The 53339-nt window shown below is 34.1% G+C and overlaps 4 protein-coding genes across 5 annotated transcripts; 3 read left to right on the top strand and 1 right to left on the bottom strand.

The window, feature by feature from the left end:
• The first annotated feature begins 6901 nt into the window (after positions 1 to 6901).
• On the top strand, positions 6902 to 12996 carry LOC133861911 (trehalose-phosphate phosphatase A-like). Of its 2 annotated transcripts, none has more exons than XM_062297736.1 (13): positions 6902 to 7259; positions 9923 to 9969; positions 10066 to 10565; positions 10685 to 10825; positions 10966 to 11037; positions 11171 to 11296; positions 11388 to 11444; positions 11545 to 11646; positions 11781 to 11858; positions 11982 to 12051; positions 12158 to 12228; positions 12311 to 12403; positions 12544 to 12996. In XM_062297736.1, exons 3-13 carry the CDS (start codon positions 10266 to 10268, stop codon positions 12595 to 12597), a joined length of 1164 nt encoding a protein of 387 aa, XP_062153720.1. In that variant the 5' UTR covers positions 6902 to 7259; positions 9923 to 9969; positions 10066 to 10265; the 3' UTR covers positions 12598 to 12996. The 2 variants fall into 2 exon arrangements, with proteins under 2 accessions (XP_062153720.1, XP_062153719.1); XM_062297735.1 differs by having other exon boundaries at positions 10059 to 10565.
• A 10705-nt stretch (positions 12997 to 23701) lies between these two features.
• On the top strand, positions 23702 to 28294 carry LOC133861910 (acid beta-fructofuranosidase 1, vacuolar-like). Its single transcript, XM_062297734.1, has 7 exons — positions 23702 to 24226; positions 24514 to 24522; positions 25901 to 26757; positions 26936 to 27097; positions 27187 to 27410; positions 27729 to 27816; positions 27911 to 28294. Exons 1-7 carry the CDS (start codon positions 23812 to 23814, stop codon positions 28115 to 28117), a joined length of 1962 nt encoding a protein of 653 aa, XP_062153718.1. The 5' UTR covers positions 23702 to 23811; the 3' UTR covers positions 28118 to 28294.
• A 9905-nt stretch (positions 28295 to 38199) lies between these two features.
• Positions 38200 to 43123, top strand: LOC133861909 (monocopper oxidase-like protein SKS1). The gene is made up of 9 exons (XM_062297732.1): positions 38200 to 38496; positions 39485 to 39594; positions 39688 to 39958; positions 40068 to 40206; positions 40762 to 41128; positions 41388 to 41753; positions 41833 to 41911; positions 42471 to 42670; positions 42797 to 43123. The coding sequence occupies exons 1-9, from the start codon at positions 38362 to 38364 to the stop codon at positions 42894 to 42896; spliced, it is 1767 nt and encodes a 588-aa protein (XP_062153716.1). The 5' UTR covers positions 38200 to 38361; the 3' UTR covers positions 42897 to 43123.
• Positions 43124 to 47267: 4144 nt separating this feature from the next.
• LOC133860871 (NAC domain-containing protein 7-like) lies at positions 47268 to 51339 on the bottom strand. The gene is made up of 4 exons (XM_062296505.1): positions 50636 to 51339; positions 48974 to 49157; positions 48583 to 48858; positions 47268 to 48129 (listed from the first exon to the last, which is right to left on the bottom strand). Exons 2-4 carry the CDS (start codon positions 49131 to 49133, stop codon positions 47576 to 47578), a joined length of 990 nt encoding a protein of 329 aa, XP_062152489.1. The 5' UTR covers positions 49134 to 49157; positions 50636 to 51339; the 3' UTR covers positions 47268 to 47575.
• Between the last annotated feature and the right edge of the window lie 2000 nt (positions 51340 to 53339).

Here is a 53339-nt window from a genome sequence, read left to right as displayed (position 1 = left end):
AAAAGAAAAAAGAAAAAGAAAGACAGGCCCAGCTCCTGGCAAAAACAATGGGATTTTTTTTTTTTTTTTTTTGTGTGTGGTTGTGTGGCCTGTTAGGTGATACTCTTTTGGGCTCCCAGAAAATCGGCCCAGACCATTTTAAGCCCAGCAACTGAAGCCCATCAAGCTCGATACCGTGGAAGGTGAACCTGATGTGCAACTCAGCGGATCCCAGAGAATCGGTCCAAGAGTGCGCCTAACACCGCATCGCAGCCCTCTAGCGGGAGGGAGTAGGATTAAGAAGTCCAAGAAAATATTTAAAATAGAAATTAAATAATTTATTTTACAGTATGTTTCTCACAATAAGTATATCTATAAAAATTCATAAATATGTACTAAATTTGATATATTAGCAACGTCACACAACGGCACTAATAAAAAAGACAGACAGACAATTAAACAAAGAGTGTTTAAGTCTGCAATTTGCGCTCTATTAGATAAACGAAATCATCAAAACGGACAAACTAGCTAAAGGCGACATGTGCAAAAACAACTATTAGACCTTCATCATATTTTAATTTCCTAATTTTTTTTTACGAAAAACATATTCAAAACAAACAAACTAGCTAATTTATGGTGCACTAGTTTAATAACTCAAATAATTTTAAAACAAAAAAAAAAATAACAATAACTAGAAAGTTATCTTATAATACAAATTAAAAAATAAAAAAAATAAAAACTGCAACTACAAGTCAGAGATGTGCAAAAAGTGCATATTTAACTTCCTATAGGCCGAGTACAGTCCAACACTGCCCGACACCTCCTAACTAACGGCCGGTAGGCAGTATACTTTTTCTTCGGTAGGTAAAATAACTTTTGGAAAGTCGATATTTCAACCAACATCGACCCGACATTACCGCATATTGAAATGACATCATTTTGAATTATTATTTATTTATCATCTAAAACGGCGTCGTTTCAAGATATATAACTCTAAGCATTCCACCAAAATTACCGACTATCACCTTAACCAACATGTCGGTGATGAAAAATAAAAATTGGTAGAAAAAGTCCATGAAATTTCTAACTTTACCAATCATGACGATGCAAAAATGCTTATTTCGTAACTGAGTTATTTGACTCCCATCCCTAGTGGAGATCACAACTCATGTTGGCCTTAACGTGACTTCGCCCCAGCATGTAGCCATATGTAGATGCCGTTGCACCACTTAAAGTTGAACATCTTTTTACCGCATAGGGATCTATTTGACATTTGGGTAAAAATTAAAAACTTAGATGTAGAAATTGAAAACTTAGAGAAGTAAATTGAAATGGGTGATTTTTCCCTTCACATTATCATGTTGATGCAGTGTTGTAGAAGTTTAGGTAAACCGACAATCTGAGCTTTTCTTGACATCATATTATACACGGAATAGCTTCGACTTTAACGTGGGAAAACTTAAATACTTGGGTCCCACGCTAACCAAGGTATATTACTTGGGATTTAAGAATAAGAAAAAGAATAAAACTCGATATACTTTTCTTTTTAATTAATCCCTTTAAAGAAATGCAATAGGGTTAAATATATTTTAGTCCCTTAAACTATCATCATTTCTCTGGATGGCCCTCCAAACTACCAATGCTTAGATTTTGGCCCCCCAAACTACCACTTTCTTATTTTTTGGCCACATCTGTCTATTTATGCCATCAATTCTAATAGAAATTGGTCAAAAATTCGAAAATACCCTTCTCTTAACCGTGGGAATTTCAAAGTGTAGAAGGAGTATTTTCGGATTTCTATTTAGAATTGACGACATAAATGAACAAATGGGGCCAAAAAATTAGAAAGTTGTAATTTGAGGGCCAGAATCTAAACATTAGTAATTTAGGGAGCCATCCAAAAAAAAAAGTAATAATTTTAAGGGCTAAAATATATTTATCCCAATACAATATTGAGGCTATATATTTGCTTGTTTACACTGCTCAATTCGTTGATCAGTGGCATTCTTACACAACGTCGTAGGCAGTGGGCTAAGAACTACATGTACGACACGCATAGCCTTAAAAGCCCACAACTTTCTTAAACATATATATATATATACTTTTTATTTCCTAGACAAATACTAGCATATTAATTAATTTATTGCTTAGTACTCGTTTGGGCAACGTCATGGTTACGAGAGCATTCATAAGAGGTGGTTTTTTTTTTTTCCCTATTGGGTTGAGGTGGTATTTAGTGAGGCAGTATTAGGGCATAAAAAAGCGATATTCCCAATGCAAACGTGCATTTCTCTATGATAATTTTTAATTCTGGATGACACTGCAATACGTGGTATATATATATATATATTAAAAAAAAAAAAAAAAGTGGTTAAAGTTTCATTAGCTGCGTCATTGCCACGGTGGCATATACATTTGACGTGGGAAGATTCAGAACCTTAATTTGACGTGGCAAGCATAAACAACTAAGCCCAAGTCAAACTTATTACCCTTTTCTGATTTCTCTTTGATTACATGCTAATTAATCCCAATTAAAAATTCAACATTTGGTTCGGTGGTTGGAGGCATAGCTCTAAGGACTAGAGTGCCGTGTCAACGCTCAACCCCTTCAAAATCGTACTAATTTATCTAAATAGCTTTAACTTAATTGTTTTGACGTGATTAGGTGATTTGATTAGGACTAGATTGAATTTGAATGAGTTCATATTCTTTGTAAGTTCTATAAATATTGAATTTTGTGTGTGTAATGCTACAAGTTACTCTTTTATTACTTTTGTGTTTCGCCAAAAATGATATGACTTTTAAAATCACTATTAAATTGTGATTTTAAAATTCACGTCATTCTTTCAGGGACACGTGAGTGACTTCTAGAATTACGTACTCCATTTTGTACGCAAGCAAATTAATCAATAAGAGCACAGTGGTGGATATAAATGTCTAACACCGAACCACCCCATAAAATATTGTATCTCTGTTTTACTTATTCATTTAATTCAAATATATTCCAACAACCTCGGAGGACTTGACATTGTCGTTGTTCGATCAGAAAATAAATAAACCATAAAAAGAATTAGAAAGTGGGGTTTCATGGAGTATTATTGAGATATGCATTGAAAATTATGCATATTTTGCGATATATAGAAAGGCTCTTGTTGGAATTGGTATGGTTAATTGACCGAGGATATTCAAGCCAAACTAAATGATCTCCGGTCATGATTTGATGGACATATTAGAAGGGAATCCAATCATTTGGCGAAAACCGCTTTTCACCAATCTCTATGTCAAGTGTGAATAAAAGGTAATCTTATTTTCTTCGAAAGTATTATACTTATTAAGCAAGATTATTCTCTTTAATTAATGAAAACTTGATATTTTCAAAAAAAAAAAAAAAAAAAAACATTCGAGTGCGTAATAACGGCAAATGCAACACATAAATTGGGGTTTGAGGAATCATAAATATGCACTTCACAAGAAAATAATAGAGGTTACAACATCTTGGCTTAATTTATAGATTTGTAACAACTTTTTATTAATCTCTTCGATGTAAGACGTTAATCAAACCCTAAATGACATGCCTCGTAAGCATGACCTCCCTGTTGATAAGGCGCAATAATGTATTCCATTTCCATTGATTTCGTGTTTGGTATGCTATCTTTATTACATGCCACAAAATTCAACATGAGTCACCAATTTATCCAAATTAAATCAAGTAATTATGGACATTATTAATTATGAAAGGAGTAGAGTTTAGGTAGCAATAGTTTAAACACACAAAACCAAATTAGGTAAGGAATATTTTGATTGTTATAGATCAAATGAATGGATAATCATTTTTCATCCTGATCCATCGGTCCATTTCTGATGCCAACGTGAAGCAAACCAACACCCACCACACCTGCTCTCATTAATTAATGTTCTGTTTGTTTGAACGTAAAATATTTTTTTTAAAATATTTTACATATATTTTGGTATTTGGTGTAATAAATGATGTCAACGAAAAATCATTTCAATTTGATTGTAAAAGCCTATTTAATTTTTTGAACCGTAAATCGTTTTCTAGATTTAAACTCTTCATTCTTGCAAACACATTTGTGGAATCCGCTATCGCCTGAAGTTTGTTAGTAGTCCGAATCTACTGCTAAAGGAATCCGGCCGGTGCCGGAATCTGGCTGTACTATGCTAGATTCTGACCACCTTCTCCGAAATTCGACCATTCCAGATTCCGCCCACCTTCGCAGGAATTTGACCAGTACAGCCGGAATCAGGTGAAAGTGGCTAGAATCATGCCGTTGGTGATTTTTTTTCGTATGAGCCAAACAACAAAAAATATTTTCAAAAAAATCATTTTTAAAAAAATAATTTCATTAAAAATATTTTACGACGAAAAACATTTTACGTTGAAACAAACAAAGCATAACATAATCGCTTTATGTGGAAAACAGAATAAAGTTTTTTTTTTTTTTTTTTTTTTTTGTAATATTCAATCTACTAATGATTGGTGTGAAGCGGGGTTGTAATCACGCCGAATTACGAATGTTTAAGCTTTGTGTATTTAATTTTGTTTCCAACATGAGTTTAGCTTGAGATTATCAAATAATATCTTTAAATGCAATTTATTTATTTTTCGAATGAATTCAAATTTGTCTACGAGCGGCACAATTAACGTTTTTTTCTTCTTCTTCTTCAGTATATTTGTATTAATTATTGTTAAAATTTCATCATTCTAATTAACTCGAATCTTATACAATCTAATATATATATATATATCTCAAGAATATCAAGATTTACAAGCATAATACTAAGTTAAACTATATTAATTCCATTAGAAAGATAGTTCGTTTTTATGTTTCACATTAAAAAAAAAAAAAAAAAAAAAAAACCAATAAAAATAAAATTATACAAATTTATACGAATTTGACTGAATTAATAAAGGAATTTATCGAGTTTCAACCGTTGGATTTAGGAACAAGAGAAATGCTAGAATCACAATCCTCACCCACCTATTACACAATTCCAATGTACAATAAGCATGGAAAGAGTTGGGTTGAAAACAGTGGGTCAGAAAAAAGCACTGCCCGAGGAAACAAAATATTATTATATATATATATATATTAAGCAAGTCTTACCATGACTTTGACCGCGCTTTACGGCGTTGAATCGGAAGATTCCGTTGTGGGTTCCAAGGCATTTTTTACGAAAGTTCCACCGCCTCTTCTTTTTAACTTCCCTTTCCTCATTTCCTTTTCGTTTCTGTTGTCAATATATTTGACAAAGGAACCAAACATGTCTCTATCGCCAGCTCAGCCAGGCCCCGCCGAATCCTACACGTGTGACCCCTTAATTATTATATATTTTTTCCTAGAACGTGAGACCCCCGTGTCCAAACGCCAGCTGTGGAAGGAAATGTACGAAAGCAACCAATTTTTGATATATCGTGGAACCAAAATAAAATAAAATAATCACAAACATATATATATATATATATATATATATATATTGGGCAAGAAAAGTAGGCCCACCCACACAGAGACCCAGACCCCCCATCTCCAATTCTCCGTTCTCCTTTGTGGTCACATTACCACCGACGTCGGTCAGGTGGGCCCTCCCGTCGGTTATATTGAATTGGAATAACTACCTTGATCAACCACCACTTGTTAAGCTGGAGCTGGATCCCCAGAAAAAAAGAAAAGAAAAAACACGGGAAGAGAGAAAAAAAGAAACAGGAGCCACACAGATCGACCCACATCCCAACCCCAACTTGTGTTGTTGACAAAGACGACACAATCTCACACTCCCAGCACTTACGTGGCGGGCCCCCCATCCTAAACGTGCCCATGTCAGCCCCGACTCGATCACACGTGTCATTACGCGCTTAGGCTGCCGGCTTCCCACTTGCTCCTGCTCTTTCCAAGATCTTCCGTGGGGCCCAAGTAAGTTAGGCGGTTTTCAGGGTTAAAAAATAATTTATAGGTTTTTTTACTCATTCAAAATTTATTATTTTATTATTTATTTCATCAAATACGTTTAGTCCGAATTGTACAAACGATCCTCCCCTATGGTATTTTTATCGATCCCCATATATTTTAATTTATTACAACTTTTATTCTAATTCTAAATTTTAACCTAGTTTGTCCTTCCGGCAACATTATATGTTAATTCAGACAAAATATTAAATAATTACTTTATGTGAAAAGAGAATTTTTTTTTTCACTTTCAGGTAATTTAGATATTTCAAATTGATATAGAAATTTCTTAAATGGGATTTGAGTTGCACTAAGCAAAATTTGTATACACCTTAGAGTCCGTTTGGGTTTGCGATTTCAAAAAATGCGAATTAAAATCACGATTTTAAAATGTACTATTTAAAAAAAAATGATTTTTAAAAACGCAGTTAAGCGTTTGGTAAAATCGCAGTTTACTATTTAAAATCACAAATTAACCTTTAAAATTTTGTGTTTTCAAAAAAACATCATTTTACATGCGATTTGAAAAAGCAGATTTTTTGGTTTAAAAACCTAGTTTCCAAACGAATTATGTTCTGCGATTTGGTTTAAAATCGCATTTATTGTCTACGAAATCGCAATCCCAAACACATCCTTAATAAGTGAAATAAGAGTGGTAGTTTATGGGAGGAATATTTTATTTGTCTTTTTGGAATTTATTTTAATCCATTAAATATCAAATAACAAATATTTTGGAATAATAGAATTGGAAATATTTTAATTCGACAATAATAATTTACTGATTTATACCCAAAAGCGCAAAATCCCCCCACCCGTGCAAAAACGAGCGTGTGATAAAATGCGCCTGGAAAAAGCGTAGGAAGGGCGCGTGTTTCCCAATAGAACGGGTGTGACCTTCTTAGGAACTACGTTTGGCGAGAGCCGAAAAACCTCTATAAATACTCCAGTCCAAGTCTACGGTTATTTTTCTTTTCTTTCATTGCTTTTGGCATCGATTTTGCGCTTGATTCTCTTCTTCCACTCTTTCCTTCGTCTGCTGATTCTCTTCCATTTTATATTGCCTATTTTCTTCCTGTTTGGCTCCCGAGAAAAGTCCTCATGCAAGAAGGCTGAATTTTCAAAACCAAGAGCTTGAGTTCGTTGGTTTGACCACGGAGCATTTCGTGTTTCGTTCATATTGTTGTCGTTGTTATATTGATAGGGGTTTTGTTTCTGAAGGTCTATCAATTATACGACCTGCATTTTTCAAAGATTCGGTTCACGTTCTTTTGTTCTTGGTTGGAGCTTTCCTGGTTCTTGGTTGGTGCTTCCACTGAGGTACGTTTATGGTTCGCTTTTTTTCTTTTTCTTTTCTTTTATTTTTTTCTTTGTATTTATTTAAATGGTGCTATTTGGTAAAATGTTGTCTTTTAAATCGTCTGCGCGATAGAGTTCGATTATATGGGTTTGTTACCTTATAAATTATTTTCTTCGATTTTCACAGCTAATTATTATTATTATTGATCAACAATTTTTATATGCTCAGAGCGTTGTTAGTATTTGGATTGTACAGAATTCAAGTTTGAATTAGGCCCATCCTTACTTTTATTTTGGGTTTCCTTTTTCTTTTGAAATCGTTGTTATGAGCGATAGGCGATAGCTCTCTCTCTCTCTCTCTCTCTCTCTCTCTCTCTCTATATATATATATATATATATATATATATATACACACTGGTATAATTGTATGTGTATATATATGGGTCTTATTCTTCATTAGCCGACTTGTTGAATGGTTGGTTACTCCAGTTTTTTTCCGAACCGCGGCTCCGATTCTGTCGACATTGATTCTAATTTGTCAGCCTTTTTGTAGCTGTTTTTGACTAAGTTGATGTGATATGTGTCTTTGTTTTGATCTTTGATTTTTCATTCAACTTTTTTGCAACCACTGTTCCTCAATGGATGGATTTTTCAAGTCGAAATCGCGTTAAACAATTCTAAGCCAGAAAAAAAAAAAAATAAATAAAATAAGAGAGAGAAAAAAAGGCGAAGAAAAAAAAAAGAAAAGAAACAAATCCTGAGTCTTTTTTTTTTTTTTTGACGTAGTACTTTTCCATGGGGAAATCTTCACCCTAAATATATGCTGAATTATCCAGCACATGGTTGGAAAAATTCTATGTATTTTGAATTTTTGGAAATTTTTGGTGCTCACAGTGAATATGGGTGGGGGGATAGCAACAAAAGGATGGTGATTTCTGATATTTTTTTTTTTTTTTAAAAAAAAAAAAATTCTTTTGGCATCTCTATATATATATATATATATGTTGGTTTATGTCACTGCAGAATCTTTATCTGCAGGGTCCAAATGTTTAATGATTCCCATGCTTCATTGTAGGCCCATAATATGTGGTTTGCATATGGCATTGTTTCCTCTCCACAATGTGGGGTAGAAGAGCCTTTTATTGTACACAACCACTTATAGCCCATATTTTTCTTTTTTACCAAATTTGTTCCATGGACTGGTTAATTTCTTTCAGAGCAGACTATTTAGATTCTATTTGCTATATATTGACAATCGTAAATTTTGTAGTATCAACTTGTATTTCATGTTTTATTTCTGTATAACATCGATTATTTATAGTTTTGGCTTTCCAACATCTCTTTTCTCCACAGTGAAAGATATGCATGTTCAGCCCTCTTTGCTTACTACGTTTTATATATTTTTTCATGTTTAACTTCCTTTCCTCTATAGCTTTGAAATTGTTTATGATATTACCAAGAAACTGGGCCATTAACTTTTGAGTTTCTGCAAATTGAGTTTGAAATAAATTGTGATTGTGACAATCGAAGTATTACTACTTTTGAAACCTATATGATGCATGCTGATGAAGTTTGCTCGGCTTTATTATTTGTCTAAATCATTTTAGTAAGGTCTACATCCGAGCAAATATACTTTTTATTGGGACTGTTATCAACACTGCTATCATCATCTTAGTGTTCAACGAAGCAGTTTCCAACCTATTGACCATTGGTGTATAACATATTCACAGTTTGAAACAGTGCTTTGTTTTGAACCTTAATTCATTTAAAACTTATGTAAACAGTCAAGTGCTAGTTTTTAGCTTTAGGTAACTACTATTTGTTGCTTGGTAATTGTCATAATATTCGACCCAGGGTTGGGGTTGGAATGATTTCATCAGAATAATATTTGAATCTGGGAAATTTGAAAGAAAAACTGAAAACCAGTGCCATTATTTTGTAGTGAAATATCATTACTGAAGATGACCACACAGTTGCGATTTATTTTTATTTACTAATTCTATTTGCCACTAAAAATTTCCCCTTTTAAACCACTTTAAAAAACAGAGGACCTTTTAAAAAAAAAAAAAAAAAAAACCTTATACAGAATCACTTTTCTCCAGTGTTACCTTCACTTGATTGGAAGAAGAGGGAACGGTGAAAGTAAGGATAGAATGTGAGAGGTCACATAAAGGGGTTGAATATATATGATATAGCAATTATAGATACAACAATTATCAACCCATTACATACTTCTCTTCTTTCTTCACTACCAAATTAATGCATGTTTAGACATTATTGCACAAGGTAAGCGTAGAAATCCTGAGTTGTTTTTGGCTTTCTTTAGTTCAAATTTTGATATAGTTATGTTTTAGATAGATGATCTCATTTGCATATCTTGATTTCCTTTAAATCTTTGGGATCCTTACTATGATTATGCATTGGCAACACCAGTTACTATTAAATAATTTCCTTTTTCTGGTCCATCTCTTAACTTTTCTTGATGAATTGATTTCTGGTAAGTGTTAGGTAAGGCATCTATTTATTTTTTTATGTAGGTACAATTAATGCAGTGTGGCATCAATGTCTATAAGCTCTTTTTTTCCATTAACACCACAATTCTTAGCTGTTCTGTCAACACATAAGAGGATGTGGATTTTTCCTGATGCTAAGTCATTTTTATTTATCTCGAACCTTTTTTGCAGATAATAGTCTATCGCCTCAATCACATGATTGCCAGGGACATGATAAGGTGCGGGAGGTTTATTTTTACTCTGTTTAAGCAATCTGAGATTGCATATGCAATTGTTCTTTAATTTACTCATTTTTATGATCATTTAGATTTCAGGAGCCCTGCGTTTGATGGACTGCTTGCCAAGTATTAGTGACAAGAAGGCACTTAAGAGGTGGTTTTGTTTTTTATTGATAAAAGGGTTGGGTGAAGAAGATATCTGAGATTGATCTGTTGCCTTGCGTCTGTTTTGATTACTCTGCTGAAAACATTTACATAGCTTTCGAATTATAAGTTGTGCTACAAGTCTGGATCCGATGGACCTTAAGCCAAATCATACTTCCCCTGTTCTTACTGATCCTGCACCCATGAACAAGTCAATACTAGGCGTACATTCCAGTCTGTTGCCTTATCCATCTCCACGAGCAGCTTTCCCTCCAAGCCTTTTCCTGACAATCCCTAGGAAGAAGACTGGAATACTTGGTGATGTTCGCTCAAGCAGTTGGCTGGATGCCATGAAATCTTCATCTCCTCCTCCTAGGAAGATAACCAAGGGTGCCGGCAATGAGTATGCATCATCTGATTCTGATGCTGATGTTGCATACAATGCCTGGATGGTATTTTTGCTTCCTGTGGTTATTTATTTTTTATTTTTTTCTTTTGGTTCATTCCTTTCAAGAATTTCTGGATGAGTTGTTTATGCAGTTCTCTGCACCTTTCTTTTTTAATTTCCCAGGCGAAGTATCCATCAGCAATTGCATCTTTTGAGAAAATTAACAACCATGCCAAGGGAAAGAGAATAGCATTGTTTTTGGACTATGATGGGACTCTTTCACCAATTGTAGATAATCCTGACTGTGCCTTCATGTCTGATGCTGTAAGAGGGTTCTTTTTTTCTTTTCTTTTCTTTTTTTTTTTCTTCTCATTTTCAACATGTTTTTTTTAAAAAAAAAAAAAATTAAAGTAACATTTTTTCTTTCATTCTTTTTGGTCATTCTGGTTCTGTAACCTTTGTAGATGCGTGCTGTTGTAAAAAAGGTAGCAAAATACTTCCCAACAGCAATAATTAGTGGGAGAAGCCGGGACAAGGTAATTGGTTGGTTTCTTTTTGAATAGTTTATCCTAATAACAACTTCCTTAGGAATTATTTGTTTATTTGCATTCAAAAATTAGTTGTCATTGATTTTGGGCAATTGCTTGTCCTACACTCCTATTCATTCAGGTATATAAGTTTGTTGGACTTACAGAACTCCATTATGCGGGTAGTCATGGGATGGACATCATGGGCCCTGTCAGACAATCTATTTCCGATGACCACACAAATTGTGTTAGATCAACGGATGAGCAGGTAATGGGCTAATAAATTTCTTTATGTGACATCTCTTTCTCTCTCATAAATGTATATATTTAAATAATTTTTCATCCCTTTGTGATTATAGGGCAAGGAAGTTAGTTTGTTCCAGCCCGCTGCTGAATTTTTACCTATGATCAATGAGGTGTGTAAGTGTCCTGTCTGCAATTGTATAGTAGGAGTGGTAGAAAACAAGTTCCAATCTTTCACTGTCATAGCGTTCTAACTTTTTCATGTTTGGGCAGGTTCTTAGATCCCTTATTGAACGTACCAAAGATGTTAAAGGAGTAAAAGTTGAGGATAATAAGTTCTGTGTCTCTGTACATTACCGTAACGTAGATGAGAAGGTATGGCTTTTTACTTAGCAGCCAAGGTTGGATATATATTGTTCAGTTACTTGTATTGTTCATCTAATCAGAAAAAAGGGCTTTTGTACTTATTTACTCTTTTCTTGGCTCTTGATTTGAATTTATATCTCCAGCTTTGGAATACAGTAGCACAACTTGTCCACGATGTACTGAAAGACTACCCACATTTGCGATTGACTCATGGCCGCAAGGTATTCTTCAGAGCCAACATCCTACCCGAGCAATATTCTTTATTTTTTATTGAATATTTTCTGCTATACTATGTGGAGTTATTCCTTTAATTTGTATTCAACTTACCTTTTTTTTTTTTTTAGGTTTTAGAGGTCCGCCCCGTGATCGAATGGAATAAGGGGAAAGCTGTCACATTTTTACTGAAATCACTTGGTTAGTTATTTTGGATATGGATATGAATTCTATCTATTGGTTAATACTTTTTTACAAATCTTTAATTCTCATCCACTCCATCTAACTCTGAAAAAATTTGCTTTAGGGTTGAGTAACTGTGACGATGTGCTTCCGATCTATGTTGGAGATGACCGGACAGACGAAGATGCATTTAAGGTAATATCTTATAACTTATTATAAATTTAGTAATCAACTGAGTTTCTGAATGATCTGATGAATAAAATTGAACATGTAATAGGTTGTGAGAGACGGACATCAAGGTTTTGGCATCTTAGTATCTTCTGTGCCCAAGGAAAGCAATGCAGTTTACTCTGTAAGGGACCCATCAGAGGTACACAAGTTCTTCTTTTTCTGAAGCAATGAAAGTCTTAACATCCATCGTATATCAAAGAAACAAAATCTTTGGGTGTGGTGGAAATATTTATTGTTAATTTTACTTGGAAATTCAGATGGGTTTAATCTGGTATGCAGGTCATGGAATTCCTCAATTCATTGGTGACATGGAAAGAGTCAAGTGCTCTATAAATGAATATAAAAAGAATAGGAAATACCTGACATACATATACAATAAAGACAGCCTACATGTTTTTTTGGTTTTGGAGCATAGTTTTCATGGAAGACGTATTACAGACAGCAGTGTTGTTGGTCCATAGTTGCGTCTACTCAAAGCTTCATGTGATGAATGTATATTCTTAGCTCCAATTGTCTCCGCCATTATTGATTGGCATTAAGGAATTATCTTTCAGCCTGCTCTGAGGATGCCCTCATCTATGAGTCTACGACTAATTCATTACTCCCCCTCCCCATTTCCCTTCAGTTTTGGTCAGAACATCTCCTTTCGGAGTATGTAAAGAATGCTTAATCATTTGTTAATTCTTTTAATTATAAATATTTCCATGTTTATAAGATTATCTTGGTTATTAATATCAAGCCTACAAGATCCCTTTTGCTATCTAGATCATTGGTGACCAAACATATTGTAGACATTCTAGAAAATATTTTCCGTATTTTCGGTTTTTGGTGCGATGGAAAATAATAGTTAAAATGAAAACATTTTCGGTTTAACCCGAGAAGCTTTTGTAAATTACTGGTTTACCTTTTTGAAAATAGTAATCACTTTTTGAGTTTGTCAGACTATTGCTGACCACTACCAATCTCTGACAATCATCTCTTTTATGATATTAGAAATAGTTTCTAACGAAAAACATTTGACGTTGAAACAAGCAGAATCTTAAAGATAAGTAATTCTCACCTTAATTATCCCACATTTAGAGCCAGTTTTATCAATCAAATTCAAAGCCACCTAAAACTTGTATATTGAATGGTATTATTTATTTCCTTTTTTCAATCAAAGTCATCACAAAAGTTTTAAATGGTATTATTTTTATTTGTTTTGTCAGGGGAGCGCAGGGCTTCTATCATGTGTTAGGAACAAATATCTTAATCTTATTAGAGTTTTCTTTAATTTTTTCTTGATCATGTATGAAAAACAACATTTTTCATTTTGTTATAATTCTTTATTAGATAATAAGTCTATTTTTTTTTTTATAATAATAAAAACATGGTTTTATAAAAACATTTTGAGAATCTATGCATTACGTACACAGGTTACAAATTAGATATGTCCAAAACAAACCAACCCCCAGTCCAGATTACTTGGCCCATAATAACATCGTACGTTTTTCTGGTACGAGTCAAAAGTTTTCACATCACCTTCCTTAATTGGATACTTCTGAGACAATTGGTTTTTATTTTATTTTATTTTTTGGTGTAAAAAAAAAAAAAAAAAAAAACAGGACACCAAATGGATTGGTTTTTAGCTGGCCATTGCAACAAACATTCAAGAGTACACACGTGGTGTAGAAAGTGAAGAACAGGAGGACACCTTCAATTATTGTCATTGTACAGAATTTTTTAATTTTTTAATTTTTTTTGTTTAATTAATTTATTTATTGTTAGTACATTGATATTAGTTTGCTCAATGATTTCCTTGTGTATGACAAGGAAGACGGGTGATGGTGATGGGGATGGGTATGGTAAGAAGGCATGTGTGATGTGTCTGTATTCATGAACATAACCATTTTCCTATATTCTCGGCCATGGACGTCTATCTTTTCACCAATAATATATATTTGGGTAGGCTAAGGAATGAATCCCCACATATCAAAGATCTGCAACTTTATTTAATCTTCAGGATCTTCATGACGGGAGTGATGATGAGAAAATAAGGAAAAAAAACAAATATAATTCAACTGATGTTTATAAGTTTATAACAAAAGGATTAAATGCTATTTTGGAATTAACTTAGGCTTTAGATCATTACCGGTTTTAAAACTTATCACACATTGAGCTTGATGTTGTCTTATTATCAGAGTTAGTCCATCTGATCATGTTTCATCTAAAAACTTAACGGAACAGAATGTCATGTCAAGACCTCTTAAAATTCGACAAATGTCTCATTCACCACACTATTATACTTTATCAACATTATTTTAAAAATAAAAAAGTAAATTTTTTTTTAAAAAACCCAATAGAGATTCCACCCTCGGTGGATGGCGGAGAACCCACCTCGAGGGTGGGATCTCCCCCACAATGGGTCAAATAGGAGGGTTTTATTTTATTTTTTTAGTACTTGGTAAAATGACATAATAGGGAGGCACATTGCAGACGCTGAGAGGCACTGAGGTAGCAGGCTCTTATGTGTTTTTGACAAAACATGAACATTAAGGACTAAAGTGACTCTAGGTACCCACGATGTGTGGTAATTTCTGAACCACCAAGAATGACTATTTGATAATGGTCTAAAGCACGGATACCATAATTACATTTAACCCTATAACAAATTTACATGTAATTTGTGAATATATTAAATGTGTACTTCACGTATCAAATACAATAGTAGCCATTTTAATTACCAAATTAAAGAGGATGCACCATATGGTTTAATGATGTGATTGCAACAAAGCAAGAACAGGATGTAACCTAGTTAGTAGTTTTGAATAAGTTAAACACCCGAAGACATGCAAGTCACGGGGTTCAATTCTTGAGTGCAATATCCATTGGTAGGATATAAGGACTATGCTTAAACTATATTCATTATACTTTGTTTTCTTTGTAGAGAATAATGCCATAAATCACACTTTTATTTTTCAAGTATTTTACTTTGTTGACGGGGTAGTACAAAATCTACCCTTGGACCAATCCCAAGGCCAATGATGGCTTGTTACATCTCCTGCATCATGCACGGCTGCACTCCACGATCTTCGTATACCTATTTGAATAATATCCCCTTTATGGAGGACAAATTAGACTATTAATAGGTGATTATTTCAAACGGACATAGTAATAGGACTCTAATTTGTCATTAAAATCAATATATATGTCCCTGCACCTCATTTGAAACCCATACTCAAATCCTATTTTTGAGTTCAAATCGGGATATAAATAAATAAATAAATATAGAATGGGACCATATCATGCGTATGCCATAACTATGGGGACCATATCATGAATTTCACTCTAATAGTCCACCATAGTCCACGTAGAATGTTGCCCCACTAAACCATACATCCAAGGAAAAGAAAGAAAAAAAAAAAAAATGAAAACATCCAAAGAGTGGGCCGGGGAGATCGAATGAGGTCAATTCATTAGCTCATCATATCACAAGGCAGAGTGTGTCATGTCAGGCTCTTTGGTGCACCTAATTAAATTTGTGTTTGTTTAGTGGGGTTTTGGTAGGCACCTTTGTAATAGTTTCACTGACGAATTTTGGACATGCATCAACAAATAAGACTTCTTGCTTGCTCCATCTACCTCCTTCCTCTCTCTTCTCTCACTTCATGCCTGCCTCAGCGTTGAAGCAAATAATTAAACATGTTTTAACCTCAACGGAAGGTACAAATTCACTCAAAATTGAAAATGAAAACCAAATTAAACAGTGACGTACAGCATGTTCTGCTGAAAGCTAGATCTGCAAGGTCAGAATTGTTTGGTTTGGTTTGGTTTTAGATGCCCATTGCAACTACTCTTCAAGATTATACACGTGGTGTAGTAAGTGAAGACACAGGACACCTTCAGTTATTGTCCTCGTTTTAGTACAGATCGAATGTCTTCTTTTTTTTCTTTTTTCTTTTTTTAAAAGCACATTAATATTTAATTCACTCAATGTACCTGTATGACAAACAATACAGGCTAGGTGATGGTCAGAGGGCATGTGCATGTATTCATGAACATAACCATTTCCTTCATTCTCGGTCTTGGACTATCTTTTCACCGACAATTTTTATTTTTTATTTTTTATTTAAAAAAAAAAAAAACCTTTTAAGAGCGGCTTAGGATCCGTTTGAATTTGCAATTTTCAAAAAATGTGATTTAAAATAACAATTTTAAAATGTACGATTTGAAAAAGTAATTTTTAAAAACGCAGTTAAGCGTTTGGTAAAATCGCAGTTTAGTTTTTAAAATCGCAAAGTAGCCTTTAAAATTCTGAGTTTTAAAAAATGAACCATCTTATCTACGATTTGAAAAAGCAGATTTTCTGCATTTTCAAATTCTACTTTTTAAAAACCCAGTTCCTAAACAATTTATGTTTTGCGATTTGGTTTTAAATCACACTTATTGTCTACAAAATCGCAACTTCAAACGCACCCTTATACTTAATATATGTAGCATTTGGTATGATATATATTTAGAAACTATGTGTTCGAGTTATATTACGATCTTAAATGTTTTTATACGGTTTAAGTACAGTTTTAATCATGTCTATATAAGCCTATTATATACCTCTCCTTACAAACCAGCTTTTAAGATTAAATTCTACTTAAGAGTTAATTTGAATCACAAAATCAGTTACTTATATAACATTCAGGATCTTCATGGCACACATGATGAGAAGAGAGAAAATAATGAAAAACAAAGTCAAGACATCTCAGAATCCGTTGAGTGTCCCATTCGCCAAATCTTTTTTTTTTTTTTTTTTTTTAAATTTTTTTTTTTTTGGGTCCAACTGTGACTGGGAAATGAAGTTGTGCACAAAATGTAGTCGATAGTGTTAGTATGATCTAGCACGATCCACTTGGGCCATATGTAGTTCACAACTACACATGGGGCTCTCGTATAAAATAATAGAAATAATAATAATAATTAAAAAGGAAAAAAAAAAAAAAAAAAAAAAAAAAAAAAAAAAGGAGCATGTAATGCATTGAGATATGATATTTTGTAACTTAAAGACATAATTATTGAATTTTTTTTTTTTAAAAAAAAAATCCATAAAATCAGATTTCAACCTATTTACATGGTGTCGTGATTTTCTTTTTAATAAAAAAAAAAAGTCAATAATTGTGTTGTGGGGGGACCAAATATTATTTCTACTCAAAGTTAAATTTGACTGCTCAAAATTTATTATTATTATTATTATTTAAAAAAAGCTAGATCCGACTTTAGAAGGATCGAAGAATTTGACATTTAAAATATAATAAATTTACCAACGGATCAACACAGTTTTTTTTTTTTTCCTAAGCGATGGGGATGCCTTAAATCTGTCAAATTATTGACAAAAAAACAGAGTCAGTTTGAAGATCCCAACATCTATACAGTATTAATCGTCCTTTACACCTACCATTCCTTCCAATCCTTGAGCTTTGCAAGGATTTCCAAGGATCCTAATCGAGCATCTTTTTTGGCTTTAAATCACAATTGAATACTCGATTAATTTAGAATGATTTAGTCAAGATCAAGACACATGCATCACACCTTATTTTGCTTTAGAGTACTATTTAGTCAAGATCATGTTACCTTAAATTCAACTTCTTCAGTCAACTTTAATTTATGAACTAATTAAAAGTGTCTGCACCAAGTTGAAGTACTCTCTATCTCTTGGCATTTTCTTCCCTCATGAAGTAAGAAGTGGAGTGTAGAATGATTTCTAATATATAGCTCTCCTTATTTTAGTTCAAGACCCTGTTTAATTAGACCAAAAAAGAGAGTAAGAAAATATAATAGGAAACTCCTTTTATACACTTTTTTAATTTTATTTTTTCTTGGAAATTTAATTAACACAGGCACCTCAAATGGTTTTTGAATATCAATAGCATTTCCCTAAAGGCCTATGTCATATTTGTTGAGTATGTATGATGAGTTACGTAGATCGGTGAGTAGATTTGCTAAAAGATAAATGATTATTATCGGGTCAGTGTTCATAAAGTGTGCTGCTAAAATGCTGTGAATGTCGAATTCAAAAACATGGTGTGAAATGTTACGATCTTAAGGTTAAGGTTTTAACCGAATTAGTATCTATATAAGAGTCCTAATGATTTTGGATTAATTCCTAGGCCCTTAACAACTGCTATGAGAGCCCTGACAACTGATAAGGAGCATATTGTGAAGCTAGCCAGGGAATACAAAGGATGGAAGCGAGATCGTGCCGCAAGGAGGTGAAGCTGTAGGATCTGGGAGACTCCATGCGTGAGATCCTAGGCTTATACATCATTAGATGTATCAACTTTAAATTCTGATCATAAAATGAAGATGATCTTATTCCCATTTGTACAATGGTATGATTCAGTTAAGTTCAAAAATAATATATAGCATTTACGACACAAGTTTTATAAGTAAAGTAGCAATAATGCCAGGTGATTGATATAAATTAGAGAAATTATACACATATATGTCCTACACATATCCATACAATTAAGTTTTAAATTTACTATTGGATTTATGGGTTGAGTCGATCCAATGTGGATCCTATAAATCCAATGGTGGCCGAATTTAAAAATGAAATGTATAAAAAATGTGTAAAAGATGATTTATAATCATTTATTTATAAATTAATTAATGTAATTATCTTGTAATTGTTCCGGTTCATCATAAATTGTAGTCATAAAGGAGAATGGTTCAAACATAATATTCTACCAAGAAAATATGCAAACCACAATTGGTAATATCGGGCTATTCATTAGATGAGTTTCATATCTATGGGCAGGGCAGAGCCAACATTTGAGATTCGGGAGGAGGGGCAAAATTGAAAAAAAATAATAATTGGTGGGGGGGGGGGGCAAAACTAAAAAAATAAAAAAATTTGGAGTAAATTTTTTATTTTTTATTTTTTAAAAAAACCTTAGCCCAAGGCTAACTCCGCCCCTGTCTATGGGTAATATCAACATGTGAACAAGCACAAGCCGAAATGAAGTGATTATTGGATGTTCAAGTTCGAGCGAGCTTCTATTTTGAGCTTGTTCCCAGCATAGCAAGTTTTTCATTATGTTTTTTGATCGTACTTAAGCTAATTCACAAACTACTTAATTAATTAACTTCTCATTCCATATATAAAGCAAATGTCTAGTTTTTTTTTTCTTTTGTAAATTCATACTAATTTTTAGTTATTTAATTATTTTTAAGATTTATTATTTGAGTAATTAAATAAATTAATTCAAATTTTAAACAATCTAATCTTGATTTTATATGTGTTAGAGTATATCATAAGTTTAATAATTTAAGCTAACATATAGCTGAAGACTATCACAGTTGAAGATTGTGATAATTTAAGCTACTATACAGTACTTGAAGACTATCACAGTTGAAGACTGTGACCTAACTACATTTGAAAACTATCACCTAGTTATAGTTAAATACGGTGATCTAACTATAGTTGAAGTCTATCTCAACTAGATTATATATATACATTCATTGATTTAATAAATAAACCTAAATTTTTGTTCAAATTCTGTTGATTTAATAAAAGCGTCAATCAAGATCTGCACTTAATTACCAAGACAAACCTGTTCACAAGCGCTCTGTCTATTTTCAGTCGAGAAATGATTTTTGCACATTACTTTAACTTCTTTTGTACATCATTTTTCTAAATCAAGTTAATCAACTATTAAATTTGTAGGGTTCACAAAAATTCATATATAAGTCCTACAAATTTAATAATTAATTTAAAAAAATAATGTACAAATAATATGCATGTAACGTATCTTTGTTAATCCTCTCTTTTTTTTTCCTAGTTAAAATAAAAAATTCAAGATGCGTCAATCGCAGATACAAAAAAATATTAAAAAACAAAAAAAGTCTGCGTTCACAATTATCACGAACATTTTAATCACACGGGGCTCATGAAAAAGATGGTACGTTGTAGACAGTTCCTCAATAATTACGAAAAGACAAAGATATACCAATCTCATCCTCTTTTTCTTTTTTTTTTTTCTTTTTTTTAATGTTGGCCTTGATTGACATTTTTGTTCCCCTCTTCGCTTATTCTAAAACCAATCAACTAATCTATATAAAATAAAATAAAATAAAATAAAACCAATCAACTACAAAATATTTCAACTTTATATTACATCAATAATTTTTCATTATTATTTAAATAAAAAAAAATTTACTATAATATAATATAATATAATATTATTTTATTTTATTTTATTTTTTTTCACTTTTTTATACAAATTTTTCACTTTATATCACATTTATCACTTCTAACTTCTATTACCAATTCCCGTTCCTTTACCGAGCAAAGCCATTGTTACGAAAACTGGTTCTTCATGACAACTTGATAGTAATCAGTAATATTATCAGTAATTAACAATAAAAAAATTCGCTAGTTTTTTTTTGTTATTATTATTTTTTTAACTTTTAGATAAAATTCTGACTATATATTACGTAAAAGCATTTGAAGTACTATAGGGATTTAGGTATTTATCCAAGTCCCGTAAGGTTCCTTAAGAAAAAGAAAAAAGAAGAAGAGTGCCTGCTATGTCGATACGGGGTTGGAGTTGATAGGTTTTCAAGGTTGCGATGCTCGCGTTGCATGAGCGCCAGGAGTAATTATTTCTTACGATGGCAACTGAATTTCGGAAATAGAATATAATTTTGATTCTATTTTTCAAAAAATAAATTATATTTTATTTAATTTTTTCTAAACAAATTATATTTTATTTAACTTTTTTTAAAAGTCAAATCTCGAAATTCGCAAATAGAATAAGAATTCAATTCTGATTTCAAAAATTTAACACTCAAATGGACTATTAGAATTAAATATTGAATCACATTGATATTATATATATATATATATAAAAGTTAGTAATACAAATATACATACCAATAACCTAACTAAGACAAGGTACATACATAAGTACAATACATAGTATAAGCTAACAATCTTTTAGTTGTACGTAGTAGATATATATGGGTGACAATTCATGTTTGCGTGTCGGGTTTAGATTGTATCGAGACATAGGTATAAGACTATTTAGGTCAATTCTAGCCCGACTCCTTTAATTAAATAGGTCAAACCCATTAACCCTAATTAACCTTCTAATTTTGTTTTAGGTTCATGTCGAGTTTGCTGGTCATGTTATAAATTGTCTGTTATTATATTGCATGTTGTTATTATCAGGTTCGGGTTGTGTCGATGCATAAATATAAGACTATATATATTAACCGTAACCCGACCCATTTAATTAAACGAGTCAAATCTCTCAACCTTAACCCTCTAATTTTGTATTAAGTTCGTATCGAGTTTGCGAATTATGTAAAAAATTATCAATCTTAATAATAGCTAACAAGGCGTCAATCTCGATCACTATCTCAGAAGCTATCTTTGAGACTTTGAGTAATTGGATAGTGGGATATATAGGGTTGTTCCCTTTTTATCTTCATCTTATATTTTCAATTATTATCTCTTTTGGTAGATATGCTATAATTTCAATTTTTCCAACCGTACGTGTTTAAGATAGGCTTAGAAATTAGAATCTAATATTCTATCATGCATATAAATCTTTTTTTCAGAAAAATAAATAGGTAATAATTAAGAAGAGCTAGAGGTTAAATTTAATTTGTTTCTTTACCTTCCTGAAATTAAGGAAAGTGACCCCTTGTTACGAAATTTCGTACATATTTTCTAATGTTCTATGATTGGTTTTCGACATTTCTGTACACTAAAGTTGGTGCTTAGCTTCCTGATTGATGAGAAAGTATGTGGATATGGATATGGATATGGATCAGATGATATTTATTGAGACATGGACTGCTTGTCCGGGCCCTAATAAATGCAAGACAAGAAGACTACCGAGAGAAGTAATCTGCTTTGTATATATATATATATATATATATATAACAACAACCCCTGGCCTCCATCTCTTTGGAATTCATATAGTTTCATCACTCGTGACGATTAATGATAATGATAATACACTAACGTACGTACTCAAATTGCACAAGGATAAACTTAAGGACAGAATTTTAACAAAAAAAAATAAAAAAACTGTCTACATATATTTTCTATATATTCATGTATATATATATATATATGTACTTGAACCTGTTTGATTCGATCTCTAGCTCTTATTGTACAATCTATTATGGCGGTTTGTTATAGTAATTATGTCGAAATTCTCTTCCTCAGTTGACGAGAATTGTGTGTCCTATGTTCTTGCAAGAATTTGCCTTGGTCGTTCTTGTTGATCATCACATCCGGCCAAGCAAGAATGTTCGGAAATTTTCTACAACATACTTGGAAAAAAAAAAATTCTATTAATTGAAACGACCCCACCAAGATTAGCATTACTTGTTCAGATTCATGAATTAATGAGTGAAGAACACGTACAAAATTTTGCTAGGGATTGCTACAAAAAAGATCGACTTTACGTACGAAACTCAACCTTGTGACCAAATTAGTCCGTCCTCCTCGATCATGTCGTTTTACAAATTAAAATACTTTACGTACGAAACTCAATTTTACAAAAAAGCGTAAAATCAAAATAGATTAAAAAAACCAAATTAGTCCTCAACATGTCTTGTTACCAAATTTATATTTAGATTTTTATATCTAAATAGGTAGAGTTTTACAATTATCAATTTTTAAAGGGTAATATAAAGTAAATTTTGGTCGATCTTTAGCTACTGAATAGTTCCTTTAATTATAATAAGATATAATAATTCTTTGTCAATTATTTTGACATTTATAAGTTTGAATGATATATAAATATAATAATGTTTTTTGTTCTTGCTTGCGTACCATTAATTGGACCAACGTAAAACAATTATTTTGATTTTGACTAATTGTTCTCGATCATATTTTGACTAGAAGGTAGGAGCTAATTAAGAACCTTTGAAACCCAAATAAAACAATAAATATTACCGTTGGACTTTTCAAGTTAATTCGTTCAAATTTTAACTTCTTCAACCCGGGTGGATGATAAATTAAGCTTGATTCTAAATCGTTATTTAAAGCTCAAGATTCACAATTAATTAAACAAAAAAGTGTGATTAAAAAATAATAATTTGATATATAATTGGATCCCAACTAGCTAGTACTAACTACTAACTACTCTTGTTCCTATAATTAAACCGGCCAAACCGACCATTAACTTCTTTTTGTTCCCGCAATTCACAGTTGTGCACCCACATGATCTCTCTCTCTCTCTCTCCAACCAAATCGGACAACTACCAATCCACGCACACATTTACCCATCAATCTACTCGAGTCCTTTGGACTGGAAAATAAAAAAAATAAAATAAAAGATAGGAAAAAATAAAAAAAGGTTCATGACCCATTTAATTACCACCATGCCTAATTCTCCAAATTGCCCCTCCCCAAGTAATTAAGATCTACCACGCAAATGTCTTTCTGCAGACGCCAGACACACCATTTCTGTAAACCATCTCTCTCTCTCTCTCTCTATTTAAAGCCCCATTTCATTTCCTACCACTAGGGCCTTGAAACACCCACATTCGCAGAAAATGGACACCAACCTGCCTTCCCATAGAACCACCAGTACCTCTGATCTTGGGGATGCCCATTACACTGTCCTGCCTGACGGCAACTCCTCTCCAGTAATCAGTCCCCGGCGACCCTTAAGGGGATTCATTGTGATCCTTGCGTCGGTCGTTTTTCTCGTGTCATTGGTCGCATTGATCATTAGCCAAAGCCAACAACCCTTAGACGCAGCAGAAAGAGGCCGGCAACCTTCGACGTCAAAAACCAAGTCGTTTTCCGACATTTCGAGTCCGGTGCCAAGAGGGGTGGCGCAAGGGGTGTCAGCTAAATCCAACCCGTCCTTTTCCGGTCATGAAGTTTCGTACAACTGGACAAATGCTATGTTTTCCTGGCAACGAACTGCCTACCATTTTCAACCTGAAAAAAATTGGATGAATGGTAGGTACAACGATTCTTTTACTTTCTTAACAAAAGTTCCAAGTTAACATCAAAGAACGTGCATTAAATTATTTCATTTATTTTTCCAGCCACTCTTTTCTTTTGATGGGTAGGTTAGATTTAGCTTTATGATTAACTTTCCTAGTTAGTTTTTTAATGATTAATCTTTATTTTTTTCACTATATAGCTACCATACTTTTGTTTTTTGTGATACTGATCTTGTTTTCTATTGTCATGCATTTTGCTTTGCTGTTTGGTGGGCGTGATTCTGGTTGTTTCTTCTTCAGATCCTGATGGTAAGCCCATACAAAAGCACTTTAAATGTTTTTCTTTCCTTATTTGGCAAATTAATTATATCAGCCCTAATTAAAGATTAAAAGCTACATCAAGTCATTTATTTATTTGCAAAGAAAATTTTCTATTTCTTAATTGATAAATTAAAAGATGTCGTGATCCTCTAAGTTTGAAATTATTATTGTAGTTGGTTTTGAATTTTTTATTTTTATTTTTAAAAATAAGTACAGTTGGTTTTGATGAAGTTAGTTCCAAGTGCATGCGTCTGTTGACTGCCGTGGCAAGTTCTAATCCACTAACAGTTGATAACATAAATTAGCTTGAATGGCTCCCATGAAACCCAAAAGGAGTACAACACAATCGACGGCTTAGATTACTTGATCAGTTGATAAAATGCTATGGATGCAAAGTTTGCCACCCATGCCATATGGTCTTTCATTATTTTGGACCAAACAAGATCGATTCTGGACCAATCAGAACTGCAGGCCTACCTGGCAGGATTCGTTGTCCATTGGCTTGTTGTGAGGGTCCACCTATATACCCTTGTCCGAATACCAAAATCCAAATCGACAAGAGTGAAATCACAGCTTCGCTGGCTCAGGATGCGGCGGTGAATTCACGTGGATTGCCTCTCCTTTGGTTTGATTGGTCCCCTAAGTTCTACTATCTAATCATACTAGGCCACGTAGCATTACAACAATTAGCACGAACCGCGTGATAGATTTCGTACAGTCAATTCTTGTTCTGGTCTTAGACAATTTGTTGTTCGAACTCCCTGTCGAAATCTGATTGGACAGATGAATTTTATAAAAATTATGTCATATTTAATTGCTTCATTGCTAGACAATTCCGGTAACGAAATTGCTGAACCTTTATCCACATAGATTTAAATTCTGGCTCAAAAAATATACAATTAATTCAATTTAACAAAAATTGTTGCCCCAATTATATATATTGGGGAATAGATCTTCTTCGGTTCAAATGATCCGGAGAGTATTCAGTTATTTATAATTTAAAAGTACTTTTGTCATTTCAAAATTTTTTAGACTAAAATACTTCTACACCATATAAAGAATTTGATACTCTCTTGTTCATTTTAGAAATTGTTTTTGTTACATGATACTGGTATAAACTTAAAACCTTAAAATAAAAAATAGAAAAAAAAATATTAAGGGTTAATCATCTTGGGTGTCACTCTCTATATATATTTTGTTGATTTTGACACAGATTTGATGAACTAAAATTGAATTGATAACGGATAGAATATAAACAATAGGTCTTATACTCTTTGATTTAAGTAGAGTTCACCATGACTCCATGAGGATTGAGGAGGCAATTAATTTATTAACATGAAAAGGGGATAATGTTGTGTGCGTGCAGGTCCATTGTATCACAAGGGATGGTACCATCTCTTCTACCAATACAACCCGGATTCGGCCGTGTGGGGTAACATCACGTGGGGTCATGCCGTATCAGTGGACCTGATCCACTGGCTTTATCTCCCAATTGCGATGGTCCCTGATAGGTGGTATGATTTGAACGGCGTGTGGACCGGGTCCGCGACCCTGCTTCCAGATGGCCAGATCGTAATGCTCTATACAGGGGACACAGATAATTCCGTGCAGGTTCAAAATCTTGCCTACCCTGCCAACCTATCTGATCCCCTCCTCTTGGATTGGGTCAAGTACTCGGGTAACCCGGTCTTGGTCCCCCCACCTGGAATTGCCGATGATAAATTCCGCGACCCAACTACCGGATGGCTTGGACCCGATGGAAAGTGGCGGGTCACAATTGGGTCCAAAGTAAATACAACAGGTATTTCACTAGTATACACAACCACAAACTTTACCACATATGAGCTACTGGATCACGTCTTGCATGCGGTTCCTGGAACGGGTATGTGGGAATGCGTGGACTTTTATCCGGTTTCAATTAATGGGTCCAGGGGTTTGGATACGTCTGCGAATGGCCCGGGACTTAAGTATGTATTAAAGGCGAGTTTGGATGATACAAAGCTAGATTATTATGCACTTGGAACCTATTTTTCAGAGAATGATACATGGGTACCCGATAACCCGGCTGAGGATGTGGGTATCGGGTTGCGGTATGACTATGGAAGGTACTATGCATCAAAGACATTTTATGACCCGGAGAAGGAGAGGCGGATCCTGTGGGGTTGGATTAATGAAACTGATACCGAAACTGATGATTTGGAAAAGGGTTGGGCGTCTCTCCAGGTATAATTCTTCTTCTATTGCTGGCCTATTCTAAATGGCAAATAGTAATTTTTATTATTATTATTATTTTTTTTTTTTTTTTTTTTTTTTTTTTTATATATAAGTGAATTTATTTAGTTATTAATAGAGAGGCAAGAGTAATTAAAATACAAACACAACTTCTTGATGCATTGTACAGACCATTCCGAGGACTGTATTGTTTGACAACAAGACCGGTACCAATCTAATTCAATGGCCGGTGGAAGAGGTAGAGAGCTTGAGACTGAACAGCACGGACTTTGACGGTGTGTTGGTCGAACCCGGATCAGTTGTGGAGCTAAACATTGGAACAGCGACACAGGTTTGTCTACCTTTAATCTGAATGTTCTACTTCCACACATGATCCTTGTTACTTTGTGCTTACCGGCATTGTTCTGAAAATGTTGACAGTTAGACATATACGCCGATTTTGAAATAGAATCGTTTGGATCGGAGGAGACTAATGAAACTGATGGAGGCTGTAGTGGCGGTGCCGTCCAGAGAAGCAGTTTGGGACCATTCGGGCTCTTGGTTATTGCTGACCAAACGCTCTCTGAACTAACCCCTGTTTATTTCCGCCTTGCCAATTCAAGTGGTGGTGGTCTCAAGACTTACTTTTGTGCAGATGAAAGAAGGTATGCTTGGTTTCTTTGCTGGTTTTTTTTTTTTTTTTCGAAAACCCTCCAAGTCAAGGTCAGTTCGTGTACCCGACTAGCTGAGTCGTGGGCTTTGCTTGGAGGACTGGCCCTAAGAGGTAATTTGCACTCAATGAGTTTCGAGCTTGAGACCATAACGAACACTCAAAGTCCCATGCCTCTACTAACTGAGCCAAGTGCCAACCCCTTGGAGTTGGGTTGGTTTCTTTGCTGTCTCTTGCTGACATGCTTCGTAATTTCTAGCTTGAAATGCTTGGTTTTTTTTTCGTCATCTGAGATCGATGTTGGTTAATGTAGGTCAACAAAGGCTACTGATGTATTTAACCAAGTTTATGGAAGCGAAGTTCCTGTGCTTGATGATGAAAAACATTCTATGAGAGTATTGGTAAGTTAATCAGAATGTTTCTGATAATCTCAAAGCTGATCAGTTGTTTTAATTTGTACTATGTTCTAAATTAAGGAGCTAAATGATATATCAGGTTGACCATTCAATTGTGGAGAGCTTTGCTCAAGGAGGGAGGACGGTGATCACATCACGGGTTTATCCGACAGAAGCCATTTACGGATCAGCACGGTTGTTTCTGTTCAACAACGCAACTGGGGTGAACGTGAAGGCCACGCTCAAGATATGGGAGCTCAATTCTGCTTTTATTCACCCTTTCCCTTTGGACCAGCTGCAGTCATGAATTCCTAGCAATATTCCCGAGTGGCATCCAAATGTGTCTTAATTAGTATTATTTCATTTTTGGTTGGATTCGAGTCGTTCGGTTTGTAGGCAACTACCTAGTCATGCCCTCACAGGATATGTTTTGGATTTGATCCAAATAATGATTTTGAAAATGTTACACCCTGCCCTTGCTTCATTTTGATCACTTTTCAATTATCTTAAAAAGCTTAAGCTTAAACAGCAAAGTACTAAACCAAATCATTTAATTAATATCCTAATAAATCGCAACAATAAATTCAACCACATAAATCAACTTCACTTTCATCTTGCCGATAATCATTGCACTAAACATGCTCCAATTCAAATACTATACTTGCACGTCTGGCTGATTGAACTAGGATTTTCAACACAAAATTAACGAGAAATGATTGAGGGATCTAACCCTTTTAATTAAATAAGTCCTGTTAGGTTGACCTATATAATCTTATATCCATACTTCGACATAATTTGAGCCCGACACATCATGTAAGGATTAAAAAAAAATTTATACGACGTGTGAACTCAACATGAAATTAGAGGATTAGGATTGAGGGATTTGACCTGTTTAATTAAATGAGTTGGATTATGATTAACCTATATAATCTTATATTTATTTTTCGACACGACTCGAACCCGATATGCAAACACGAATTACTACATTTACATTGAATGTCCTGCTCGAGCCACATGCAGTGGCATCAGTAAAGTTTCAATTTGGGCCAAGCCGAGCAGATCAAGTACAACCCGGGTGTCCATTTTTCTTCTTTCACTTTTGATGTCCATTGCTTGGGCCAAAACTGGGATCCCAGCCACAAATCATAAATCAGCCCATCTGGAAAGCCCATCGTTCGCATTAGAACTATGATCTCTATAAGTTGGACAATAGAAATTTTAGGAGGAGGATTTTCCTCTTATTTTCTGACCTATAACTGGTGATACCATTTAGGCAATTCAATAATATTTATTCAATAGATATATAATTGAGTGAAAATTATAAGTTCCATACTTATGCTCCATTTCTTTGATCATAATTTTTATTTTATTTTTTTTTGTATTTTTTTTTTGTATTTTTCAGTGTTTCGTGCAACTAAAAATGATGGTAAACGAAAATTATTTTCAATTTGACCGAAAAATTCTCTTTAATTTTTGGAACTGTAAATCATTTTTTGAATTTAAATTTCTCATTCTTGCATACACGTTTGTGGAAATTCGCCACTATCGGCCATTAGAGTTTGTTAGTAGTCAGAATATGTCGCCAAAGGTCCCCCAATTTCTGGATCCGATTGCCGGAATCTCCTTGCCGGTCATTTTTCGCCATGATTAATTTTTTCGTACGAGTCAAATACCGAAAAATATTTTTCGAAAAAATATAAATAATGATTTAGTTGAAAATATTTTACATCAAAACAAACGAACATTAGTTGGAAAATAATTTTTTTTTTTTTTTGCTCATATATGCAAATATTATTCAGTGTAAATATATAAGTAAAGATATAAATCACTACTTTACTAGTCTGTTTAAAAGTTATGCGAATCATCCATTTCTGTATACTAGTCAGTGAATCAAGCCAAGGATAAGGAGTCCTATCTATATAGCACTTTTTTTTCCCGATATGTGCCGTACGTTTGGAAAAGCAAAAGCCGAGGACATATCGTCTTTCTCCCCTTTCGAGTGTGATATTCCTTGCTCTTTTAATTAAATTAACTCTAGTCGTACATGACATGGCAACAATGGAGGTGGCCGGCCGGCATTCGACCGTTAGCTTATTGCCTTATTCTTAAAGTTTTTTGATTTAAGAATTCCAACTTCTATGCAATTTATAAATTGCTGCTAAATTTATGGCCAAAATTATGCTCCAAATTATATAAATACGTGTCTTCTGGGGTTCCTGCATGCATGGAAGGAGGCCCTTTCCTTTAATTAATTAATTAATTTATTATTATTATTATTTACTTTTGTCTTTTGTTTCTGTTTATTGATTTATATTCTTCTGAGGTTCTGCATGCAACCATTTTTATTCTTCTCCCTTTCTTCGATCTGCATGGAAGCCCGGCCTTAGCTTCCTTTTGAATTTTTAATAATTACTTTTTCTCATTTCTTTGACCAATTAAACTAGCTAGAATATATAAAACCCTTGTATTTGTAGGGAGAATATATTTGATCATAACGCCTAAGAAGAATGTTGGAGAAAACAGCTGAAATTTCGGACAAATTTGGAGTTAAAAATATTAATTAGCTTTTGTTTGATCTGCATCTTCAACGCATTTTGAACAAAAAATAAAGATCGATCACTGCTAAGATTCCTTGTTTATATGGTATTAAAAGCCACAAACATGACATGTGGAGAGAATAAACATATTTTCAAAAGATATGATTAAAAATAATAATAGTAACACAATAAAGAATTTTTTTTAAATAATCTTACTAACATGAAATAATTTAGGAAGGATAAACAATAATTTAGTGCCAAGATTTTAATTACTCTTTTCTCAAAAAAAAAAAAAAAAAAAAAAAGATTTTAATTACTCTAATTAACATGCTTTGTTAAGCTCCCAATTAACTTTAAAAGCTAATGCATGTCCTCTAATTCTTTCCTTATGTTTATCTTCTTTAATTAGGGTTTCATTGTCTAAACTAAAATATAAATATTATGTACAAATTAAGTTGAAAGATGTAAAATACAATATTTCAGATTCTTGTAGAAGCTGATCACTTACCCTCCATAGTCCACGTGCAAGTTAGCGGTAGATCTAGCGCTAGATCTAATCACAATTCAAAGTCAAGACTAGCTAGACAGGTAATTTTTTAGTTTAATATATTAGAGAAGATTAATTAATTTACCATTAGTTTGACACCAAAGCTACAATTAATGCTTTATGGGACACTAAAAAATATTTTTAATGACATTCTAGTATTCTCAAATACCATATTATTGTGATCTTTGAATTTAATTAGTGCATGAAAGGTCAATTTGTGCTTGACTCTCCCATGGAGCACTGCAAATCGCAGTTTCATTGTGCCAATTGTCGATATGTAGTGGCTGATTTGGAAGCTTCCTTGTGCCTTATCCCATTAATTGATTTCTAGCCAAGCCACCTCGATCGTATTTAGCTGAATATCTTACACATATTGTTAGGGAAGTATTTATCCCCTATAATCGGAGGGGTCAGACCAACCCTTTTGGGCTGATCCCCGGACTCCGGTTGGGGTGGACTCTAGGTCTTAGATTTGGGGCCTTGGCCGGACATCTCAGTCTTCATTTATTGGCACAGTTAACTCAAGTCAGATATATGCATATTAAATATATGCCTAGAACACCGCGCCTGACAGGGAACATAAGAAATGACTAGATATTTATCATGACGAGGTTTTCTTTAGACAAAAAGAAGAAAAAAGGGAATATGCACAGGTACGTGATATAAAAGGGAGTATCTGAACTATTTGACAGCAGAATCTATTATCCTCTCAAGCTCTCTCTCTTTCCTTTTTATACAAACACTTGACTGACTTGGTCATCGGAGGAGGCTTCGCCGGCCAACCCCTGGTGGATCTTTACTATTTTGCAGGCCAAGACACGAATGAAGTGACGTCTCTGATGATGTCATGTCACCGGACAAAAATTTGCATCAACACATATAATTATAAAAGTATCAGGAGAAACTAATTAATTCTTGATATAGCTAGCCTATATTAATTACCAGGAAAATGAAAAAGAAAACAAAAGGACAGCACGAATTTGGTTCTTAATTAATTCCCTAATTAATTAAGTAAGTAAATATATATATATATATATATATATATATATATATTTTTTTTTTTTTGAAGAAAAGTAAGTAAATATATTCTAAGCATGCATATATGCACCCCGGCCACTAATTAAAATTATTTGACAAACAGGCATCATGGATGGGTGACTTTCACTTACTATTGATTAAGCTTTCTAAAGCAATATTATCAGTATTCGCAATATGTTGCCATTATAATTATCTCAAATCATAATGCTCTCTATCCCCTCCCTCCCATTACCCCCCATTCAATTTGAGTGCCTCACACATCATTTGCCCATTTCATTCCAATAAGATTTCCTTCTTTATTTTATTTTATTTTTTTTACACTTTTCCCCCTTATTTTGTGGTTGACAAGTATATATAATTCAAATATATTATAAATAATAACAACCCTCCCTTTTTCTAATTCAACTGCACATGGCCACCACAATACCTCTTGGTCTTCCAAGTATCAATTCGAGGAGCCTGTTGTCCACCATAGACTTAATTCATGAAACAGTACTAATAAGACAGGTTTAGGTCAAATTCAAGAAAGAAATATTAATACTTGTTTGTGTTTATGTCATTTATATGTCATTTATAAGTCATCGAGATTAGCAATGCGCTTCTCTCTTTTTCTTGGAATATTCTAGGGTGTAAATTCGGCGAGGAACCCGTAACCGAGAAATCAAGTTGGTACTCGGAGCCAGTTGTTGATTATTATATTCTTAAAAACTCAATTATAACCGAGTAACCGACTCTAAGCACATATATATATATATATATATATATTAAAAAATATAAAAAATAGGAATTTATCCCTGTTACCCTCCCCTTTGGACTCCATCCTCAAGTTTTGGTGGGATACAAAAATAATAAAAACTAAAACTATATGCCTCAAGCGTGGGAGTCTATCTGCGCTCTAAAGGACGTAGGTGGTATTGGTCTCCGCTGAATGTATGTTAATAACATCGGTCGCCTCATATTTCGCCTCCTCATTGAAGATAATTCACGTAGCATCTCCTAAATAGTAACAGTTCTTGCCTCTTCAACAGAATTTTGCAATATTCTATCATTCTATGATCGAAGACCATGATTTATCTCTCGTTTGTCTTTTGGAAAAGTGAAGAAAATGTGAAAATTCCTATTTTGTGCTTTGGACCGGATAACCGGGTACTAACCGGGCGGTTAACCGGCTACCCGGTTCCGGAGCTGGTTAGTTTTTTTTAATAACTGGGGATCCCGGAGCCAGTTCCTGGTTTTGGCCAATAACCAGAAATCAACTCCGAGTTTACACTCCTAGAATATTCTAGGATTTTAAGCAATCCTTTGCCCAAAGAAGAGGGACATTTGAAATCATAGATATAATCAATGAGTCTCATGCTTGGACAGTGAATTCTTGTCCTGACATAGGCTCCCCCACATCTCCTACCAAATTTTAAATGAGTAATGTTGCTCTTTGCACCAAATTTTCAAACCAGTTTCACACTAGCTGATATAACGTGTTTTAAATGACCGATTAAGAAACTTACTAAAAAAAAAAAAGGTGTTAACCACCTAAAATATATCACATTACCTTATATGAAATTGGTGTGAAAATCTAATATAAAGAATAGCATTACACATTTCAAAAGCAAAGGAAAATGGCCGGGAAGATCCCCGATTGCAAGGGATTTTGGTCCCTTTTTCTTTCTCTTATGCTCCGTTTGTTTCGACGTAAAATAGTTTCCGTCGTAAAATGGTTTCAGGGAAGTCATTTTTCAGGAAACCATTTTCCGTCGAAAGCATTTTTCGGTGTTTGGTGCGTACGGAAAATCGCAAATATTTTTTTATATTTTTATTCAATTATATTAACTTATAAAAATCAATTTTTATTCACAACATAAAAATATTAATGTAAAATAATATAAAAATCATCGATAACGAGATTCGGTCACTGACAGACAAGATTCTGACTATTTTTATCTGATTCCGGCTAATATAGCCTGAATTCGAGATAAAGGCCGGAATCCGGACAGTTTCGTCGGAATCTGTGATAGTTGGATTCCAACGAAAGTGGCCGAATTCCGGCACAAAAGGTAGGATTCCGGCCATCTGGCCGGAGAGGCCGGGCCGTCCGGCCAGCCGGCCGTTCTGGCCAGAGCCGGTCGGGAACCGGCCTCTCTGGCCAGGGCCGGCCAGATCCCGTCAGATGGCCCGAATCCGGCTGACCGGATTCCGGTGAAGGTGGCCGGATTCCGTCGCCAAATTCCGGCGACATTAACCGGATGTTGGATTCCGATACCGACAATATTTCGATGGTGGTCGGCTGCTTGAACGTAAAGGTCGACTGTGCCGTTTAAAATAGATCGACTGCGTCTGGCTTCTTCGGAAGAAAAGCGTAAATCATTTTCCGAAATTTATTAAGCATTTTTGGTCAAACAGAAATCATTTTTCGGTTGACTATTATTTTCGCCCCTACCAAACACCGAAAAATGTCGAAATCATTTTACACCGAAACAAACGGAGCATTAGTCTTGAAAATGCTACAAAATCCGATCCCAAATCACAAGCCAACAAGCAAGGGCTTTCATGATAAATGGTCACCCAATATCCTAGGAATATATATAGGACGACCTTGATGCATGATTAATTTATTAGGGGGTTGATGATTTTGTGGTTGCGTGAAGACCATGCCACCACTTGATGCCATGAGTAATACAACCAACAGGATGAGTTATTTTAATCGCTCAGAAATAAAAAAGATTAGGAAATGTTATTAGTTATTACTAGTAATTAGGAATAAAACTATTATTCTTATTTATTTGTTTGATTGTAGTATTGGAACTGAACCCAAAATCAGTACATTTATCTTTTAGTATTTATATATGTACTTTCATATATAAATTGTAATTATGCTTTCAATATTATCTGAACATCATTTATTTGATTTATCTAAATTAAATATAGCATTTTTTTTCTTTCTAAGCAACAAATGACGGGGAGGGAGGACTAGAGGCCGGAGCTCAACACGTATACTTTACCATCAGGGAAAAATGTAAAATTCATCTTTGTGATTGACCTAATTTACAAATCATTCCATGTGGTATTAAAGTAAATTCAGAGATCTTTGGAGTATACCAAAAAAACAATGTAGTCTCTGTAGTCAAATTCGGTTAAAACATTTGATAGATTATATTAGGTGCCACGCACTAATAATTGGACGACACGTGTTACTCTTAATAAAAACAATATAAATATTTAAAACTAATTTTTTTTAAAAAAGAAAAAAATGAAAAGAGTGTTCTGTGAGCCACCCCCAACCCATGGGGATGGTTGCGCAACCACCAGAGTTGGCCATGAGTGGTACGTGACCACCCCCACGGGTTGGAGTAGCTTGTAAGCCACCCCTAGATTAAGTTAACCGGCTACCGGCCCTTTCATTTTTTTTTTTTTAGTTTTATATATTTACATTTTTTATTAAGAGTGACACGTGTCGTTTAATTATTAATGTTAATGTCACAAATATTTTAACGGAATTTGACTCCAGTGATTAAAAGTAATTTAATTATTAGTCAAACCACAAAGATTGATTTTACATTTTTGCCTTATCATATTAGCACATTTCCTATTGGGGCACAGTTAGGAGGGGCCTAGACTAGCCTACATTGTGGGGATCCGCAAACACTCCCTTTAGACAAGCCAAACTATTGGCTGATCCCGACACCACCAAAGGCATAGTAGTAAGAAGCACGAGAGAAAGGATTAATGGGCATAAGTCTTGTCTCCTTAGCAGGGTGCCACGGATGCTTGAATCCATGTCCTCCCAAATATAACTTTTATGCTCATGAATGGAGTTTAGCCATGAAGTTATGTTCAAATATTTTAACAAAAAAAAAAAAAAAAAAAAAAGAAAGCCTGAAATTAAAAAGGAAATATAGCCGTTATTTTTATTTTTTTGTTTTTATTTTTCTTTCCTTTTTTTTTTTTATTTGTTTTTTTTATATCTGTGTAAGGAAATATAGCCGTTCTCTTATATCTATGACCATGTAAAGCAAGATCAGTAGACAATAATATTATTTTCTTATTTATTTTTTATACAAGATATCCCACAGTCGTATAGCCAGACGTGTTCTGGTCCAATACTGATTCACACACAGTGGTAACGTAGCACGAGTACAAAAACTTATGCCAGGATATTACTTAGTTGTATATATGCATTTATTTCAGTATTTACATCCGAAGTGATTCAACCGATGAAATTAAATTGGCCATCAATGTTGTTAAAAAAAAAAAAAAAATGGCCATCAATGATTTACCAAATTGAGCAATTGCACGAATCCTCGTACTTAATTGATTTTTCTTCTTTTGTTTTGTTTTTTGGGATTTCACTTGTTTTATGTTGAACAAAAGTATAAAATTATTTGGGAAAAGATCGGCCAAAAAAGGAAAAACCCTAAACAACCTACGCAAACCCGTTGATTTGGGTGGCCTCATCTGCAAAATAAAATAACACCAAGGATTAGAATATAAAGTTGCCAATTACGCATAAAAAACACAAAAATAAAATAAGAGCAAGGAATGGCTGAAAAAGGGGAAAAATACAGATTACAGAGTGAGATTCCGGGGTGTGTGGGCCACGGGCTGTGCACGTGGACACTTGTTCAGAATATGACAAAAATGTGAACGTTAGGGTTTGTTGCTTAGAAAATAAGAAAAGAAAAGAAAAGAGAATGTGAACGTTTGAATTCCGTAAACAAAGGGAGCACCAGGCGCCGAAACTTGTGCAATGCACTGGGGTCTGGTGAGCGGTGACTATTGGCTGTCACCCATCTTTACCTGTGACCGGCAGCAGCCGGTAAATAAACATTTAATTTACAGATGAAATTACATGTAACACCCAACCAATTTTATTTTATTTTATTTTTTCTCTTTAAAATATTTTCCAGTGGTAAGGAGTCAAAGAGGTAGGTTGAAGCCTGTGTCATTCCTTAGGTGTGATTAACATCATTTGGGGGTCATAATTTTGGTATGAGCATTATTTTGTTCACGAGGCAAGGCAAAATCATGACTAATAATTGTCTACTTATATTTATTATTTAGGCAAAATCATTACTAATAATCAACTCAGCATGAATGTGATGAAAAGGTATAATATGGCTAAGAAATACATTTTTTGGCCAAAATTATTGATTAAACAAAACTAAGGGCACTTATATTTTCTATACATTTAATTTATTTATTTTTTAAGTTTGTAACGATCATCAAAGTGAATATTGTAGGATGTAAAATTATTTATTAATTTGAATGAGATTAAGGGTCCGTTTGACATTACAATTTCGTTGATAAAAAGTGCAATTTTAAATTAAATTGTACAAAAAAAAAAAAAAAGATAATTTGAAATTGCGTTTTCAAAAAATTACGATTTAAAAACGTAAAAAAATCCGTTTTTCAAATCTCAGGCAAATAGATACTTTTTTTGAAAATGCATATTTTTAAAAACTAAACTGTAATTTTAAAGGTCAAACTACAATTTTAACAAATAATTAACTGCGTTTTTGAGATCATGTTTTCAAATTATACTTTTTAAAATCGCATACTCAAATAGATCTTAAATCCTTTTGGGTATTTGTAAAATATAAACAAGACTTTAAGGACGGAACCAGACGGACTTTAGTTTTGAATATATATATTCTACCTAAAGTTTATGTTTGACTCTTACAAAATTAAATTTGATTTCTCATCGATGCTTTAGCCCATTCCAATCGGAACTCCAACCCTGCAAGATTGGAAAAGATTAGAAGAAATTAATAATAATAAAAAACTTAATTTTTTTATCCACCAGGAGATAATCTAACATATATAGACATATAAATCTTAATATTAAAAGGTGCCCTTTTTTTTAAAAAAAAAAAATAAATAAAAAATAAAATTAAGCTATTGTTGTGCAAGGGGATGGTTAAAATTAAAATAAACTCATAATTCTATCACTCAATAGTAATAATAAAAAATAATCCCTTCAAAAAAAAAAAATAATAAAAATAATAATAAATAATAAAAATAATTAGGCTCGAGTTGGTTCGGGAAAAAATCCGATTGCGAAAAAGTTGTTCATTGAAATCAGCGTATCTTTACTAAAACAAATAAAAGAATAAAGTGGGTGGGGTTAGGAAAATCAAATAGTAAGAGCCGGTTAGATTCAACTGGCTTAGCGAGTAACCGGTAATGGGGCGTGGACTTGAGCAAAATTTCCAAAAACAGAGAATTATAATTTACATTAATGGCGACCCTCTGAGACCTTGACCCGCTAGTATCTTTCTTTCTTATAAGAGCCTACTTTTTACTCTCAATAAGAAGTCTCAGAAATATATTACAGCCTCTTCCTCTTTCTCGCTCTCTCTCTGTTCCTCTCACTGATTATGTAAACCACCACCAAATCTTTGCTTAGCTCACTTCCATAAACTCTCAAGTACGTTAATGGCTCTGTTTTCTCTGTTTTCTTTGGTCCTCATTGCTCTGCTTCCAAGCCTCTGTTTTGCTGCTGACCCCTATGCCTTTTATGACCTTCGTGTCTCTTATATCACTGCCTCCCCTCTCGGCGTTCCTCAACAGGTTCACTTCTTAACTCTCTCTCACTCTCTTTATTTATAGGTCTTTGGTTTCATGTGGGTATGATTTGGTTTCTCTGAAGACTGTCAAGAAGGGATATGCATGAAAGTATATATTTTTTCAGAACCATTGTTTGAGTTCCATTGATAAATGATTTTTCTATATGGATTTTGCGTATTTTTCATGTATTTCCGTGTAATCTGTGCGGTTTAAGTGTCATTGAAGTGGTTTAATCTGTGCGGTCCAAATATGTCATATATTTTGTTCTTCCCTGTAATTAGCATTCTATATTTTGTATGTGGTTGCACCTGATAGTTGGAAATTGATTATTATTGAAATAGATTAAGGTACAAAGATGTTGGAGTATGTTTCGGATTTCTTATGGATTTTATGTTTTTTCTCCTATGTTTCCTTTTCTGGTCTGTTCATTTTATTTTTCGGTTGATTATTTTTATTTAGTTGAATCAGATACTAGGCTTTGAGTAGAGGTGACGCAGTCTAAATATCACTATAGATGTTAGAATATAGGGCTTTTGCTTCGTCTTTTTTTTTCACCCTCTTTCTTCAGTTATCTGTTATGAGTCTTTTGTTTGTTGCTGAATTAGATATGGGTTTTGGGTACAGTTAATGTAAATTAGGACCTAACATTTCATTCTAGATTATCATAGTAATTGTTTTAACTATTATTACTGTTATTATCTAATTTGTATAATTACATAATTCATTATCCAAGAAACGTGCTTGTGAGAGTCTGGTCTTCTGTATGTGTGTGTATGTTTCTGCGTGTCTTGTTTAGATATATAATTATCATTCAAGAAAGGTGCTTTTCAAGCTCCTTTTTGTTGAATGCCATTACATTACATGTTTTTGCTCCCATTTTCTTTTGAAGTTTTCTTTCAATGGTTTACGATTCAATTTTTATTGAATCAAAAAGAGTAGTGTTGATCAGAATCTGAGTAACTTTACCTATTTTAATAATTATCATTTGCAGGTTATAGCAATTAATGAGAAGTTTCCGGGCCCTGTAATCAATTCTACTACTAATTACAATGTTGTTGTCAATGTATGGAATGATTTGGATGAAGATCTCCTAATAACCTGGTTGGTTTCAGCACAGTAGCATTTTTTTTTTTTTTAAATTGTGAATTTTGACGTGGAGAGTTCTTTGACAAACTTGGTATTAATGGTTGCTAGGCCTGGAATTCAAATGCGGCGTAATTCATGGCAGGATGGTCTTCTTGGCACAAATTGTCCAATTCACCCGAAAAGGAATTGGACTTATCAGTTTCAAGTCAAGGATCAAATTGGAAGCTTTTTCTACTTCCCCTCTCTCAATTTCCAGAGAGCATCCGGTGGCTTTGGTCCTTTCATTATTAATAATCGGGATATAATCGCCATTCCTTTTGCAGAGCCAGATGGGGATATCATCATTATGATTGGTGACTGGTATACCCGGAATCATGTGGTTAGTATTTGTTGTCAGTTTGATCTTTGCTTATGAACATTGCAGTGGGATTATAGGATTTAACTTTACTACTGCCTCATTTTTTTTTTTTTTTTTTTTTGAATTTTAGGTACTGCGGTCGGCCCTTGATGCTGGAAACGACCTTGGAATGCCTGATGGAGTTCTCATCAATGGGAAGGGACCTTACCGATATAACACCACGCTTGTACCTGATGGCATCCAGTATGAATCCATTCAAGTCGATCCAGGTAATCTTTTCCCAGCATTTATCAGGAAAATGTGTTGAACCATTCTCTTTATTTTTCTTTGTTTTGTTTTTACCATCTGGAAGAACTTGTTTCCACAGCTTATTGATATCTTCTGGCTCTTGGGTGTAATATGTCATATCTGTTATCAGCTATGTGCCTAAGTTTCTCTCTTATACTTGATATTTTAGGTTTGGTGATTTTGTTGGAATTCAAAGTTCCATGTTAATCCATCAACTTCTTGACCTGCTCATTTTATTTTATTCTTTTTTAAAAAAAATTATGTCCCACTAAATCTTAATCATTAAGTTTCATTTGGTTCCCAATGGCCCATAAAAAGCTCAATCCTGTACCACTTATAACATCACTGGTATCAGACTGAGAATGAAGAAGTCTGTACACATAGAAGTGGATGTAGGGATTGGCCATACTACATCATCCTTTTTTAGTTTTTATTTTTTAAATTTTATGATGTTGTTTTCTTTATTGTTTCTTTAATTCATGGTGAGTGGTTTCAACTGTTTGAAATATTATTTACCATAGCATTATGTTTTGCAGGAAAAACATATCGAGTTCGTGTGCACAATGTCGGAATTTCAACTTGTTTGAACTTTAGAATTCAAAACCATTTTCTGAATCTAGCAGAAACAGAAGGATTTTATACAGTACAACAAAATTTTACAGACTTAGATATTCATGTTGGGCAATCTTACTCATTTTTGGTCACAATGGATCAGAATGCAAGTTCTGATTACTACATTGTCGCAAGTGCTAGGTTTGTGAATGAATCACTTTGGCAGAGAGTGACTGGAGTTGCCGTTTTACACTATTCCAACTCTAAAGGACCAGCAACTGGTCCTCTGCCTGACCCACCAAATGACTTTTATGACAAATCAAGGCCAATAAACCAGGCATTAAGCATCAGGTTTGTTTTCATAACGTCATGTTTATTTTGGAGTTTGATATTTAGGATAGCTTGGTTTCTCATCACATCACTGACTGTAATCAAGCCTAAAATTACAAAATCCTTTGACCAACTAACTTCCCAATGGCACAGTTAGATTATATTCATGTCTAAAAATTACAAAAACAGCTTTGACTACGCCCCTTTGCAGATGGAGTTAGGTGCAATTCATGCTTTTTAAGTTTCATTTTGATTTAAGTCTCCATTCTATATTGCTTAGGCAAAATGTATCTGCAAGTGGAGCTCGCCCTAATCCACAAGGGTCTTTTCACTACGGTTCGATTAATGTGACGGAAACATACGTGATAAAGACTGTGCCGCCAGTATTGATCAATGGGACACTTCGAGCTACACTCAATGGGATCTCATTTGTCAAACCTGCTACACCAATCAGGCTTGCTGACCAGTATAAAGTGAAGGGAGAATATAAGCTTGATTTCCCTGATAAGCCACTTAACCGAACCCCCCGGCTGGACAGATCAGTTATTAATGCTACATATAAGGGATTCATAGAAGTCATATTTCAAAACAATGACACCGTGGTGCAGAGTTTTCATATGGAGGGCTATTCATTTTTTATGGTTGCGTAAGAATCTTTCCCTTGTTTATAGTGTCTCATTTACCTTAAAGGTTTAGCATTTAAGAAACTGATTACCTGAATGCAGGATGGACTTTGGTGAGTGGACAGAAGAAAGCAGAAATAGATATAATAAGTGGGATGCAATTGCTCGCAGCACTACGCAGGTTGGTTTTTTCACATAACATACATTTCTTTTTTATTAATCCTCTAAACCTCATTTGTTACCCTGTATTTTAGAAGGATCTGGTGGATTTATGACCAAAAAAGAAAAAAGAAGAAGAAGAAGAGAGGATATGGTGAACTTTTGGGCCCAATTTTTTGCTTGAATGTCTAGATCTAGCCTATTTAGAATCTTTAACAAAAAATTTTGGGCAAGTAATTCTTAATGCAGCTATGTGAATAAATTTCTTCCAACCGTTCAAGTCATATTTCTTAAACTATGACACTCAAGATCTTATGACTCAGAAAATTGCTTCATTTGGCTGGTGTTCTTATATTGCTAATGAAGTTGCTGTGCTGCTGTCTGAATCTTTTAGGGGGTAATCTTAAAAAGCCTAACTGTATGTCTTGTATTAAACTTCTCAGAAAATTGCTTCATTTGGCTGGTGTTCTTATATTGCTAATGAAGTTGCTGTGCTGCTGTTCTGAATCTTTTAGGGGGTAATCTTAAAAAGCCTAACTGTATGTCTTGTATTAAACTTCTCAGTTTTTCCTGTTGTGTAGGTTTTCCCTGGGGCATGGACAGCGGTCCTCGCCTCTCTTGACAATGCTGGAGCATGGAACATTAGAACAGAAAATCTTGATAGATGGTATCTAGGCCAAGAAACCTATATGAGAATAGTCAATCCTGAGGAAAATGGTGAAACTGAGATGGTTGCACCTGGGAATGTCTTATATTGTGGTGCACTCCAGAACTTATCGAAGTATGTCTAAAATCTTTTTGTAGAATTCTCTCTCTCTCTCTCTCTCTCACACACACACACACACACACACACACATTCACTCAATTGATGAAACTTTTCTTATTCTACTTTTGTTTGCACCTTCAGGGAGGCGAACAACTCTGCAGCATCAGTCTTAAGGGGAAACTCAAAGCTGTATTTCACTCTGCTGGTGGAAGTCTTTGCTCTGATTTACACTTTTAGCTGAGCTTTGCTACTGATTTGTGAGAAACATTTAGTTTTAGGTTTGGATACCGAGTTTTGTTGGTACAATACTGTGGTCTAAATGACATCTGTTTTCATTTTTTTTTTTTTACATGTTGGGCCTTCACCCATTTCTTGTAATTTATGTCACTGGGTATCCATCATTCCTTATGCGCCTTAAAGTTACAGTAATTGTGATTAATTCATTCTTAATACCATTTGACTTTTACATACTCAATTTTGATATATACTTTGTAAAATGATTGTGCTCCATGTGCTCTGTCTATCTATTTGATCTTGTTCAGAAGAGGTCCAGTGGATATAGAGTATATATAAACATACCACACAAATGAAATCATTCTATGGAACAGTTTCTGTCATCATTTTGGCAATAATTCTGTTCAATGTGGGTGGTCTGTGCTCTGTGCCTTCAAATGCCAGGGAGAAAAAAGATGAAATGAGTAAGATTCAAGTTGCTCACATGCCCTCCAGTACAATTGTTTTGATGCCAAAAATATAGTGGGTTGCATACAAGGGACATTTTACTAGCTAGGGATTAATTTATGAGAAGTGCTACTCTACACATATGCTTTCAAGTATTCACTTCCTGATGCGGCAGTAGAAATCACTGTTAGATGAAATTACAAATGAAAGTACATGTAGCATCGAATGGTAATTTCATTGTTACATCAAAATGTGAACACTTGAAAGTATGTGTATCATTTCTCTTAATTTATATCGTGGTAGTAGAATTTGAACTATGTCACGCCTAAAAAATTCTCATTTTCTCTTCCTTTCTCTCAAGTAAAAAGAAAAAAAATGGATAATTGAATGTGGAGTGCATTTGAAAAGAAATTAATCAAAAAAATAAAGTAGTATATTAAGTAAAATGTTTTTAAATAAAAAAGGGATGGAAATGCTCTAACCCTTCTAGGAATTGAAGAGACCTCTTGGTGTAATAGTTTTATGAGTTTAATATTCATAAATTTCCGTTTGTTCATGGTATAATTGCTATTAATTGTCCTTCACAATCCTGTATAATAACTCTAAAGCTTGTCAGTAGAGATTGTGGCATATCAGTCACTTTAAAAGCCCCTCTAGCTGTATTTTAATAGTATCTAGTTTAAGAAGGCAAATATACTCGAATTTATTATCTTTCTCTGAACTATCAATTCCTATATTCTGAATAAAATATCTTAATTATTATTACTATTTTTTTTTGTTGTTGAGAAAATCCAATTTAATAAGGTAATTTTTGGACACTTTTAGGGCTGAGCAAAAAACGTTTGAATCGATCCTATACGGGTCTGAACAAGAAAAAAAAAAAAAAACCATGGCCCATTAATTGGATTAGGATTCCCTACCATTTAAAAAAAAAATTGTACAAAAATTCACATAATTTCAAAGAAATTGTAGGCCGGGATTCTTTTCCCATCTTCCAAATTTTGGTTGTGCCAGCTATATATATATATATATATATATATATATATATATACCATTTTAACAATTTGAAGCTTATCCGACCGAGGAGATCGAGTAGTGAAGTTTGGGCATCGCATGGAAATTTGACAGCCAAAGTACACAAAATTTGATGTTAGAAATCCTATACTTATTTAGAAGCAATATATTCAACCAAATAAAAGTTATTTCCATTATGATATGGTTCCCAAAATGATAAAAATATCCTTAAATCATAATTATAATAATTAAAAAAAAAATTCAGATAAAAGGACCCATGCCTAGGCCGTGGATCACGCCAAACCCACGGCATGGGTCATGACGCATGAGTGATGTCGTCTATCATGCAATCCTTCAAATGAAAAGTTTTTTCTTCTGTTTTTTTTTTTTAACAAGTAACTTCTTGTAAGAAAAAAGAAGGTAAAACAATTGAGAAATATATGATGCAAGGTGGAAATAAAAAGAGTTGTGGAGTTGCACAGAATAGCACTTTAGCCTTATGCTGTCCTTTCCTATTAGGACTAAGTTATATATATATACGAAGTTATGCAGTGAATATCATCGATCACCATTATCATTTTTTCTTCTATTTTCATATATATATAATCACGTCCAGTAGTTGAAGAATTAATGTTATAGCACATTCAAAACTAGTACGTATTTAAACATGTTTTAGTCAGGTATGAAAATATAAAGAGAGTTGTGCAATTAATTGGATAGTAATACAAACACTCTCTCTCTCTCTCACGTACATTGCGCCGGCGGCAATGAAAGACCACACAATGAGGAGGAAAAAAGAGAGAGATGGGAGATCTTCTCTCACTAAAAATAGAGAGAGAAAAAATATTTGGCAGCCAACATATATAACAAAGGGCAAATCAAGATCGATGTTAATGGCAAAAAAAGTTGTAAAAGTAATTTGAAGTAGGGGGTGGGTATGATCCATCAAACATAATCCCAAGTCTATCGATCCCAAACTCTTAAGATCGATAACTATGGTATTACCTTAAGAGGCCGGAAAGAATGATACGCATTTGGGAGGTAAGAAAAATATAGATCGATAATAGAGTCACGTGAACTAGTCTCAGGAGGTGCATCGATGCTATATATCTTTCTTCACACTCACAAAACAATTAATATATGCTTTGTTTATTAAAACTTTTGCTTAATTTCTACCTCTCTTTCTTTTTTTTTTTTTTTCTCAAAACAAAAACATTAACTAACAGCTAAATTAAAACACAAAAACAATTTCACTTTTATGCTACATCATTTCACAGATCTTTTAATCCAACCGCAAAAAACGCCACCTAAAATGCATTACCAAACATATCTAATAAACATAATTATTAATTAAATCACTCCCAAATGCTTTTCATGTCATGCTTATGACTATCCTTTACTTTGCAGGTCTCTCTCTCTCTCTCTCACGACAAATGAATAATGCTACTCTAGGCGTACGAAAGTCATGGTATATGTGAGACTTATATAGAATGAGAGAAAACATGCATATCCTTTTAGACTAATTAAGTCGGCTAGGGTTTTCACAATCTGCTGCAATCTTGTTCCAACAAGATTAATTTGGTTCAAACAAGGTCTAGGGTTTTGCAATTTGGAACATGCAGTGTTTGAGCCACTCTCTGACCGAAACATTCTATGATTCTCCCGTTCGAATAGACTTCAAATGAAGTTGTGAAAGAAGCTCTTTGGAAATCCTTTTGATCCACCATTTCGTCGAGACGTGGCCAGGACAGCAACAGATGGAGTCATTTTGGAGCTCGGGACACATTCTTGTTCGAACCAGAATAGTTTTGTTTGAATGAGAACTTCAGCTTCTCAGCTCCAAATTTTCATTTTTCGATCTATTGACAACCGGACATTTTGATCTTGTGAACATTGGAATTGAAAACTTTTCATGAAATACAAAATTGTAGCCCTTTGAATCATATTTTCACCTCTATAAGTTTTCCTACATCTGATTTTAAAATCATAAGATATGGTCCTTTTACTTTGAATAGGTCTATGCTGGACTACATATATAAACCTGAATTCTTATGTTTTGGATCAGCTTAACTATATATCTAAAACTTACAATAAAAAGTGTTTTGACACTGAATTTACCAACACTAAAAACCTAATTATAGTTAGTAGCTAGTTTAATTCACATTTTTAAATGTGGACCAAATAGCAGAAAATATTTTCAACATGACAGCCAAACATTGAAAAAAACAGTAGGTTTCGAAAAATATTTTCAACTAAACATGCATTTTACTCTAGACAAACGGAGCCCAAGAACCCCTCCCGCTAGATGTGCATATCATCTTTTACTGCCAACTTTATGCATATTATATATTCTGGATATGACAATTGCTTGCCTTCTACACCTACTCAAGAATATAATACGTACACACCTGAATTTGCAAAACTTTGCAGCAAAGCAATATTTACGTAATCATTGATATAATGATATTATTTTCTTGTCATGATACCCTCTCTCTCTCTCTCTCTCTCTCTCTCTCTCTCTCTCTCTCTCTCTCTCTCTCTCTCCCCCCTTGCTTTGGTTAGACTTTCTCCAAACCATGACGAAACTAAAATGTGGTGCTTCAGAAGTTGAAAAACAAAAACAAACAAATTATAGTGTTACATATATCAAATATATAGCTCATTAATTTACTCCTTAATTAAGAATGTGCGCCATAAACAAAAGTGTGGGCTTATTCAACTTTTCAATTGATTTTCATATTGGCAAATAGATGGTTTACAGGATCGAGCATTATATGTTCTCAATTCTCTTGGAAATATATCTATCAAAATAGAGCAGAAAATATAGAACCACGTACAAAAACGAAAGATGGAAAAAATGAGAGAATCTGTTGAACTTGAAGAAGAATCATAACTACAACTTAATAAACGAAAAACATTATGTTATTTATACCAAATTAAAACTAATTCATTAAGTTGAAACACAAACATAGCAGTGGTCGACCACCTGGCCGGCCGACTCCATAAACAGCGCATGGCTGTAAGTTCTTAGGCAACGTACGTATATATATAATAAATCCCCTTTGAACATAACAAGAAATATGATTTTGTCACTAACTATTTAGCAGTAGTATTAACTTAATACTAGGAGATCGAAGAGCCAGAATCCCACCAACAGTTTATTATGTACAGGATTTTGGATCGATCACTACTTCCCTATAACGTTGAATAAGTTTAAGCAGGGTGTCACTTCCAAAACTCAATTTGACAATTACTAGAGCTTGACATGGAGGCATTTTCCGGCACCATTTCTTGCTTTTCCAAGTGCCTGACGAGAAGATTCGTGTTCCCTGATGCGCGAAACATGTTGGCGGCATCATCATGGCTGAGTTGAGAAGCAACAAACTTGTCTAGCACTCGCCAATCTGTCACATGATCCACCCCATGAAGGCTTTGTTCGTGTGCCTGTTGAATTTGTTCTTCTTGCAAGGTGGTGGCGTGGTTTATGGCTACACCAAATGAGCTCACAGTGGCAGCTGATTGGAGCAGTTTTGGGCTCTCTAAAAGTGGGAGCTGGAGGAAGTGTTCGTGGTGGGGAAGGTGGTACGGCAAATCTAGCTCTTTCTTGCAATGATAAGGGAGCTGGTACACCAGATTATTCTGGGAGCTGTGCTTAGGTGAGTCCTGCAAGTCCGGCATAAATGAGAGTTGGTCGTCGTACCAACATGGCGATTCGTGCTCGCTCACTTTACGCATTGTCGTTATCTTCTTCTTGAATACCCGACACACAACCCAACCTTCTTCCTGCATCATCAATTGAAGCACAGATCGACTTTCATTTCAAAAGTAACATTATAATCTATATCTAACATGCATCTCTATGAATGCACCAATGTCCCCATATATATTAGATTCACAATTTAATACGACCCAAGAAATCGATCGACTGACATTCATCGAAGGAAAAAGAGAAAATTTCACTTACTACTCATGATCTTTTAACACTTTTGTAATCATACCCTTTAATTTTAAAAAGTGTCAATTTAGTGTATTCATGTTTTAATTTTTATTTTTCTATTTCACCGTTTTGTCAGAATTTTTCATTAAATCTCGTTAAAATCAAGATATGTATGCATAAATACCGGGTAGTTTTTACATGTAATGCAAAGAAAACATTTTCTAAGTAGGTACACATAAGCTAGCAAGCATTTGAAGTTTATGACAATTAGGAAATTGAAATGATTTTGTAGTACTTGCCTGTGCAGTCCCATTTTCATCAGTTTCAAGCCGGTATTCATGCATAATCCAGTCTGACTTTTGTCCATTTGGGGCTCGGCCTTTGTAAAAGACTAAGGTCTTCCTCATTCCAACCAAGTCATGCTTAGAGTATATAGCCTTATCTCTTCCTGTCGCTTTCCAAAAACCTGCTGCCGTGGCTCTATTTGTGCGGGTTCCTGTTGGATACTTCTTATCTTTATGGCTAAAAAAGTACCAGTCACTTTGCTCTTCTGTTCCTATCCTGCATATCTCTTTTGAAATTGTGTAAAATGTAAAAATTAATTACAGTTACAGGCTTTATTTTATTGTCTAGTCTCTTGACATAAGTTTGAAATTGAAAACTTTTTACGAATTAGTACAATATACCTTGAAGATCCCATGGCTCAATTTTGTAGAGGTCAACATCTTTAATGACATCTAGGTCAATCCTTCGTGATGTCACCTTTTTTCTAAGGTAATAATCAACAAGTTCTTCATCTGTTGGATGAAACCGAAAACCAGGGGGTACATGAGAAAAAACATTCATATTCCCCCGCTTAGGTCTTGACTTCTGCAATACATAGAAGCATACTCATAAGCATGTTAATTACTTTCATTCTAGATTTAATTATATATATATAGGTATTATTTTGCTCTTACTGCAGTGCTTATTTGCCAGAAAGAAAAACAAAAAGAAATAGAGTATTACAATTGCAAAAACATGGATATTTAAATCAGGCTTGATATATATGCCTGTACAATAGCATTAGAAGAAGAAGAAGTAGACTTTAGAACCCTGCTAACTTTACTGTGGAATAAAGTAAATGTCTAATTAAAGTCTCAAAAGGATGCTAAAAGTTTTTATCATCATAGTATGTAGTATCAAATGCAAAAGTTTCTTCTAAAGAATTAGATAATTATTCTGCATGGACTAGTTCTTGCCTCCAACCTTAATTCTCATCATTCTTTGAAAGGAGACAGAGAACTTTGATATATCCTAATTTGTTCTACATGTGAAATAAAAAAGATTTCGGAAAATACACTTTTAGTTTCCCGAACTACTACCACATTTGTACTGATTACAAAAAAATGTATATTTATATATATAGACGACGTCTGATAAAACAAAGTGAATATATTCTTACAGCAAAATTTAAACAGATAAAACAAAACCGTTTAATTACATTTGTTAGTCATCAATACTAGTTGGAATTTCCATCAAGGGTCATGACAAAATTAGCATTAGTTACATATCACTTCCGATGGCTACATCTAAGAAATATACAAAGAGCAATCTTAAGCTACCCAAATTCGACCAGCATATGAATGAGCAAAAAAAAAAACGAGCTTTTGAACCTTTGGCATGAATCACCCGTAGCTTATAACATTATCTTTACAGCTACATTAATATCACTGAAAAGATAATTTTTTTGGTGGAAAACATAATACGTGAAATTTCTTACCATAATATAGGCGTGTGTAAGTGTAACGCATTTTTTGATTAATTAATTTTGCGTGATATGTCGGGGGATACTCATTAAACATGATTATCAGACATGAGATATTTCTAGAGTTAGAAAGAAAACATAGATTGTCTCCAATTATGAGTGTTACTCATTGTGATTCCCACGAGACAAGATATCTCCAAGGTTTTAAATGGTTAACGTCTAATCATGGAGTACTGTAATGAAGAAAAAGAAAATGGGGAACAAAGAGATCGAAGGCAAAAGAAGTGTGTGATGGAAGGATAGAATACTTTCGATATTTTTCATTTTTCTAAATTCATTAGGCAGATGGTATATCCAAATCAGAAGCATAATATGCCCATTTTTAACATTAGTTGTAGAAGAGAATTCTCCTTGAGATTTTAGATCTGCAAATTAAGCCTCCGTTCCCTACTTGATGTCCAACCTCATCAACATTCAAGTCTCAGGAACAAAGATCCAGTGTAGCAAACTATACCATAAAATGAAGAACATCAAAAAGAAGAAGTATCACAGAGAGAGAGAGAGAGAGAGAGAGAGAGAGAGAGAGAGAGAGAGAGCTCACAGATGAAGAAAGAACTGTCTCTAGCTGTTGTAACCCACAGATCTGGGCCTCTGGGGTGGCAGAGTGGGTGAGTCAAATCTTCCACCAACCAGCAAACCCTTTTTCTCCAAAAATGGATTGATATTATGGTCTGGGTATTTTCTCAACTTCAACTACCAACTATAGAGGAAAAGCTCCTCTATATATGTTATATGAGACAAGAAACAAAGACAACAAAATACAAAAAAAAATCTTGTACTTTAGGTGTATCCTCGGGAATTGAAGCCAAACTGTTTTTCTACCCTCACAAAAAACTATTCTGAGGCTGTCTGACTTGTCGAGGACCGAATCCCGAGGGGCTTCAGAAAAAGGAAAAGCGGATCGAGCACCAGAAGAATAGAAAACAAGTAGGGTTAAATAAGAAGCGGAAACCCTAATGCTAAAAGAGAAATTGAGTAAAAAGTTATCGTAGTAGCTTGTTTTCTATATCATAAGCTCTCATTATCTCTCGTTGTCGGATTAAGCTGGATTGGTGGGTAAGCTTTAGGGCGGGAAAAAAGGTGGCGCAAAATTTGCTTAAGGGAGAGAAGGAACGCCCTCTCTACTGCCACCTCTACCCGCAACTGATAGAGACCCAATTACAGAGAATATGCTTCTCGATCTTTCAAAGTTTTCTGTGCAGATATATGAGAGAGAGAGAGAGACCTGAAGCAAACGGTGAAGTCAGAGGAAGTAACGGCACAGACCAATCAACAATTCTGAAAAGCCTCCAGAAAGACCCCAAAAGGAGAGAATAAAATAGGAGGATATTGGTGGTGACGTAATGGAACAGCCACCAGCCAAAAAGTCACCCACAAACCCCATCTCTCTCTCTCTCTCTCTCTCTCAAAATGAGGCATGGTGGCCCCTATTAGTGCCAACTCCGCTCTCAGTCCCTACCATTTCCATCATCTCCTTCAAGTCTAGCTTAACCCCTAATGGAATTGGGATTATATGATGACTATGATGATGTTGTTGTTGTTGGGGTGACCCTTCATCTGATGGATGTAATTCGCGCAATCCAATATTCTTGCTCTAACATCACCGCTCATGAAATTTGCCAGTCGCTCCCTTTGTCCTTTCTGGATAAATATGCGTAAACAGGCCGGGTGTCTAACAGTCTTAATGTTCTAGTAATTTTGGCAAAGATCCCATCAGACGTTGTGTGCCTAAATAAGTCTCTTGCTGTAGTGATTCCTCAGCACAAATAGTCGTAGGGAGTGCAAAAGTGATCCCTAATACTAGCTACTTTATATATATATATATATATAATTCCACAGTTATTTCGTATGTTTCTCTAATCTTAATTACGTCTTCCTTTTTCCATCTCAAGAATTGTATGTACGAGTGAAGATAGACACCCCCTTCCCCTTACAATCTTTTACTGGAAATGGTTGGAAATGGTTTTTATTAGGGCCGGTAATTTTTGACACAACTTACGAAATTAACACGAACCCAATATAAAATTAGTTAGTTGGAGTTTAGTGTAATGAGTAATGCTAAATGTAAGACTCATTTCATTTGTGATCAATCATTATTGAATTTTAATCTAATGATAATTTTAAAAGTCATATCAATTTTAGGAGGACATGAATTTGACATTTAGCATTACTCTTAGTGTAATAGAATTCGAGTCAAACTAGTTTAACCCAATTAGACATGATTAATAATCGGGTCAACCTACTTAATCTACTCGTATAAATTAAAACATTTTTTTTTTATCATTAAAAAATAAAAACCCGAAGTTCAAAAAAGAAAAAACTAAAAAACACTCAGTCTCATGCCAGTAATATTCTTCTCTCCCTCTAATTACTCTCTCTCATTCACATTCTTCTTCCACTCGATCTTTTATCCCTGTGAACTGAAGCTCGGCGTTGCCTAGCCTTCCTCTCAAAGCACTAGTCACTGACACCAACGTAGGCTCGCACCCTGGCCTCCCTCTTCGCCTTCAGATTTGATATTATTGCCATCCCCTTCGTCCTCCAAGTCCGGATCCTCCTTCTTCGTGAACCTGTTTCTTTCTCTTTCTCAATAAATTAAAACACACACTAATAAAGTTGGATGAGCTAGAGGAAGATATTATGGCGATGGATATCGACTAGAATTTCAAGGATGAGATTCCAATTTCATTTGGAGCCAATTCTGTTAATAGTAAATGATTTAGTTGGAAATTTCAAATTTGATTGTTGTTGTGCTATATATAGAGTTATTTATGGTGTTTGTGATTTGGCCTTAGTTTGGTATGTATCGTGAATTTGTGTAATTCAATTCCTCTTAGTTTCTTTTGTATTGTATCATTTGATTACAAAGACAACCATAATGTTGAGTGTGGGATTGGACACAATTTGTCGTGTATGAGATCAAATAAGTTGCGGCTTTGTGGTTAAGTCATAGAAGTAGTTAGGTTGTACTATGTCACTTGATTATTTAAATGGGTTGTGTCATGGTTGAGATGTTTGATCTGTTTAATTTAATGGGTCATGTTCGGTTGAACCCATATAATCTTATACCTATGTCTCGATACATCATGAACCCGATATATGAATATGTACAAATTGTCGTCCCTAAATTTTAGCCCTCACATCAATTTGGCTTATCTCCCGTTCTCTCACTATTAACAATATATATATCTGTAGAACAAACATTTTAAGTTATATAATGCATATTCTTTATGGGATTAAATCCA

Source organism: Alnus glutinosa, chromosome 2 (assembly GCF_958979055.1).
Source record: "Alnus glutinosa chromosome 2, dhAlnGlut1.1, whole genome shotgun sequence".
In the NCBI taxonomy this organism is placed as follows: domain Eukaryota; kingdom Viridiplantae; phylum Streptophyta; class Magnoliopsida; order Fagales; family Betulaceae; genus Alnus; species Alnus glutinosa.
The sequence above is the reverse complement of the archived record's forward strand: the minus strand, read 5'-3'. Positions and strand labels throughout refer to the sequence as shown.

What these genes read in the sequence shown, in the direction of transcription:
- LOC133861910 (XM_062297734.1), top strand. Translation starts at nt 23,812, where the DNA reads ATGGACACCAACCTGCCTTCCCATAGAACCACCAGTACCTCTGATCTT. An exon ending in AGGGTTGGGCGTCTCTCCAG is followed by an intron (nt 26,758 to 26,935) that starts GTATAATTCTTC and finishes TGCATTGTACAG; the next exon opens with ACCATTCCGAGGACTGTATT. An exon ending in AACATTCTATGAGAGTATTG is followed by an intron (nt 27,817 to 27,910) that starts GTAAGTTAATCA and finishes ATGATATATCAG; the next exon opens with GTTGACCATTCAATTGTGGA.
- LOC133861909 (XM_062297732.1), top strand. Translation starts at nt 38,362, where the DNA reads ATGGCTCTGTTTTCTCTGTTTTCTTTGGTCCTCATTGCTCTGCTTCCA. An exon ending in CTCTCGGCGTTCCTCAACAG is followed by an intron (nt 38,497 to 39,484) that starts GTTCACTTCTTA and finishes TATCATTTGCAG; the next exon opens with GTTATAGCAATTAATGAGAA. An exon ending in GCACTCCAGAACTTATCGAA is followed by an intron (nt 42,671 to 42,796) that starts GTATGTCTAAAA and finishes TTGCACCTTCAG; the next exon opens with GGAGGCGAACAACTCTGCAG.
- LOC133860871 (XM_062296505.1), bottom strand. Translation starts at nt 49,133, where the DNA reads ATGAATGTTTTTTCTCATGTACCCCCTGGTTTTCGGTTTCATCCAACA. An exon ending in TGAGCCATGGGATCTTCAAG is followed by an intron (nt 48,859 to 48,973) that starts GTATATTGTACT and finishes CAATTTCAAAAG; the next exon opens with AGATATGCAGGATAGGAACA. An exon ending in AAATGGGACTGCACAGGCAA is followed by an intron (nt 48,130 to 48,582) that starts GTACTACAAAAT and finishes TGATGCAGGAAG; the next exon opens with AAGGTTGGGTTGTGTGTCGG.
- LOC133861911 (XM_062297736.1), top strand. Translation starts at nt 10,266, where the DNA reads ATGGACCTTAAGCCAAATCATACTTCCCCTGTTCTTACTGATCCTGCA. An exon ending in GTGCCTTCATGTCTGATGCT is followed by an intron (nt 10,826 to 10,965) that starts GTAAGAGGGTTC and finishes TAACCTTTGTAG; the next exon opens with ATGCGTGCTGTTGTAAAAAA. An exon ending in TTTTACCTATGATCAATGAG is followed by an intron (nt 11,445 to 11,544) that starts GTGTGTAAGTGT and finishes ATGTTTGGGCAG; the next exon opens with GTTCTTAGATCCCTTATTGA.